The 72,089-nt window shown below is 29.7% G+C and overlaps 1 protein-coding gene and 7 non-coding genes across 8 annotated transcripts; 1 reads left to right on the forward strand and 7 right to left on the reverse strand.

The window, feature by feature from the left end:
* Positions 1 to 21,595: 21,595 nt before the first annotated feature.
* On the reverse strand, positions 21,596 to 23,437 carry LOC132750013 (uncharacterized). Its single transcript, XM_060739963.1, has 3 exons — positions 23,329 to 23,437; positions 22,410 to 22,516; positions 21,596 to 21,856 (listed from the first exon to the last, which is right to left on the reverse strand). Exons 1-3 carry the CDS (start codon positions 23,387 to 23,389, stop codon positions 21,668 to 21,670), a joined length of 357 nt encoding a protein of 118 aa, XP_060595946.1. The 5' UTR covers positions 23,390 to 23,437; the 3' UTR covers positions 21,596 to 21,667.
* Positions 23,438 to 26,729: 3,292 nt separating this feature from the next.
* On the reverse strand, positions 26,730 to 26,820 carry Trnam-cau (transfer RNA methionine (anticodon CAU)). Its single transcript is given in 2 exon segments — positions 26,730 to 26,765; positions 26,784 to 26,820. It is a non-coding gene; the product is annotated as a tRNA-Met (tRNA).
* Positions 26,821 to 28,536: 1,716 nt separating this feature from the next.
* On the reverse strand, positions 28,537 to 28,627 carry Trnam-cau (transfer RNA methionine (anticodon CAU)). The gene is given in 2 exon segments: positions 28,537 to 28,572; positions 28,591 to 28,627. It is a non-coding gene; the product is annotated as a tRNA-Met (tRNA).
* A 3,455-nt stretch (positions 28,628 to 32,082) lies between these two features.
* Positions 32,083 to 32,173, forward strand: Trnam-cau (transfer RNA methionine (anticodon CAU)). The gene is given in 2 exon segments: positions 32,083 to 32,119; positions 32,138 to 32,173. It is a non-coding gene; the product is annotated as a tRNA-Met (tRNA).
* Positions 32,174 to 37,689: 5,516 nt separating this feature from the next.
* On the reverse strand, positions 37,690 to 37,780 carry Trnam-cau (transfer RNA methionine (anticodon CAU)). Its single transcript is given in 2 exon segments — positions 37,690 to 37,725; positions 37,744 to 37,780. It is a non-coding gene; the product is annotated as a tRNA-Met (tRNA).
* Positions 37,781 to 54,977: 17,197 nt separating this feature from the next.
* Positions 54,978 to 55,068, reverse strand: Trnam-cau (transfer RNA methionine (anticodon CAU)). The gene is given in 2 exon segments: positions 54,978 to 55,013; positions 55,032 to 55,068. It is a non-coding gene; the product is annotated as a tRNA-Met (tRNA).
* Positions 55,069 to 60,656: 5,588 nt separating this feature from the next.
* Positions 60,657 to 60,747, reverse strand: Trnam-cau (transfer RNA methionine (anticodon CAU)). The gene is given in 2 exon segments: positions 60,657 to 60,692; positions 60,711 to 60,747. It is a non-coding gene; the product is annotated as a tRNA-Met (tRNA).
* Positions 60,748 to 65,439: 4,692 nt separating this feature from the next.
* On the reverse strand, positions 65,440 to 65,530 carry Trnam-cau (transfer RNA methionine (anticodon CAU)). The gene is given in 2 exon segments: positions 65,440 to 65,475; positions 65,494 to 65,530. It is a non-coding gene; the product is annotated as a tRNA-Met (tRNA).
* Positions 65,531 to 72,089: the final 6,559 nt, after the last annotated feature.

The raw sequence follows: 72,089 nt of genomic DNA on the forward strand, positions 1-72,089 counted from the left end.
AAAATTTATTTCATAATGCAATTGTTTTGCTCGTTAAAATAAAGACACTTTTACTCATATCTATTTATTTTATATTTTTTACCTGAGTACTCATTAACTTCAGATGTTTTTATTTATAGCATATACAATCCTTGTAAAATTTAATGACAAATAATTATGTCTTAACTTATTTTGTTAATAAAAAGTCTGGAAAAGGAAACACCAAAAACACCGTGAAATAGCGAAGTTAAATAGTATTTATTTCTTATACATATATTAATAGGAACACAACTTAAGTTACATATATTTAGTAGTCACAAATAGCTAATGCTGATATTTAATTGTTTAAATAGTATTTACACCAAAAAGAAATATAACCGGATAGTTTTAGATTGCTGTCATCACTTACACCGGTTACACCATGTGATTTAATATTAACTTGTTGTTGGGATCACACTACTTCCGGGTTTTAACCATACAAATCATTTTCCACAACATAACTTAAACTTATTCGACCTATCAGATAATAATATTCATTTGTCTGTATTTGTCATGCATATTAAATAACGTAACATTTATATTTCTTCACTAGGTCGAGAAACAAGTATTATGTATCTTACGACCATATCGAGTTTTAAAGAATATATAAATATTTATGTCTTGTATTGTATACCGACCTTTAGAAACGAAATCATGTATAACGTTGCATTGTATTGGTAACAATAAGCAATCGAAATGAGATCATAAGATTTGTCGCCCTTGATTATAACTTTTTTCATTTAAATTTTTCAAGATGGGTGCTCATACTGTATATGAACCCAAAATAACTGCTTACGTTGTCAATTAACGGATACAGCTCACCGCGAGGTTTTCACTAGTTTTCTTTATTTTATTTAAAATCGTTATACAAAATATATTAAAACCATAGACTTGCTTCTGCAAAATATTTCCTTTCACGTTTTCATTTTTAGAGTCCAAAATATCTTAATCAAAATGTTATTATACTCCATCTAGCCTCATTTTTTTCATTTTTGAGAGTCGAAAAGATCATATTAAATCGTACAAATTTGAAATACCGCTATATCACAGTCGACTTGCGTCTTGTCCAATGTAGTTTTGCCATCTGTGTACTCCTATAATGGAAATCAAAGTGCTGCAGCACTGAATGCGACGGACATGCAACAGGAGAGACATTAAGGCTTTTTTAGAAAAAAACAAAACAAAAACAAAACACAAAATATATAACAAAGAAAATTTGTTCCATACAAGTTCGAGATTTGTAGAGCAATATATTTTGTGTCCCAAACTGATATAATTCAGATTTTCTACTTTCAAGCACTTAAATACAGAATGAAATGTATGCCTTAAAACTCTGGTCAAACTTGTAAATCAGTGTCCTTATCGATTTATTCCAAGAAATGATATGTAAATAGAAAAAAATACTGTCAACGAGATATTTCTAAGATAAAACCATGCAAATAAACTTCAAGCATAATACATTATACATTTGAGAATGCTATTTAGAATTGCTTCGTGTTATATCATAGTGGGCATATAGACAATAAAATATAAGTTATTTGTATTTTTATTTCTCTTGGATATGTCTCATTAAAAAAATATTTAGTTAAAATCATCAGCAATTAATAGTGTATTGTTTTTATTTTTTATTTACAAGGTAAAGATGTAGAGGCCAGAGCACATCGTTTTTATTTTAATTTAAATGTCACTTAAGCACTACAGTGTTTAGTTGTCCTTTTCAATTTCACACTGAATTCCATTTTCAACTTGTTTGCTTCTTACAATTGTATAGAATTTCTAAAAGTATTGCATGTAATCCGCTGGTTTATTATATGAATAATGTGTACTCCATAATCGCCTGTCCAAACATCAGCACAGGTGAAACAGAATCTATTTTTAGAATATCGTGACCTAGAAAAATATGTAAACAAACCACAAGAATCGGAAGTAGAACTTATATTATTACTTCCTTACCATGAAAGACTAGATGGTGGTAAAGTGTTGAAAAACTCGCTTCTTATATGCATTTTCAAAAATAGATATTTATACTTACCATTGTACTGTATCTAATTTATCAATAACTGCTGAATATTCAGCTAAACCCGCGGTATGAGTCACGAAAATAGTTCTTCTTTTTTTAATGCGCGAGTTATCCGAGAGTCACGAAAAACTTTTGATTTGTTAATAATAATGTTTTGTATAATGTAGAAATATTTATTTCCTACTAATAATGTCTTGGAACTCAGAGCTTACAACTTTGTTGTAGTATAATTTGCTGTCCTACTTTTTCGACAGCGGTAAATCGTTTCGGCAGTAATTTGCATATTGCGCAATAATACTACGGGACTACAACGTTTTTATCAATAATATACGTTCATCTTTTAACTTGGATAACTTAATTTGAAATTGAAAAGGCTAAATAAGGAAGATTTTAAGATATCCCGACAAAGTATGGGAGTTTTGAAGGATAAAATTCATGTACCATTTCTTGGGCTGTTAATCGGTTTAGGACACTTTGCGCGATTGTAGCCGACGAAATCCCATGTGTAGATGACTTAGCTCTGAACGCGCCTGAGGGTGCGTCCGTCGCAAAAAGTAATGTACGCAACAATATTGAATAACATTATCAGCAAAAAAAACATTTTAGCCAAAATCGATTTACAATTCACACATCTGCTTGACTAACTGAAAATGTGCATAATTACAAAATTAAGTCTTATCGTCCAATTCGTATTGTACATATTAATATAAATGCTTGATAATAAAATCCATTAGGCTAGACGGTCTAGAATTACACTTTCCATACCTTTTTTAAAGTCTTCATAAATTTCAATCGGATAAAATGCAATTTAAAGTATCATTTGATAGTTATTAAAACAAAAATGGAATGTTTCGGGGAAATAATCAGTATCTTTTACGGAAAGTGAAACCGCTTATTTGATTAATCAGCTATTCACGCGGTTAAACTGGTGTGTATATATAATAACTTGTTTTTAATGTAACGAGAAATCAGTGATCCCTGTGACCGGAGAAACAATATGTGGCATAATGTATAAGGTATGGAGCATAATGTACAAAGTATGGGGCATAATGTATTTCTTTAGTTTAAACAATTTGGCCGTCGATACTCTCTACGCATTTTCTCTCTCCCTTTCTCAATATATCTGAAATTAATTTCCAAACATTTTTGACGCTTGATTTATTACTGCTTTCAAATAAGTCCAAAATCATTCGTGATAATAATAAGTAAATGTTGTTGCTTTTACACTTGCTTTCTCTGTGGTGTGTCTAAAAACAATTTGTGGAAAACCTTAAGGGGGGAAGCGCATCATTTATCATTTTAAGATACACGTAATTGCAGTGCTATTTGACAAAAGAGATCAGAAATTTATCTAAAGTATTAATTGTAAACGAAAGCTTTTAATTCTTTGACACTTACATAAATGATCATTTTGAATTTAATTTCACAATTGTCATGTATATATAAGATTGCGTTAGCCGTTGCTAGCCGGCCATGAACAGTCAAAGTCACACCGGTCCTTCAACATTTGCAAATTATGCCGCTTGGGTAATTTTTTTCTATAGTGCTATTTTTCATTCCTTTGCATTATTCAGACTCATTTGATTTTTAACATTTAAAATAGCAAATAATAATAATAATAATAAATAATAATAATAATATTAATAATAATAATAATAATAATAATAATTATAATTATAATAATAATATGCGCAGGAGAGTGGTAGTTTATACATTATGTAGGAAAGTAACATATTATACTTAATGGTCCTTTTATCATGTTTTGTTAGGTACATGGCAATTTTGTAATTTACTGTTAGTTCACAAGAAACCCCGCTTAGGTTGATCAACACCTGGGATTATACCACAAAAAGTTTGAAAATCGGAGTGAAAAACATCAAACAAACGAACAAAAACACTTTTAATGAAATAAGTAAGAAACCTAATACATGTACATACCGACTTTCAATCACGAAATTTGCACAGAAAACACAACAACATATTGTAACAACTTACTTTACTAAAACACAATAGTTTCAAATGAATGTTCACGTTAATTTCCATTATATACACCGTTCATTTATAATACCTACACTTTATTCAATATGTATAATTATTGTACTTGTAGCAAATATTATTTCTGAATAAGTCAACACAGTTTTACGGCTGTATACATATACATATATATATAATTATATAAACATAGTTTTAACTACCTTGCTTTCATTATAAAATTAATGAATTATTATTGTGAATGCAGCTGTTGAAATTATATTCCTTAACAGTGTTTTAACTTATAGCCTAGATGTGTTCCAACTATTACAAAGATAGAGAAAATAAGGATCCCTAAAGAAAGTGAAAATGTTGCAGGCGGTTTGATTGAGCCTGTTCATGGACGGTACTGTTAAGTACAATTACCATCCACGCCCCTAACAACCTTATGACTTGATGATGGACAAAGCATTACTATAAAGAGTGTACATGGTTAAAAAAATGTTAGTGTGGTCACCCTCATTTAAAATTCCGTTAAATGTCACCAAAAGAAAAATCCCTTAAACCCCATGTTTTTGTAATGCTCAGGTCGATTTGGATTCTAACAAAGTGATAGTTTTGCATCATCTTTACTTATTCGAAAAGGTGTATGTGTTAATATATGTGTATAAACGTATAAACCGTAATGATAGAAAAATTCGGTCATGCACAATATCTGCGATATTGTCTTCATATGTTATAGTGTTTTATATTGATACTTTTTATATTTCACAAATATTGCAAATAACCTAAAGACATGTTATGAATTGTTTAAAACCGATATTCACTTTCAGGTTGATGTGCTGGAAGGTAAAAGCTTATAGACACACTATCAAAGACATTCCTTGACTAAAGAAGTATAATGCAATGTGATGAATGTAAAGTATCTAATGCAAGGGAGCAACGGCTTGCCAAACATATGCGGCCAGAAATCATCAAATTACTTGTCCGGCGTTTAGATTTGACAACAATTTTTAACTACAACAATAAACAAAAAATAAAAATAAAAAATTACTTTAAAGTATAATTATGTATCATTCAAGGGAATATATATGATACTTAAAGCAATTATTAAATCTTTAAAATTTAATGGTTTTACTCTCATTTTTTTCCCCCGATAGAGTTTAATGCTTAAAGATTAGCGCATGAATTCTCAAAGTAAAAAAAGAACATTGTATGAGTTTTCTATATTGCCTGAACCTCTCGATTATACCGTTAATTGAACTATTCGAAATGATCTGCACTTTTCAGCTGTCGAATTTTAGAGTAATATTGATATGAGCCGCGTCCCGACAAAACCAACATAGTGGGTTTGCGACCAGCATGGAACGCAGACCAGCCTGCGCATCCGCGCAGTCTGATCAGGATCCATGCTGTTCGCTTACCAACTCTATTACAAGTGGAGAAACTGACAGCGAACAGCATGGATCCTGATCAGACTGCGCGGATGTACTTTTATTCGGTATTTTTCAACTGAATATAACATTAAATATTTATTAAGAAATATTTTAAAACAAGATAAATACGTTGGCCATAATAACATACTTTTTATAAAAAAGCATATCGTTTGTGTGTATTACAACGACAAGATGATGAGTTTCGTATAATATTTTTTAAGAAATAAACTATAAAACATCGGCAATTATACCATACTATTCCATAAAGCATATCATTATAGTGTGTTTTACGACTAAATTGTGACGATTTTTGTTAGCTGTGAGGACTATCGATCACAATTCAACTTTTACAACATTGTTCTATACAGTTTTTAAAGAACAGGAGTTAAGAATTCATAGATATTGAATAATACACTGTAAGCCCCTTTAACTCAATCTTTAAAAATCTTCACCTACTTTCAATAAATAACATAAGAAAATAATCAAGTGGTAAAACTGATAGAAGTATAAGGATGTCAAGTTGTAACGTTTCAAGAAACGGTATGTTCAACATTAAGCGAATTCCTATTTGCTACGCTTATACATGCATAATTTTATGTTAAGCATACATTATATTTTGTTATATTGTTAAGGGGAATATAAAACAATCACTTACTTATCAATACGTCAAACTATTTCCTATGTCAAACAATATCGTTAATTTTGTTGTATCTTCTATGTTTATGATATCATATATCCGACAATGACATTGTTCGCCAGCAGAATATAAATGCTTCCAATGCAATCTAGAAAGTATATGTTTATATCCTGTTTAACAAAGAGTTAGTTGATTGCAATTCAATGATAACTCCATCTGTCACAATTTTTAGCGCACGTGCCAAATACTTGTGTTTAAAGCGGCCTTCAGCTTTTATTTTATGTTGGAAAAAACAGTCTGTGTTGTTTCAACATACTAAATATTTCAGTGATTTTATTTTTGAAACTTGTATTAAATCACTGTTAAGCCTTCTTCAAAAAAGCGTCTCGAGAGCTATTTATAACCGTCAGCGACGTTCGTTTCTAAAAATAAAAGATCGAGAAACGGATCGTCCGCTTAGTAATTTCAATATAGAGAGCGGAACGTTAATTTGAGGTATCATGGTTTCCGTATTGTTTATATATTTCATTGTTGGCAAATATCCTTTACAACCTTAATTCGTTTGGTTTGACTATAACATGAAATTATATATCTAAAAATAACATAATATTATTTAATCTTCAGAAAAGCTGAAGGCCGCTTTAAATTAATAGTGGAGAAATGATAAGTCTTTTCATTAATGCTGTAAATCATGCGAGTAAACAAGATCATAACGAAAATGTTTAAAGCAGAAAAAAATACATTGTCCACCTCTTTCTGTTGTGTTAGAAAACATTTGGTAAGAATTTTGAACAGTTTTGTATCGGATTAAATCATTTTCAACCTTCAGGTTCGTACGAAGGAAAGGATATTTTAATAGGCTAATATATTTCGGTTGGTCATTTACTAGCCGTTTATGCATCAAGGTTTTTGGATTGGAAATGGGTTTGTATCCATGTGAAATCATTTAAAGATTTCGAGACATATATGTCACTCTTGAAAGAGCAACAGCGTTTATTATCCAAAGCAAATGTTAAGTTACAAAATGAAACATAAGTTTATTTTTTATAAATATCATTTATTTTTCTTGTGTCAAGAATTATTATGCCCAATTGAAAAACATAACATTTTATATATGTAAACAAAGATCAAGAAGGAAGAGTGGCATAAAATGAATGCACCTGAACAAAAATAAAACAGCAATACAGGGTCATCGACCATTTGGCAAGGAGCCTACTAAGGTACGAAACATAACTTAATTTTTTTACTAAGTAAACTAAACTTTAAATATTTGTACAATCATACATTGTTCATGACTATAGTGCTCTTTTACTTGGTTTTTATTGTTACCTCTAAAAGTGTTCAAACATACCATTTGGTTAAACCTTCATTCAATGTGTAGCAAATCAAATAATACAATATTGTCATGTTACATTTTTGCATGCTATACTCATGTAGGTTCTAGGAGTTTTAACCGAGTTTGTTTCTGCACGTTATCTGCACGTTTTAATCAAGATCTTGTGTTTATGAAACAGCTGTATATTTGATTCTATTTTGGTTTGTAATTAAAATTATATCGATCAGATTGTATTCACATATGTTCTGCAGGATTTGTTGGACGTTTGTTTCGTTTTTACGGCGCACCAACACAATTTAGATAATATGGGTCCAAAAAAGTGATATTAATTCCTTATTGTACACTAATTGACATAATGGCGTCTAAATGTCAAAAATGGTAGTGTGAAATATTGAGGTAAATGTACTTTGTTGAGAGAACAATACTGATTAAATTGGGCTCGGTAACTACTGCAAAAACATATTCTTTATCGGTTAGCGTCACATCCGGTAAAGGTTTGACAACGTGTTTTTATTAAATAGAACTCGGTATTGTACTCAACAATGTATTAAAACCTAATATTTTCTGACACATTATAGAATATAACTATGCACTTTTTGCATTTGCACAACGTGATGTTCCAACAGAAATCATTTTCTGATCCAATATTGTAAAATTAAGCAGGTTTTCATTTGTATATCAAATCTATATCACACACCCTATAGTTTCGCTTTAATTTCATTTCAAGAGTCGAAAAGGTTCATTAAATATGGTTGAAAAGAAGCACTGATTCTATTGGACTCGTATTCAGCTGCAAAACATATATCAAACTCGGCTAGCGTATCGTCCAATATACTTTTGACGGTTATGTACTCGTCAAATAGAATTAGTTATTGCACTCGACAATGTATAATAACCTCATTTTACAATATCATTTTATTGAATTTCATTACGACATTCATTTTATATTTCATATTTGTACAACAGTAAAATCAAACATCGATTAATAGTTAATATGAAACACAGACAACGATTTCTTCCATTTCAATTTGCAATGTATAAAGATGAAAAGATAATGCACATTCCTACAGTAATTTCAAATTGAAATGGCAAGTACAAAGAGAAATGATGCAGCGAGTTGTTTATAGCAATTCAAACTAACGTTTATCATTACTTTAAAATTTATTTTCTTTATTGACTTTTTATCAATTATTTTCCAATCAATTTTAAATTAGGATTTTCTCGTGGGAAAAATGTAAAGCAAACTTTGGCATATTGGTATGATAATATTTTATTCTCTTTAAATTTGACCTTTTAAAAAGTCGTTCGTATATAATCAATACATGTATACTACTTTTTAACTATAACTGCTTTTAAGTTCAAATTGAATATTTGAGCTACAACTGTTACAGTTACTTATGTTTTGAAAATATATGTTTTATTTCAACGCTAGACTACATTTGCCAAAGAAGACGAATATCAATCAGTCATTAACAAGTTAATTGAATTTTTAATGTTTAATTGGAAATGTAATTATAGGCAGTATGATTTGTAATTTGTTATCTAATAAATTAAAAAAACAATTTCACATATATCATCAATCAACTCAACTTAAAAACATGTAAACTTTCAATGAGTTGATAATTCGAAGCATTAATTACAAGAAAACCTATGTTTATCAAAACATATCTTGAATGTTTCTGTGCAAACTGATAAAAAGTTTAAAAAAAACTATTTATAGAATACTTTTGGTAATGTTTTTTAAAGTAAAACATTGTAAAATGAAAAAAGAAGGTAATTAAAACATTGCAAGCGACACTTACAACCAAGGTAAATTTGCATAAAGAGGTCAAAATTTGCCAAAATAGTCCTACCTGCGTTGATAAAAGTATGGTGATTGCCTTTCATTTATGAAAACCTCTTTGCGATAAAATACTTCAGAAGTCATTGTCGCTCGTTTATGACACTTATAAGGTTCAATTTAAGTAGAATTATTTATATCATTATTTATAATCATTTTCATTACTTAATAAAATGCAATCATAATACATTTTGAGAATTAGATCGACCAAATCTACCTTTAATAAATTAAAAGTTACAAACACGTTTTAAATAGTGGGTTATCTAACATGTTTAATGGAAGCAGATATTTTAATTAATTTTCCTTTATTAATTTCTTTTACATTCTATACCTTAACACAAAATAATATACGATCACATAATAAGTTGATACTTAATGCGCCGCCAGTGAATTATTAATTGCTGCCTCAAGGACCATCGGTTCTACTCAGGTGCCCCGTCCGAGCCTGAAATTAGCCACGGAAGGGCACCTGACGTCTTCCGTCACAGGTAAAGTTTGAAAGTCGTCATATGACATATACATGTACATGTACTGTGTTGTTGCGAGGTCAAACGCAACCAACAAAGTGTGTTGCCTATATTTAAGGGTGATTGTAAGCATTTTGCACGATCTATTATTTCAATCTATTTTTAATGTAAACATTTCAAACGCTTAAAATGCAACTCCCCATAGACTATATTTTGTTTATTTAATTCAAAATGCTTTTACACGGGCGTTGAAAAGACTATCATATTTCAAAATGCTTTTAGCGAACGTATATTTATCAAATCGTGTATCAAATATTAAACAAATATGACCATTAAATGTGTTATATTAAAATTATAATAATTTCTTAATATATCTTTTAAAAAATGTCATATTCAACTAAAGAGAGACTAAACAAATATACTCCGTACCCTACAACTTCGATTGTTCTTCAATGTTCTTTATTATTATTATTATCATATATATCAAAGTATTTCTAAGCTTATTGATCTAACTGAATGGTTTGTCTTCTTAAAATTGTAGACATAAAGTTTAATTTCTTTCTGTATATCAGTAAAATACGGACTTCGTATATCAAGTCATCAAATCATATACAGACTGACATAATATACGGTCCCGTACATCTCCGTTTTTCAAGTTTCACGTATTCCTACCCGTATATTAATGATATACAGAATTCCTTACATTTCCGTATACCCATATCTGTTTCGCAGTGTAAGTTGTCGGTAACTTGCTGAAAATTTTGTATTTTTAGTTAGTTAACAAGGAAACCCATTAAGGTGGATCGACGCCCGAGATTTTACCACAAGATGTTGTTAAATCGGCGTAAAATACAAACAATCAAAAACACTTATTTTGAAATATGGTAAAAAACTTAATACATACCGACTTTCAAACACAAAATTTGTCTAAAACATTAGTTATTAAAAATCCTTTACTCTACACATAGTTGCAAATAATTTTAAATTTTAAAAAATCCCCAATCCCACCAAAATTTTTTTTCCCGTGCAAAAAATTTTCCTAAAAAATTTTCAACACAATATATACACGTATTTAATTATAAGCAATTTTAACTCCCTTGTTTTCCTCATAAAATAAATGAATTATTATTTTGATGCACTGTTGAAATTGTATTTTAACAGGGTTTTTAAATTATGCGTAGATATTGTCTAATAAAAAACCCTTTTTTTTCGTGATAAGAAACCACCTAAAAAAGGGGGCATGGTTAAAGGGTTTGTTTGTCAACCCCCAAAAAATTTTCTAACTTTTAAATGTCACCATGAAAAAATCCCCTTATAATCCTTTTTATAAGCCAAGGTCGATTTGAAAAATTTCCCAAAAAAAAGGATTAAAAATTTTTTGGGACCTTTCGGCGAAAGGTGTCTGTGTTGATATATGTGTATAAACCGTTATAATAGAAAAATTCGGTCATTCACAATATTTGCGATATTGCCTTCATATGTTATAGTGTTTATATTGATACTTTTTATATTCACAAATATTGCAAATAACCTTACGACATGTTATGAATTGTTTGCTTTTACATTAATGTACGTTAAAACAACGATAATATGCATAATTCACTTTCAGTTTGATGTGTTGGAAGGTAAAAGCTTATAGACACACTATCAAATCCGTTCCTTGACTAAAGAAGTCCAACGCAATGTGATTGTTGTAAAATATCTAATGCAAGGGAACAACGGCTTGTCAAACACATGCGGCAAGAAATCATTCAATTACTTGTCCGGCATTTAGATTTGACAACAATTATTAACCTCAAACAATAAACAAAAAATAAACACAAAAAAATACTTAAAAAGTATAAGTATGCATCATTCAAGGGAATATATATGGTACTTAAAGCAATTATTGAATCTTTCAAATTTAATGTTTTTACTCTCATTTGTATCCCCCGAAAGGTTTTTAATGCTTAAAGATTAACGCATCAATTCTCAAAGTAAAAAAAATCATTGTATAATTTTTTACAGAAATACCTCTATATTGCATGAACCTCTCGATTACACCGTTAATTGAACTATTCGAAATGTTCTGTACTTTTCAGCAGTCGAATTTTAGAGTAATATTGATATGAGCCGCGTCCCGACAAAACCAACATAGTGGGTTTGCGACCAGCATGGATCCAGACCAGCCTGCGCAGTCTGATCAGGATCCATGCTGTTCGCTTACCAACTCTATTACAAGTATAGAAACAGCGAACAGCATAGATCCTGATCAGACTGCGCGGATGTACTTTTATTCGATATTTTTCAACTGAAAATTACATTAAATATTTATCAAAGAAATATTTAAAAAAACATAATACGTTGGCCATTATACCATACTTTTTATAAAAAGCATATCTATAGTGTACTACGACTAGAATGATGAGTTTCGTTCAATATTTTTTAAAGAAATAAACTATAATACGTCAATAATTATGCCATACTATTCCATAAAGCATATCATTATAGTGTTTTACGACTTAATTGATGACGATTTATGTTAGCTGTGAGGACTATTGATCACAATTCAACTTTTACAACATTGTTCTATACCATTTTTAAAGAACAGGGGTTAATAATTAATAGACACCGAATATAACAATGTTAGCCCCATTTAACTCAATCTTTAACAATGTTCATCTTGACAGAAGTATTAGGATGTCAAGTTGTAACGTTTCATGAAACGGTATGTTCAACTTTAAGCGAATTCATAGTAACTAAGCATATACATGCATAATTATATGTCAATCATACCTTATATTATATATCTGTAATATTGTTAAGGGAAATTTAAAACAATCACTTACGTATCAATATGTCAAACTATTTCCTATATCATGCAATATCGTTAATTTTGTTGTATCTTCTATGTTTATGATATCATTTATCCGACAATGACATTGTTCGCCAGCAGAATATAAATGCTTCCAATGCAATCTAGAAAGTATATGTTTATATCCTGTTTAACAAAGAGTTAGTTGATTACAAATAAATGATAACTCCATCTGTCACAACTTTAAGCGCACGTGCAAAGTACTTGTGTTTAAAGCGGCAATCAGCTTTTATTTTATGTTGGAAAATATTGAGTCTGTTCTTTCAAACTAAATATTTCAGTTATTTTATTTGTTATATATGTATCATATCACTGTTAATCCTTCTTCAAAATAGCGTCTCGAGAGCTATTTATAAACGTCAGCGACGTTCGTTTCTAAAAATAAAAAATCGGGAAACAGATCGTCTGCTTAGTAATTTAAATATAGAGAGCGGAACGTTAATTTGAGGTATCATGGTTTCCGTATTGTTTATATATTTCATTGTTGGCAAATTTCCTTCACAACCTTAATTCGTTTGATTTGATTATATATCTAAAAATAACATAATATTATCTAACCTTATGGAAAAGCTGAAGGCCGCTTTAAATTAATAGTGGAGGAATGATAAGTCTTTTCATTAATGCTGTAAATCATGCGAGTAAACAAGATCATAACGAAAATGTTTAAAGCAGAAAAAAATACATTGTCCAACTCTTTATGCATCAACGTTTTTGGATTGGAAAAGGGTTTGTATCCATGTAAAATCATTTAGAGATTTAGATAAATAGATGTCACTCTTGAAAGAGCTACAGCGTTTATTATCCAAAGCAACTTACAACATGAAACATAAGTATATTTTTTATAGTTATCATTTGTTTTTCTTGTTTTAAGAATTATTACGTTCAACTGAATAACATTTTATATATAAAAACAAAGATCAAGAAGGAAGAGTGGCATAAAATTAACTCACCTGAAAAAAAAATAAAACAGCATTACATCGAACAGTGGCAAGGACCCTAGTAAGGTACCAAACATAACTTTACATTTTATTTTCTATGTTAAATATTTGTATAATTATACATTTTTCATGATAATGGTTTTCTTAATTTTGACTTTTACTGATAACTCAAATGTGTAAAACATATCATTTCGTATCAAAATTCTTATAAACATAATTTAGTGTGCAGAAAATCTTATAAAATTAATACAATTTTGTCATGCTACATTTCTCGTACATGTACGTTCTTTTGAGTTTTGCAAATGTAATAATGTGTGTTTCTGGTCGTTATCTGCACGTTTTAGTCAGGATCTTGTGTTTATAAAACAGCTGTGCTTGATTCTATTTAGTTTTGTAATTAAAATTATATCGATCATAGTCTATGTTCTGCAGGATTTGTTTGACGTTTGTTTGGTTTTTACGGCCACCAACACAGTTTAGGTTATTTGGATCCAAAAAAAAATGAATATTAATAATAATTCCTTATTGTACATTAATTAACAAAATGCCTTCAAAATGTCAAAAATGGAAGTGTGAAATATTGAGGTAAATGTACTTTTTGAGAACAATACTGATTACATTGGGCTCGGTTACAACTGCAATAACCTATTCTTTGTCGGTTAGCGTCACATCCGGTAAAGGTTTGACAACGTGTTTTCATTAAATAGAACTCAGTATTGTACTCAACAATGTATTAAAACCTAATATTTTCTGACACCTTATAGAACATAACCTATGCACTTTCTGCATTTGCACAACGTGATGTTCCAACAGAAATAATTTTTGGATCCACTCTTTGGATCCAATCATGGTTGTGTAAAAAAACACTGATTCTATTGGACTCGTATACAGCTGCAAAACCTATATCAAACTCGGCTAGCGTCTCGTGCAATATACTTTTGACGGTTATTAAGTTTCATTACGACAGTCATTTTTATATACAGTATTTGTACAATGGTACAATCAAATATCGATTCTAGTTAATATGGAAAGCAGACAACAATGTCTTCCATTTCAATTTGCAATGTATAAAGATGAAAAGATAATGCATATTCCTACAATAATTTCAAATTAAAATGACAAGTACAAAGAGAAACGATGGAGCCGACATAAGTGCCGAGTTGTTTATAGTAGTTCAAACTAACATTTATCATGTGCCAACTTGGTTTTATTTTCTTTATTGATTTCTTATCAATTATTTTCCAATCAATTTTTAATTAGGATTTTCTCGTGGGAGAAATGTAAAGTAAACTTAAGCAAATGGGTATGATAATAATTTATTCTCTTTAAATTTGGTACTGTTAAAGTTGTATATAGCCAACAGTCCACCTTTTATCTATTGCTTTGTGTTTTCGTTCCCATTGATATGTGAACGATTATTGATACAATTTTTTTTTCAATACTAGATCACATTTGTCATATAAGACAAATATCATTCAGTCATAAACAAGTTAATTGAAATATGAATGTTTAATTTGATATGTAATTATTGGCAGTATGATTTGCAATTTTGTAATTTGTTTCTAAATAAATAAAAAATTTAATATAATTTCACATATATCATCAATCAAGCCATGTTATTCTTTTTTAAAAAGTGAACTGAGAAATACGTTAATTGTGAATGTGCTGTTACAAGAAAACGTCATAGTAAGTGTATCATCGATAAATGATTGAATGTTTCTTTGCAAACTGATAAAAAAGTTTTAAAGCAGCATGCTCCATACCATGCTAATTTTATTATACTTTTGGTAATGCATTTAAAAGTAAAGCATAGTGAAGTGAACAAAGAAAGTAATTTAAACATTGCAAACGACACTAACAATCGAGGTAAATTCGCATACAGATTTCAAAATATGCCAAAATAGTCCTTACTGCGTTAGTAGAAATATGGGCCTTTCACTCATGAAAACCTCTATGCAAAAAAATACTTCAGAAAACATTATTGTTCCTTTCTAATGTTGAATAATGATACACTTATAAAATTCAATTCAAAATTATAATTCCATTACTTAATAAAAAGCAATTATGATAAACTTGAGAAACAGTTGGACTTTAATCAAGTAAAAGTTACAAACACATATTAGATATAACTGTATAACTATAAAAGGTGCATTATTTAATGAAATTAGATATTTTAATTTGTTATCCTTAATTAGTTTTCTTTACATCTCATACCTTCGCAAAATAATATACGATCATACTATAAGTATCGTGTATGTACTAATGCGCCGCCAGGTGTCCCGTTCGAGCCTGAAATAATCCACGGAAGGGCACCTGAGGTCTTCCTTCACTTTTAAAGTTGGAAAGACGCACCATATGACCTATATTGTGTTAGTGCAAAACGTAACCACAAGATCTTGTTGCCTATATTTAAAAGTTACTGTAAGCATTTTGCTCGATCCATTATTTCAATCTATTTTTAATGTAAACATTTGAAACGCTTGAAATGCAACTCCCCATAGACTAGACATTTTGTTTATTTAATTCAAAATGCTTTTACACGGGCTTTGAAAAGACTATCATATTTCAAAATGCTTTTAGGGAACGTATATTTATCAAATCGTTCATCAAATATTGAAAAATGTGATCATTAAATGTGTGTTATTGAAATCATACAAATGTTGTAATATATCTTTCAAAAATGTCATATTCAACTATATAAAAAGGGGATAAACAAATATTTTCCGTACTCTGCAACTTCGATTTTATACAATGTTGTATATTATCATATATATCATAGTATTTCAAAGCTTGCTGATTTAACTGATGGTTTGTCTTGAAGAATTTATAGACATATATTAAAATTAATTTGTTTTGAAATAATTTATAAACGAATTAATCAAGACAGATAAAATAATTCAGCTATTCCGACATTTATCATTATTATACATTAATCCCATGTCGGTGATTTATATAATATAAAGAAATAATGATGCACTAATTAAAATGTAACAAATTCCATACAAATTATGAAAATGATTGATTTTAAATTTCTTTTGAAATGCTTACTGATTATATAAAAAAAATACATTTTTTTTTCAACAATTTTTGCTTTATTTGTTAACTACATTTGTATTAAATTGTTTATCATCTTACAAATAACCATTATTTTCTTAAAAGAGAAACCTTATCATTTCTGATGTAAAAATGCGGCAATCTTTCAATTCCTTAAATTAAGGTACTTTTAAGGGCATTAATATAATTAGCAAGTAAGAAATATGGGATACTTTAACAGGCATTGTCTATCTTTTAATCCATTCACTATTAAGGGGATTTTCAAAATTAGAACTGACTGAATAGCGAACAGTGCAGACTTTGTCCTTTGTGTAAACCAGCCTTTTTGTTTGGTACATCCGGTTTCCGCTGGCAGACGAAGGGTTAATGTGAAATGGAAATTTTTACTTTAAGTAATACAGTTCACTTTTTTTGGCTTATATCCGATAGAAATTGCATTGAGTTAACATTGTTTTTATCATAGCTTCAAATTTCAAAATGCGCTTACAAAATTAATGTTGATACAGACGGACACATAAAGACAAGTCAATTTTAGAAAATTTGATTTATCACTATTTGAAGAGAAAACAAAACAAAATACGTGTATTTCTAGTGTTGTTATTTTAAACAATTGTAATGGAATTACTCACCAATGAATGTAAACGACGAGCTTCTGCAGAGAATGTGTGTATATTATATGTGTATTCCAAATATATGCACTAGAAATTAAACACGATTGATTAAACAAATTCAACAGTCCATACAATATCGGCCACAAAAAAGGCAACATTCAAAACTGTAAAATAAGTGTTATATCTTTTTTACGGTGTGTTAATGAAAAATCGATCGTTCACTCCATCTGTTGCAACTTAACGCTACTATACCATGTGACATGTTTATCAAAATGCTATTTACATTTGTAATTTTTAATAATTATTTACTTTTTTATTGTAGAGATCATATAGGCGTACATGTTAACATAGTCATATAGGAATTGAGAGAATAGAACAACATGGTCTTAATTTTTGTTTAGAAAAGATTGTCAACAGGCTTACAATTAAGGTTACGAGTTTATTTCTTTTACACCCTTTACAAGATCCGTGAGAGTTTTTTTTAAATTTACTTGTTTTTATAATAGCAAATAAAACCTTTCCCAACCAGGAGGTGAAATTGATGTTTTTGATATGTTTTTTTTCCGTCAAATATACTCTTACTTTTTCCTTCGTTGATATAAGCTTAAATGATTTAGAAATTTTCGCATTGCTTTGCCGATCAAGGTGCCCTAAACGATCGCAAATCAACTTCCATTTTGAATCAAACTAGCTGTATGCTTGAATGAGAGAAAATGTATGGTTATACTTTCTTCCAGTGACAACAGTATGATAAATTCAATAAAAACCCTTCTATCAAAATGGTATCTTATCCAACACGACTAGTAAGATTAAAACAGCTCATATTGTTAAAAACGTCATGCTGCACAAACATTTTGGCAACATACTTGATTGTGTAGTTAATACGTAAGAGGTACCTTGTTCTCATTTTCTACATTTTATCTTTATTTAGAATTTTGCGGGATATACAGTGGTCACACGTTTTTTGTTTGTTTTGTTTTGCTTTGTTGTTGTTGTTTCAGGTCTTTTGTAAGTGATATATTTTCAGAGCAAATGAAATATGAATACATTTTAGTCATATGAAATAATATATAAGTGTACATATTGGCAACAAGTTATGGATGTCCAGTTAATTGGCTGGAAAAAACGTTTTCCTCTTTCTAATGTTAAATATCAGTTGCAAAACTCTTTTTATAATAAAAAGCCCTTAGTAAAACTTATGGCATACTGTATGCACAAATCATAAACAGTTTTCCGTAATATTAGAATAGAATTAACAGACAAGTTGCATAAATGCTTAGCATGTCATGTAGACAAACAGACTTTCCTGTGTAGTCTGACGAAATATTTTCTAATTGAAAAATAACGTTCAAAAACCCAAAGGAATCCTTTAAAATATATTCAAATCATATAAACATACATATGACTGCATGATAATTAAAACGATACCCATGGGTTTCTTTTCCAGTCTGTAACAAATTAATTTCAAATCTAAAAGCAATCATGTTTTCATTCTTGATGATACGATTTCTTCTGTTAGAAGTATATTAGCTTGACATTGTTATGTGAGCTTGAATTTGCTAACGTGCATTGAGATTCTTTTTGCGCAGTTGATTGATGAAAATACATCCACAGTTTCTGTGACTTTGTTTGCTTATTTTGCTTATAAAATGCAATCATGCAAATTGCAGACTGTGTTTGTATTTGATTTAAAGTTTATGAGAAAATGATTTTTTTTTAATCTGTATCTGTACTTCTGTATATACCTGAAAAAGTACGAGATCAATCGTTTCATAATACTTATATAACATGTAACTTAACAACAATTATGTGTTAGAGTTCAATTACTCTTACGCACAAAGGAAAGGCTTTTCATAAATTAATATTATAATAAACAAAGATAGGGCAGACATAAATCATTGATATATTCATAGTTTCCGCGTGAGGAAGCCATCCAGCTTACGAAACGTTTGTGGTTCTTCTCTACTTAGATGCCCGGTCGCACGCCTGTAAAAGTGCTCGGAGGGGCACCTTTGGTCTCCCTCACACAATAAAGCTTGAAAGTTGCCATAAGACATATGCTGTGTTTGTGCGATGTAACGACGCCCCCATCCCTCTCCCTTGAGAAAGAAAACAAAAATTGCAAATTAAAGAATATTTTTTTTTAAAAAAATGCAACCCGAAACTTATCGAGATGTTTTGGTTTTAATTCAAACTAGATTTATCTATAATTATCACGAGAATTAGAAAAATATCATAAGGCATAATGTGCCTTTAATATCATATTCATACCATTATTTGGCATCGATTATGCTCTTGAGAAACGAAATTATTGGGATTAGCTTCCTCCTTGTATGACATTTTACTTTGATTGGTTTAATTCAACAGTTTTATGTTTCTAATGATATTGATATTTATCAGTATTTGATACGAGTTAAAGCACAATCCAAGTAGTATGTTGTTACGGCGCGTTATTGGCAATTGACCGCTTTCTCCGTCTATAATTACGTTAATGATGCATGTAACAAACAACCACTGCTAGCAGCTGCGCTATGTTTATACAATCATCAAACGGTCATATTACATTGTTTTAATGATTTTTTCACGATCAATCAAGCTTACCGACATAAAGAAATTTATGTTACAGAAAAATATAGACCATAATCATCTTGTTCAATGCGTTGGAAATTATTATGGTTGTATGTGTATGTTAAACGCATTTAGGACGGTTTTTATGGTTGTGTGCGTGCGTTCGTGAGTAGTAGTTTTTTTGCTGTTTTTTTTCCCCTTTTTATTCCTTTTTTTCTTTCCGCCCAAGATATCAAAATTAGGAATATTTAGGGAGATAAATGTATTTGATATCGATACAATACCTACGTTTGTAGAAACGATGGATCATAGACTTTTTGTGTCGTTAGGTGTATCCTTCACTTTACATGTTTCAGAAAAAAAATTAAAGGAGTTAATTCCTATATATCACTCGCAATTATTTAAAACTCAATTTAGTGTTTGTATGAAAAAATATATGTTCCTCATCCAGTTTTAGAATTTATAATTTATTAAATCTAAACAACTACATGTACATATTTAAACTGGAAACATGTATATCAGACTAACTTTAAATGTCAACCGCTTAAGCCAGTGCTAAGGGGACCCGAGGGATGTTGCACGTTTTAATAATCCCTTATGTACAGACTCAAACAAACGAGTCTGTAGTTTTCATGTAATTTTGTTTTGGGTAATGCTTCCGTGGGATAACCTTTTTCAGAAAGTTAGTAATACAAATTGTCAAGAAAATATAAACAGGCAAACTTATATATTGTTAAGAATGGACGGCAATTATTTCCGCAATCATCAAAGCATTAGTCTTCAATTCTTGATATTTACCATACACAAATGAATTATATGTACGTGTCTTGATTAATCGTCTTCTTTTGTTTAATAGTCATGATATCTTTATCGTTATGATTTATTTTGAGGTTGATATTAACTGCCAGTCACTGTTATTAACTAGAAGAAAAGAAATATGGCATCGATAATTCCGTAAAGCCTATTTGCTTAAATATATAGATAAATTACAGTTAAGAAATTGCTATGTTTGTTTTTGTTTAGTCTGTAACAAAAAGGCAATAAGCAACATTAACTTGGTCTCGTGGCGCATTATCCTTAGCAAAACTGATCTAATATTAAAAAGTTGTGTTCATTGCTTCCCGAAGATTTCCTGTTTTTCAGTTGTTCCTATCCCCGTCCTTTCAAGAGAGAAAAATGACAACAGAACCTAATGTGTTTTAGTCACCATAACATCATACATCTATCTTCAATGGAATTGTATATTCTGTATCATTGGTTTTAGACTTTTACTGTTATAAGGTTAGGCCTTATTAAATATGAATGCTGAAATATAAACTTAAGAACGCAAATTGTAAGAAATGTAACATATCCTATAAATCTTATTAAATTGATTTGCTGCATAAAATGAGGTAAGCACATGTTAGGATGTCTAGATAAAATCTTTAATCTTGAATGCCGCTTAACATTATATTAGTCTGTAAATGTACGGCTGCTGCTACAGTTATTAAATATGCATGTTTTTTCTATTATCAGATTATTTTAATTCTCTTTTAATATTATTGCTTGCCATGTTAATGTTGTAACACATGTAATGCACCAATGACCGTTTTTTAAAAGGATAAAAGGACGAACAAGTTCTATAATATTTCACCATATGGACAGTGAGACAATTGGTTGTAAGTCACGTTTTAATGACATATCATCAAAATGTTGCTGTGCTTCATTCTATAACACATTAAACCAATTCAAATACAATTATCAATTATGGGCAAAACACTTAGATAAAATAACAAAGAAATGCTGAATATAAATCATTATTTATTACAACATACAATTATAGTAAGTGTTATATATTTGTTAATGTTACAGTTCATTCTGTGAAAAACATAATTGCTGGTTAAGTAGCTTTTCAGTTGTCCTCTACCACTGTAACTTTCACTGATCCAAATTGAGGCGGGCTGGAATTGACTCTACAAGTGTATACTCCTTGGTCGGAAGATTTAGCCCTGTCGACACTAAAAGGTTCCAGTCTCTGTTGTATGGTCTCTGAATTGTCACTCTGGAATCTTTTATAAGAATGTTGACACCTGATGTTATCTTCTTGCTACCTTTTTCCCATGTAACCTGGAGGTAAATATAAAATATAAAATGCTTTTATAAGGGTTGGTGACACCTGATGTTATCTGTTTGCTACCTTTTTCCCATGTGACCTGATGTAAGTAAAGGATATACACGTAAATTACTATTTAAGGCGTTTTTTTATAAAGTATCTGTTTGCGAAAGAACGAATATTAATATAAGAGACTGTATTGAATATGACTGTGTAAAATTATGTAGATATTTAATTTTGAACATGTAACATTCATAATAGTCTAAATATAACCCATATATTGTACCACATAATTGGTATATATCTGCCATTATGAATATTTCTACACATGTTATAAAGCTGCCCTTCTTGATTATTTGGTTATCTCTTTTGAACATTTTTTGTTTTGTTATTTCATGGAATATATTTTATTAATATTGTTGATATATAAAGCTAATTAAGAAATATAACGCAACGCCAAGGGGGTCTTAAAAATGAAAATGACTGATCAGCCAGTCTCTATAGTCATTTAACGGACCGAAACAATACGGTATTATAGTAAGATATAATATTATAAAATGTCCTTACGGTATTTGATCCCAGATCATCCACAGCACATTGTAGATATATTTCTTCGCCTTTGTATACTTCCAACTGCTTTAAAGGAACATCTATAGCTGCGGTCTCGGATACATCTGTTAATGTAATAGTTTGATTAAATTAATTTGTATTCATTGTAAAGTACATCATTATACAGAGTTACATGACAATGTCAAAGATACTGCAAAATGTTACGTGTGCCAGGCTTATATATCGTAACATTTTTAATGAGATGTTTTGAGAAATATGCGCAATATCCAACTTGTTTATTAATACGTTTTGCGTCATTACGATCATAACTAGCCCGATATGGGTAATTATAAAAGGACACTATTCCGATATGAACCCTTGCACATTGCAATGTTCTATTTGACAACGAATAAACTTGAAAGTATTCAATTTGAACACGTAGCAATTAATTGCAAACACGTCAGGTATTGTTTATAAGTTTTTGTTTGTAGAAAATAATAACAATGAAATAATGTTTTTCTTTGAAACACCAATGAACAGCAAAAATGTAAGTTCATGACAACAATAAAGCAATGTTTTCCTTGAAACACAATCAATTAATAGCAAAAATGTCGTTTTATGGTGTCTTATTTTTAGAAAAGATAACAACTTGATACTGTTTCAATAAAAAAGCAAAAATGCAAGTTCATATTTTGACGTGTTTTTTGTAAACATATCAAATTAATCGCAGATAGAATACAAAAAAGTCATGTAGAAAAAAGTTTTGGTTTTGTTTTTATGTTTTAGTTTAATTTGTTTATTTTATTCATAATATTTCCTTTTGAACATTTAATAAGAGTTTAACGTTTGAAAGAGAAAAATATCTGAAAATTACGTTTAATAAACATCGTTCTTCTTTTACAAAAAAATAAAATAAATAAAGCATGTCTAAACTTACGTGCAACTAAAATGATCGCTGCGCATAGTGTTGAAAGACGAAAAAGAGATTTTCCAATCATTTTCAGAACGTTTGTGGTAGATACTGAATAATCTAAAAAAGTTTTAACTCTTTGTCTGTCTCTCAGAATCCAATGTTTACCAACTGCAAATGGGTCCCTTTATATACATATGCCATGAACTTTCCAACGGTCATTTAATGAACCAAATTGGCAATAATCACTTTAACATTCAATTTTATTATCAAATTTTGTAATTAACATCGCCCTTGGCCAGTAAGCATTATAAAAGAGTGGAGGTGTGTTGAAGAGGCGAGTAATTATCTCCATTGTAGGCTTCTGACAAATGATTTATGTATAATGTAATGATAACTATAATTATGTTATCTTTGGGGCTGTTTTGTACCCTTTAAAATAAAAGGCGTTTAAAGGCACATTATGTCCAAGGAATGTTTTTACTTTTATTTCTAAAATGTCTGTTATTTTCGAACAACTTTTATAGTTTTTTAAAAGATACTCATTGATCAACTATCTGAGCAATTTTTTTCATATGTTGCTTTTTGGGCAATTAGTACAATTATAGTGATTAAGTATTTTATATGGATGTCAAAGTACTACTTTGTTTACTTTTTGTTACTTTTGTGACAAATAATTTCACATTTAGTGCTACTTGTTTAGGTAACAAGCATCTAACATGCTGTTATACCATTATTTAAATGTTATAAAACTAATGTTTGCCCTTTCAAAGGAAGTAAAAATTAATTCATTTCTTGGACATAGTGTGCCTTTAAAGTTAAATGGGTTTTTTTTTGTTTTTTTTTTGTTTTTGATTTAAATATTTTAAAACAATATATTTTGTTTGGCAAAAAAGCATAAACATCACCTTTTTAAATTATCATTTCAGTAAGTAAAACATTTTAAAACCTTTAACTTCCCTTTGTGGCTGAAGGGCTGCATTTAATGGTTGAAGTATCAGAATTGCAGCCACAGTTTATCCCTGCATGATCGTAAGTGGCGATAAAGTGGTTTTAATGACTGTAGTCTTTGCATCTTTTAGTTCAAGCAGGTGGATGCGTTTGACCACTTGTGTTGCTTTGGAGATTGTAACACCCGAGGTTAGACAAAGTTATCTTTCCTGTTCAGCGCCATATTACCTAAATTGTGTTCATGCGCCGTAAAAATACAAATAATTTTACAAAGATATATCATTTTACATCACAATATTACTGCATGGTTTGGAAAATAAATAATTTTTATTTAAGTAAACGGTAATTCTTTCACGACAACATTATTCATAAACCAGTGCAAGATTTATATTTTATTATTTTCTTCACAAAAATTCGTTTATTATCATTTTCTTTTTAAATTTAATTCAACGTGCCTTAACTCTTCAAAAAGGAAGAAAATGAGATGAAAAAAAGACAAATGAAAAGAAAACTGGCAATAAATGCTTCTATTTATCACATTCGCTATTCGGATAGTTGCTCGCTTGTGAATTGTTGCCGATTGCCACTTAAAATATGATCTGTTTATACTACGTAAATAACGAAAGGACTCCACTGACCTTTTAATTTTTTAATGAAGGAACGGAATTCTTTCAGGAACCACTAACATGTGTGTATAATTTTTTTACAAAAAAATAACAACAATATTTAAATAAAAGTTATAGTAGTGTCTTAATTGAAAGACTGTTTGCAATTTTCAAATACATTGGATAGCGCATGCGCAAAATATCACTAAAACTCTTTAATATTTAGTTTGAAGGGCTGAATACTTTTTTATGTAAATATAATTGTTGTTTTCTTTTTTTAAATATACAGAAAAGTCATTTCTTTTGATCGTTTTCAGATTTGACCAGTTACATTATCGTAAAGCTTTGGAAATGCTTACAGTACATTGTGCCAATTAAAGAAATCATGTGCACAAATTACAAAAAAAATAATGGCATTATTTATCATGATAAAGGATGTCTATATAATAATTATTTAAAACGTAATAACAAATAATAGTGGACGGATGGACAATTCCGAAATTGATCATGAATTACTTTTATGTAATTAATTTTAATTCATTTAATTGAGCGAGCCAGTGGCCGCAATATCCATTGACCACGTACATCAGAACGCTTCCGGAAATGACACAATGACACAATGACACAATGAAAGGTTAACCTAAAGTTTACGACATGATAAGTGACTGACACGTGAAAATTATATTTCGAGCGTTATGTATACTCATTCGGCAACGTGCGCAGGATATTTTCCCATACATTCGTCATCAACTCTGGTACATAGTTAATTTAACTTTTACGGCAAGGAAGCGTTTAGTACTCGAGTCATATTCATTTGTAGCGGCACGGTAAAGTGTTTCAAAAAACACGATCTGGAGTTGATGTACGGGATGTACGGGGGAGGAACTGTACACGAAGGATGTAGTTTTTATGATAACTTGTCAGGAGTTGTTATGATAACTGTCACGGAGTTCCTGGAAAACGTTACGGATTTCGTCGGAAAACTTATTTGTATTCTGGAGAAACACACGTTATAAAAATTGTAGCTTATAAAACAACTGAAACATGCCGTAACTTAGCACAAGAAACACACTAGCAGTAACAAATTGAAAGTTATCATAATAACTCTAGAACATCATCAGTGTTATCACAAGAACTCTGTGACATTTTAAAAACAGAGCATAAATGTGTCAGCCGTGGCTTTGTGTTTACAACTTTCCATTATAAAAAGGTAATTAAGTATGGCAACGAAGAACACCAATTGAGAGGCCAATGTGTACGAATGAGCTAATAATTTGAAATTTACTTAAAACTACCATATTTTAAGCAAGAGGTGTTGAAAAATGGACTAAAAAGCTTTTTCTGACACAACTTACAATATGTAAGTCAATGTTTAAAAATCAAAGTTCAATTTAGCATTACAAACTCCCTTTTTTAATTATGAAAAATACCATTTTTCACAAGTGTCTCTTCGGTATATAAACAAGTTTTCTTTTCCGAAAAAATCCGTAACAGATATCATAAGAACTCCTGACAATTTTTCATAAGATTATTTTCATAAGAACTTCATCCTTCCTGTAACAGTTCTATCTAAATTGGTTTAATACTTAATACCTTATGATTTTATATCTAATGATTTTTTAAAAATTATGACGTGCATTTTGAAAGAGATTGCATTATTTCGTTCTGATCTGAAATCATTTCAATGTCTAAAAAATCAAGTAATTAAAAACAAAATATGTAAAATGACAAATACATGATAATTAATTAATTTATTAAAACGTTATCATTACCGTTAATTTGATCTAAAAGCCTGATTAATATTCATCCAAACATACGTCAACTTGCATGCATGCATTGTAACTATGTGAGTAAAACTGTCATTAAAATGTATGCCCCGGGTGAGGATCGAACTCAGGACCTTCAGATGGCTCGTGATATACTGATTATGAGACTGACCCGCTACCTACTGCGCTACCGAGGCAGATATATACGACATGATATGCACGTTTTAACGGTTTGTTACACATGTTTCTTACAACTAAATACAAATGTTGCTTGATGTACAAATTGCATGCTTCAACAGTAAGCATGTTGTTAATTCACTGTTTATCAACCTCGTTACAACACAGATACAGAAACAACTTTTCTTAAAAATGTAATTCAAAAAGAAATATGCTCAATCAATAAATGCCACCATGATAATCGGTTTTGAAACATTTGGAATTAAACAAACAAATAAATACATATACATATTCATAAACGCAGTAAACGTTCTGCCGAGTAATACTTTGTGGAACAATATCTTCTTTAAACAACAAAAACATTTTTATCAGACTTAAAATTAACAATGAATTCTACCTCAATTTAGCAACACATATCATCAACGACAAAATTGATTGCCCCACAAATGGTGTTGCTCTATAGGGTTAATTTTATGTATTCAGCTTAATTACAATGACATATATGTAGATTCTTATTATTTAATCATTAAAATTGTTATAAATGTTTGATAAATATTCGCACCTTATTAACAAGAACGGACATCTATTATTCTTTATTAAAGCTATCATAACAAAATACATAATGCAATCGGAATTTCTCGGCTATGATCAATAATAACCTCAGACTTAATGCGGACAATTATATATCTTAAATCACTTTCAGAGTCATAATTTCATAAATACCACATAACCATTTTTTATAAAATTTTAACAAAAACTAAATGTAAAGAACAACAAAATGTTAAGATCATCGTTTAAAGTGTCATGGAAACAAAAATATTAGTAGAGCAAAACATGAAACAGCTGTTTAACTTATATCAATCTGGATTTTGCTGATACAATATTTAGGATATGTTGTAAGATATATGATAAAAAATTCCTCTAGTTGTAAGATATATGATAGAATTTCCTCTAATAATAAACAATACAGCCTATATCTGAGATACCTTATTTTTAACACCTCTGTGTATTTTATACGATATCCCTGCCTGAGAACATGTTAGTCCACAAGGTTTATATGAACACATATGCAGATATTTTTTAATTTTATTTCTTTTTACAAAACACTATGTTCATGTTTACATTGTGAGTTCTGTAAAATTAGTGTTTTGAATAACCTTATGTTATGTAACTTTACTGCTATTTGAGCCTCTTTGTATCTTTATCAATGCACTCTTAAAGTTTATATAATTCTTTTTTAAGTCCGATTGTGTTGAAAACTTATTGAAAAACACTCTCAAATCTAATATAATGTATTGAATGTTCAAGGATTAATTCAATGATTTCAATGAGGAAATAACTAATCGCTTTAATACAATGTACATGTACTACAATTAAATAACAAAACATTTTACAGTTGTTAGCGGTTACATGGGATATATTTAGTCAGAAATAATAAAATTACAAGGACAATAGATCTGAATAATATAATGCATTGAATAAATATCTCGTTTATTACAAAATGTGAATATTTGCAATAGCATAACCTCAAAAGTATTCAAACATTTGTTATTCTTCGTGTCCCTCAGAAGCATATTTTCCAGCACATTGTATGTTGAGAATTAAATACAGCTTAAGGCGTTGCTATGGGGCGTAAGGGGTGTCAGACTTTTACAAAAGACACAGTTAAACCAAGTATGCAATTTAAATGTAGTTTCGTTACACAAATACAAAATGCATTGAAATATAAAAATGTATGCCCCGGGTGAGGATCGAACTCACGACCTTCAGATGGCTCGTGATATACTGATTATGAGACTGACGCGCTACCTACTGCGCTACCGAGGCAGATATTTGACATGTTTAAGGTCGTTTTCTTAACAGCTCATCTCACATTTCTTTGCAGTCAAACATGCAGTACATGGATAATTGTTTTTTATTGCTTGACATACAAAATGTAACAATGTATTTCGTCAACTGAGTTAAGAAAATGACATGGCGTTGTTTTGCTAATTGGATCAAATATATCTCATTAAACAAAAGACGAAGGCACATACTTAAATACTACTGAAATCAAAAATTTAATAGATATCGCATAATATAACTGTTAATTATGGTTTTGCTAGGTATCAATTGTCAAGCTTTACTTTACGCATTCCTTATGACTCGGAAAGTAAACTACACCCACTCTCAAACTATAAAATAGAGAAAGAAACAGAATCCCTTAAGAACGTCCAAACCGGCAAAACTGAAAATGTTGTAGACTTTTTTTGGTTCAGCCTATTCGTGGACTCTGTTCATATTAAGCTAGTCTGTTTTGGAGATGAATATATATTGAAACCAACATAAAACGTTTTGTTTACTAAAATATGTTTGACAATTCTTATATTTGGTTGCTGATTATCATATTGACAAGGGAATGCAGACAATAATTCATCAATGTCAAATAAAAACATTGCAGTTTCTTATCGGCATCTGGTAAAAGGATGATCCAATTTGAAGCATTAATCACAACAAAAATAAATGAAAATTGCAAACTTGGTCTGTACATGAGATATAATGAAAATCAAGTAAAATAATAATGATAATAATATGGAACTAATTCATCTGAGGAAACATTTGTAAACAAAAGCTTTTAAACTGTTGACATGAATCTTATTGTTAGATATTGCTTAATAATTTATTGGTAAAGTTAGTCTTTTTTGCTCTTTGGCATGTTTCAAACCACAGGGCGTCATTACGTAATGGAAATGTCAATTTATAATTAAACTTACCAAAATACTGGAAATGAGAACAAAATCATTTCGAAAGCAGCAGTAAATAGTAATTGTCAAAGACATTTGGATATAATTTGAATGTAAATGCATTTAAGCCTTTACCACTTTATATATCTTTATATATGGACATGTCAGTCCTTTGAGCTGAACTTAACCATTAACCTTTTTTGGGATGATTTTAAAATAATTACTGACTTAATAGCAAACAATGCAGACCATGATCAGGCGACACGGTCTGCACTGGTCGCATATGTGGAAAATATTACAATCAGGCTTAGAGTTTAATTTACCTTTTATTTTACATTTTGTAAAAATCACGAATGTTTAAGTATACATACTCTTGCATTTGTATCAATTGTTTAAAGCAACTTTAATTGTGACACGTGTTCATTTTTTTTTTCATGTAAAGTATTTGCATACTACATGTAAAAGATACTAAAAGAGGCAATTTATCAAAAGAGATACATATAAGTTATCCTTCAAACCAACAGCTTCTATATTTATTCGATAGCAATATATCTTGAACGATTTTGACTTTTTTTTCTATTATAAAAACATACTCTTTTGTCTTCACTCAGATATTTGATAAAGGAATATCATTCATACAAACCTTCTCGTATTTTATCTATGAGTGGCAGATGCATCCTCTATATTATCTTGTTCAGTACAGATAATTTGGTTTTGTTGAAAGCATATTTCCATTATGTGTTGACAGGCATATTCGTGCATCATTATGAAAAAAATGAATCGCAAAATGATCGTTTTCATTTCAAAGAAAAACAGTTCATTTACCACTAAATTCACACAAAAACAATTCCAGTGCTTGTGTTTAATAAGTTAACTGATATCTGTTATCCGTTATTTCTTACTATGACCTTAGAATTTCTCATCAATTGTAGTTTAAACATTGTTTTATTTTTTCATTATTCCTTCGTTTGTTGTGATCTTTTAACACGAATCTCTGTTAAGTTGTTGCAGTCATAATTTTAATCCGCTTTATCTGTGATAAGTGCACTCGATGAACTAACTTAAAAGGCCATGCCTCTAAGTTCATGATAAATTTCAAGAACATTTTGGAAACGTTTCTAAAAAGTGATATTATGTAGTGAAGAAAGAATGTAAAGACATTGTTTACACATTACCGGAAAGAGCTCAAAATATTTTTATGCAAATAAATAGCCCTTACTACGTTAGTCAAGCAGTAGATATGTGATGATAAATACTGTACAATCACTCATTTATCGCAAATAACATGAAATAAATACTTTGAATATTGAAACTTTATACAGTTCTTAAGATATTTTACATTTTCCGTTAGTTTGGATACTTGAACTCTTTTGGGTCACAGCTTTATTTTTTTAATTAAGCTTTCGATGAAAGTGAACTAAAATTGTTTTTGAGTCAATCACTGTTTCCCTTTCATATTTCAAAAATTGTATTTTTGAAATCACAATTATTGTAATTAATTTTGTATCAACACTTTGAATTCGTCTAAAAATAACTGAAGTGCAATATCTAAAATATTTTCTTATGATTAATGAATATGATACTTTCTATACTGATATATCTGATAAAATCTGATAAATATTAGGGCAATAAATCAATCTGCATTTCAATTTCATTTGTTAAAACATGCATCCATCAAAATATTCTCCTTTCTGATAAATTTCAATGAAACCCTCCAATACCTAGTTAGCTATAATAAATAATTCTGAATTTGTACTTTCATTGATGCTTTTGATGAAAATAAGGTATAGGCGACAACAATTCTTTATTCCGCGTAGGCTGCAATATGTCTCGTATGTAATTTAAAGGAATATAATAAAGAATTACCTGAAACACACGTTTGACGCGAGGTGTTTAGGCAACCATATTGTCAGTACGCGTTACCATAAAAGTCACGTGATTCCCTACCGTGTAAAATGCATTTTATTGAATACATTGTAATTTTAAAGATAACATTTCTGTATATTTTGCTGTATACAGGAATAACTGAGTTAAGCATTATTTATATTCACAATTGAATGTCCTGTTTTTTATCAATAAAAATTGAAAATAAGTTCCAATGGAAAAAAATGAAAATAAAACATTGTTTGTGATTTTATTAAATTCCATTGTATAAATTTAACTCCTTTACACAACCTTTATCTATTTCTTTAAATAGATAAATAAATAAATAATTGATATACAGAAATACTTTTTTATTTATTTATTTGATATCTGTTTATCTTACTTGATGGGAAGTTGTTGGTGAAATGAGATTTTTCTACACATAACATGTACTATATGGTAGTTTACTATTGCTAGACTGTATTTGATAAAACTTTTTATGGCACATTTATGTTAGTTAAATTTCATTGCCTATTATTTAAGCAAATTAAAGATGTGACGAAAACATAATGCAAACAATGTGTTACAATAGATACCGTGTATGTCAAGCAATAAAAGTTGTGTTTCTCAATGTTTGGCATGTCAAGGTGCAACCACAATGATTGACAAACTACATCTAAAACACGTTACATATCTGCCTCGGTAGCGCAGTAGGTAGCGCGTCAGTCTCATAATCAGTATATCACGAGCCATCTGAAGGTCGTGAGTTCGATCCTCACCCGGGGCATGATTTTGTGTCATGTCATGCTATTTATTGTATTCTATTGTGTAAATGACTTAGATTTATGCAATGAAATTTAATAAAATCACAAACGATGTTTTATTTTCAATTTTTCATTGGAAAAACGGTCCTGGTGCACGACGACACTCATGCACATGATACATGCCAAGACAGTCTAAAGCATATACATACAACAATGATTATATTATGTATAAGCTGTGAAGGTATAAAATAAGGTGTATGTTGTTATTGACAAAAAGCAGGGCATTTGATTGTGAATAGAAATAATGCTAAATAAAATTATTACTGCATAGCAAAAAGTACCTAAATGTATTCTTTATGTATAACAGGCATATTCTTTCTACAGTTACATAGACATACAGGAAGATAGAAAACAGTATGATAGAATTTGTTTAAACATTGAATGAGCTTAGATAAAAAGAAATTGTGTAAATATGACCGAATTAAACAACACATGCCAGGCTGCACATCCGTGTAAACTGAACCGGCTCTGAAGTTATATCTGACTAACTGAAAAGATTTATATATTGATATTATTAATCCCAGATTGATAGACGGTTCTCAAATAATGGAAGCTTGAAAAGTTCAGCAAGTTAAGACTTAGATTGAAAATATATAAGTCTTACCTGGCTGCTCGAGTTTAATCTATTTTTCCTGCAGCCCATCACATTACATTTTTCATTTCAAGTAGTAGTTTGGTTAAAATGCCCCAAGGTTAATATTTGAAAACGAAGTGTGAAATATGTATTCGATATTTAATGCAAGATTTAGATTCAAGATTTTATTCCAAATATATGTGGGTATTATACCCACGAGAACACAGCATACATACAAACATACAGAAACATAATATCAAGGTCATTAAACATATATAACATATATTTAACTTTTACTGTATATTTGAGACATATTAAAGTTTGGTTTAATATGAACAGAATAATCATATGACAGCAAGGTTTAAATGTAGCACACGTTTTGCATAATGATATCAATTAAGTAACATTATATTAACCTTCCTAGCTACTATAATTTACGAATATTAAACATTTGTTCTTAGTTCAAACATTTTAAAGATAAACATTGATAATTTTCTAATAATATTTTCATTTTGAGATGTTAACAATTCAATAAATTTTTCTTTATTTGTTTTTTTCTAAAATAATATTTATCTATGAGCTGTTTTCTCAAAACATTGTACCGTGGACATTCTAATAATACATGAAATTCATCTCTAGTTTTAAGCAAATATTACATTTTCTTTCATTATAAGGAATTGCTTCAGGTTTATGCCATCTACCAGTTTCTACTTTTAATCTATGCGAAGAAGTCCTGAAACGTGATAAAGATTTCCTTAAATTTTCAATATTAACCATTTACAAATATGATTTAAAACCAAAATTACAAAATAATACATAACTTCTTGTTCTTGTTGAATCTTTGAAAGTTGCATACAAATTTTGTTTAAATGTATCTGTTAATCTTTGTTTTACTACAGTAACAGCTAAAAATAAATTTATATCTCCAACGCCCTGATTAATCCATACTTCATTGAAACCTAAGGATTGTTAAAAAAATCATAACAGACTTAGCCAAGGACATTGAATTTGGTTTAAGTTCTAAATCTCTACACATTTGATCATATACAACTTTGACATATTTTGTACTACTTAACAACTTTTAACCAGTATTTTATAACATTAATAGCTCTCATTGTTTTCAAAGATGTCCTTCCAAGTTCACCATTGTGTTTGTCTTTTAACTCCTCACAACTTCTTACAATACTTTAAATGTATATTTTCTAATACATGACTATCAAGTAAACCCCATATTTGTGATCCATAGTTAAAAATTGGTAAAATAAGTTTATCAAATAAATCTAGTTTATGTTTAACTGACATACAGGAAATCTTATCAGTTCTTTCAGATATTTAATGCATATAGAAACGTTTTTTGAAATGTCATGTTTTCCAAAATTTAAATAATTCTGTTTAATACAAAGAATGAACAGTTGAAAGAAACTTTGAACTCAAAATGTTCCAAAAAATTAAATATTATATTTTAAAATTTCAAAGCGGACTTAAAAGGGCGTTCCCTGATACCCCGATTTGTTTACATTACTGTTGTCGTATATAAACCGATTCAAAACATATCTTTGAAAAATTGCCACCTTATTGTAACAATAAGAAAATGGCATATTTTAGTCTGCCCTTTAATAAAAGGGCGGACAACTCTTTGTTCCTTAAGAGAAGGGAAATGCTGTGATGCGTGTATGTGGTCGCATGGTCACCTTCCTTTCAAAATGTTCTCGATGCATGTATGTGGTCGCATGGTCGAAAATCTCTAATTATAACCATGCTCTTTCTATTTACTAAAGTTGAATTTGCGATATAAGCTTAAGGTATCCGTGTCGATAGTAGAGTGTATTTTATCAGACTATATGTATGACTAAAATTGCATCGATAAGAGTAAGGAAAGCCCCGCCTTTGTTAAATGTCTTTGCGATACTATAAGTATGCTTAACTGGATAATACATGTATGCCAATCACTTTTATACTGAATCGGGTGGACAAAAACTCTTGCATCACTGTACGTGTATTGTCACAAAAATGAAGCAAAACTTGTATTGTTACAATTGAAGAAACTCTTACCCTTGCTACTATACATTATGCAACAACCTTACGAAACATATCTCAATTATTTCCGTTTTCAGGATCAATGTTTCGATTTAGGTCGATTTTATATTCAGATTTTAGCCGATTTATTTGTCTCATTGAAGGTAACAAACCCACAGCCATAAGAATATAAAATCGGATAATTCAAAGATCTACATTAAATCATTTAATGCTTCACAGGGTTCACAGTTAATTGTTGAACTTCTGATTAAGCGTGTACATTGGTTGGGGGTTCAAAATTTTGAAAAAAGAAGAATAACGGACTGATCTTTAGACACAATCAGTAGAGCAGCATAGCACAGTAGAGTCTAGAAGAAAATTGATTAATTACAAGAGCTATGATAGAATTTCGTTATCATTATTAAAGAAAGCTGTTGATTCAATCTTCGGAGGCACTTATTCAAATCAAATGATATTGATACAATGTATATATGTCTGCTATCAATCACCAATTTGTGTTTCTTATTATTAATAACTGTAGAAGTGAACATCTTACAGTTCCATAAATGATTTAAAAAACGGACACGTTAAACACCCTGACTCGAATGTTCATTAAAGTTTAATTAGTTTTTTAACTTTTTGGGAAATGGTTCATAATGGAAGGCTTGTTATACCATAAATAATCATCTTGAAAGTATTCTCAATCATGTTGAAAGTATTCAGAATCAAACAGGAAACCCGCAAAATAATTATAATTATATGTTGGCGTTATAGGAGATGCATGATACGATATTACATATTTACGTATCTAGTTTTACGAGTAGTAGATAATAAATTGTATCAAACATTATGATTCGCGACATAAGTGTACATACAAGTTACATAGATGATTGAATTGACTGATAAATTATGTATTTAAAACACACTTTTGAATGGGGAAATTCATGCGGAATGCAATAAATCATCAGACTTTTTTCAGAGATATTGTATTACAATCAAATTATACATGTTTTAAGAGTAATTAAGACCAGGACCACTTTGAACATATTTAACAGATATATTTAATTTCAAGACATCAAAGCTAACGAGATCTTAGTATAAACTCATTGAATAATGAGTTAGTTTCATACAAAAATATTAATATTGCAAGAGATTTTAGCTAAAATTTATTTTGAAAACGCTACGGGATATGAAAGACTTAAATAGTTCAATTTCTATCATCATAATGTAATCATATTAATCCGCTCGTGATTTGATATATCACTCTTTGTTGCAAGTAAACAGGACCATTTTTACCATTGTAACTTAAGATGAATGTACAATTGTGTGCATCTAATGCATCAATCTGAGTTTATACATTTAAGATTTAAATACCTCATTTAAAAGCATCGTGACAATTGAGAATAAGAATTTTATTTGAATATACATAATGCAACAACAAAGCAATACTTCTGTCTTATCTGGTATAAAAGAATTCAACAAAACCGTAAACATTTATAATGTATAAATCATTTTAAAATGGCAATTGTTAACGAATTCACTTACACTAAATTTATATTTGAGATATTTCGTTTCAATCGCTATTATTAACATGTGAACTCTGGAAGTAAAAAAGAAGCAACAAAACAGCTGCTTAAATGCTATGGATCCGGAATTTGCTGATGTTGTAATTTAAACACACCGTAAGATATTTAATCAAATACACTGACATTAAATGTTCACGTCAGAAAATAATCCCACATTTGATCATTTATAACTTTAAAGTACAATCAACAATTTTGCCTTATCTTGATTATTTTTATTTCTATATATTTTTATTTTCGTATGAACATATGAATAAATCGATTTGGTGCGATAAACAATAAATCAAACATTGAATATCATCTTGGATGATTGTAGGGTTGATATTTATAGTCATTTTTCTATATAAAGATCGATCAATTTTATGATGTTGAAAGTTTTACTTTTGCGTCATTCTGAATATCTACATGATTTTATCACTTGCTTGAAACTGCTATAATGTCATTTTGTACATAGTATTTTATTATTAATGTAAATTAAGCTGATATAGCCAGTTGATAGAAAAAAAATATTTTGCATAAATTTAGGTACTTACCTGTATATTACCGAAGAACAACATATTTATGAGTAATTGTATCTAATAATTATTTATTGCATCTATCCCCTTTTGGCTGAGGTGTTGCCTACTAGGAATGAGGCATAAGGATAACAACCACTGTTTATCCCTGTGTGATCGCAAGAGGCAACTAAATAATTTCGAATAAGAAGACTCTATGCATTCCTAAGCTCCAGAGGCAAGGAGATTTTTTACCTCTGATGTTGCTTTGAAATTTGTAACACCAGAAGTTGGCCAAAATAATTTTTCCTGTTTTGGCGCCATATGACATAAAGTGTGTTTGTATGCCTTAAATCAAACAAATAAACAGACAATTTCAAATAATTAAATCTATATGAAGTAACCAAAATGCTTTTAGAAGATAATCAATAGCTATTTATAATTTTCATTTCCGTCATTTCAGAAAACAAACATTGTTATGTGACAAAATTAATGAAATAAAAGATTAATATACTTAGAATAATACTTAAATTTCGTCATTTTCAATAAAGAACATGTCATATATATATGTATGCTGAATAGATTAACCCAATATTTTGATTACAGGAATTGGTACTGCATTTTTGGACATTATCTTCAAGATTTGATATCCCATTATTGACTTTGTCCATTAATTCAAAATATTGCTATTGCCTTTTAGATTTGTGCAATACTTGATTTATTCTAATAATTTGATATAATTGTGAAAATTTATTCCAGTTCTTTCGCCAAGTTTTCATGATTTATTTAAATAAATAAAACAGAAAAATGTATGCCCCGGGTGAGGATCGAACTCACGACCTTCAGATGGCTCGTGATATACTGATTATGAGACTGACGCGCTACCTACTGCGCTACCGAGGCAGATATGTAACACTGTTTTAGATTTATTTTTTGACAGTTTGTCCTTTTAAGTTTCCACTAACACATTTTTTTTTGCCTAAAGTACAATGTTGTTTTGCTAGCTGCATGTGAATTCAATGTGTGTATAACTTTTTTTTCAAGTCAAATTGATCTTAGTTGGTTTAGCAGAATTATACATTCAATTGATATCTTAATTACACTCAAAATAAATTCTTAGATTCATCTTGGCTATGCTATACATGAATAATGCATATAATGTATCCTTGTGAGTTTTTCATACATTTCAGAAAATTGTAAGGTTATGAAGATAAATATGCAACAATATGCTACAAAACATGTGATTATTACATTGTACTCAATTTTGTAAAATTGATGATATTAATTTTAATGATTACGCTATTTCCATTAAAGATATAGTATTGTCATCCTTTGATGAGGGATAACTGTAATGTTTTATTTGCTGTACATATATAATCATGATTCCTCCATTCTTGGTGTATCCAGAGTCAAGACATGGTGGATATTCAGTTTAAACTAGGTGGGATAGTTGGCTGTGATATACATTTTCGAGAAATACTTCAACAAATATGCTTGTAAAGACCGACCGGTTGTCCTTTGGATTGACAGTGTGACTAGACATATCAGTATGAATGTATTTGAAATAACAAAGACAAATGAATTACTATTTTGCCTTTAAAAGTCATTTTACATCTGGACTTAGACTACCTGATAATGCATCTATATTTACTGCTGACGCGGAAGCCATTGATAAAGCATTGTCATACATTTTACAGCAAAATGATTGAAAAAATTAGATTTACCTACAGTGTAATAATCAAACAAAAATTATATGTCCAATAATATTATGATTACGAAATACCTTTTGCGATCACATGATATTTAGAAAACAAAGTCAAGTTGTTTTGGATCCCAAAGGAATAATGACAAAATGAGTTAATCATTTCTCTAGAACAAAAACGTTTGATTATGACCGTTGTAATGACTTCGTACCATTGAGAGCAAATGAACTAAATTGGCCTCTTGTCTACGATGAAATTGAATAGGCACTTCTGCATCTGTAATATTTGATTATTTCATTTGTCAGCAAGACTCCTTCCCTATTGGCGCAAAAGTAAAGGCATCAGATAAAATAATAATTCCATTTTCTGTTAGCCATAATTACGGACACGCGTAACTTACAGTAACTTACACGCAATTCAAGCCACATATGGTAGAAAAAGATATAATTCACTTCAAAGCTTAATAATGTGAGAAAAAGGATCAATTTAGGGAAGTAAATCCTGAAGGTATTAATGGATCAGAATGGCTACTGAACATATTACAATTCAAACGAGAGATGGCATGTTATATGTACTACAGAAGGTATAACATGTGAAAAATGGAGCCAATATTGTAACATTGTGTTAAGGCTAACAGTTTTACACCATGATTAAAGGGAAAGACAAGGTTAGAATAGAAACTTGATTTCAGAAAAAGAATACTATAAATAATAAATCTGCAAATTTTCTGCCGCCAAATAATAATATTAAACGAATGATATCAAAATTTAAATCGCTAAATCACCGATTTCTACAAATCAGTAAGCGCGGCCATGTTTGTGTATTGGCCGTATAAAAACAGGTGCGCGTGATGTCATTTCCCCACATCTTTAGATTCATGATAAATCTAGTTGAATCGTAAGGAAATATTAATATAATAAAGTATTGACCAGACAATTTAATTTTCACAGGAGGTGTAGAGGAGATTTTTTTATGGTTCAAAATACGCAACAATATCAAAAAAAAATTAAATAATAATAAATAAAGAAACGTACGGCTAGCCAAAAGTTCTAGCCGTACGTGAGTCACGAACGACTAGCCAGGACGCACTGTATTGTCTAGCCCATCTAGTCTAGCCGTACGGCACTTTTCAAAATTATATGGAAGTCGAACGTTATAAAATTGTTGATTTTCATGCTTATCATTTGTTGTTTTATTTGTATGAATTATTAAATCATTTTTGTTAATTTTAAGCACATGGATCGAATAAAAAATGATCGGAGTGGAATAAATAAATAAAAAGAACGTTGAATGAAAAAAAAAACGGTGAAATGCAAAAATAATTATATAATTTTCAAAACAGTAGATAAATATCGAACATAAAAGCACAGTCAATCAATTAATTAGCCTTAATTAAAACCTATCCAGGGACTGACAATAGAATTTTAGAATGCCTTTCACGGAACATGCAAACTTTCCTTGATGGACAAACTTCTATACAGTACCGTCGGTAGTTGTCGCAATTATCAAGAGCCTAACAACAATCATTTTCACCTACCTACCTACCTACCTATCAGCCTGGTCCAAAAGACAACGTCAGCGTCTATGTAACATGATGGTATTCCATTCGAATTAGTGTCAGTGTAGATTCCTTTCAGTATATTTTTACGTCCTATCCAGAATGCTTTACAACATTTCTCTATCTGTTTTTACTAAAACATGTTAAAACCCTGCATTTCACTCGGTCAAAATCTTTTACCTGAATCATATTAATGTATATTTAAGTTCTGATTCACCTTTCTAAACTGTATTATCTCTTTTTGTTTCTTCTTTATTTCGAAGCACACGTGTAAACAAAGTTGTAATCGAGTACACAATTTTCATTCATAGCGTGTGATAGCGTAGTAAAAGCCATGTAACTCCATTCATAACGCATGTGTTTATTTGAAATTTCACAGGTGACTAATCTTCGGCCAAAACAATGTATATATAGACTGTGCATCCATAACTGTCATAATACTAAATTCCAATTATATAGCCTGCGTGTCCTCAAGTGTCACAGATTGGTAAATACAAAATTAAAATCTCATGTATGTACCAATATAGTTATAATAATTTTTGATCCATATACAATTAATATTGTCGTGAACATCTTGTATAATAGGACAATGTGTTTATGTTTTCCTATTATTGGTATTGTATATATATTACTTTCATTATTCTATGTCCCTTATCCTCTTTTCTTTCTCTATTTTTGTCACTTTTATCTACGGAGTACCTCACCCTACAAAATCTATAGTCCTGGAGTGACATAATTATCATTGATAGTCAAATAACACACAGGGTGAGGATAGGATCTTTCTGGTTCCATAATATTTCTTTTGGTGTTATTGTATTCCTGTCTTTTAAACTTTGGGCATATATTCTTCTGCAAAGATCAGGTGATATCCATACAAATCCCGGACCCGACTCAAATAGCTCTGAGTTTTCTTATTCTTCATCTTCTACATCAAGTGTAAATGATATCTTAGATAGCTTCAAAAATTCATTATCTTTGGTTCATTATAACGTACAGAGTTTTTTCCACAAAAGAGACATTTTACAAGGGGAATTACAGCACTTCGACGTCATCTTCTTTACAGAAACATGGCTTAGCAACAATATAGAATCTGATTCGATCTCTTTTGAAAATTTTTCCTCACCTTTCAGAAAAGACAGGATTGTTGATAATCACGGTGGAATTCTGGTGTATGTCAAAAGTAATATTCCAGCCATAAGAAGGCAAGACCTTGAGATAAGTGGTGTTGAATGTGTTTGGGTAGAACTAAGAATTCATCATACAAAATTCCTCATTGGTACTTTTTATCGACCTCCAAATTCACCTTCACACGTGTTATCAAATATTGAACGTTCAATTGACCTTGCCTTTGATACTGACATTAAAAACATAGTTGTTACAGGAGATCTTAATCTAGATTTATTAAAACCAGCAACATCTAAAAAATTGTTAGATTTAGCCACTCAGTATAATATGTCACAAATTATAAACGAACCAACACATTTTACCGAATCATCTTCTTCTCTTATTGACGTTTACCTTGTTTCTTCTGAGTGTAGTGTCAATACATCAGGTGTTGGTGACCCTTTTCTTGATCAACAACAAAGATATCACTGTCCAGTTTATTGCTTACTTCACTGCAACAAACCACATGCTAAATCATTTAAACGTCTTGTCTGGAAATATGACCAATGTAATTTTGACAATATGAGGCGTGATGCAGCTGCATATAACTGGGATTCTCTAGAAAATAATGATATTGATACCTATGCAAACAATATAACACAGACAATTATATCATTATCAAAGAAACACATCCCAAACAAAACAGTAACAATTAGACAATCAGATCCTCCATGGATGCATAACGAAATAAGAAAATGTATAAGAAAAAGGAAAAGAGCGTATGATAAAGCTAAAAAATCAAATAATGAAGAACACTGGAATAAATATAAAACATTAAGAAACAAAACAACTCACTTACTTAGAAATGCTAAATCTGAACATACCAAAAAACTGTCGGAAAAATTAAGAAATCAAAATCTAAACACATCAGATCACTGGAAAATCCTCAAACAATTTATTAGGCCAGCAGTAAATAGTAATGTTAAAATATTAAATGACAATGGCAACTTGTTGACATCTGACACTGAAAAGGCAAACTTACTAAATAATTTTTTCCAATTGCAATCCTCACTTGATGATAAGAATAAACCTGTCCCTAACTCTGATATTAATCATAATAATAATAACAATAATTATCTTGATATAATACATATTACATATGAAGAGGTTCAGGACACTCTAAAAACACTAAGTGTAGGCAAAGCATCAGGGCCTGATAATATTAATAACAGAATTCTCAAGGAACTGTCAGGAGAACTTGCTGTACCTCTATGTCGTTTATTTAATAAATCAATTAGAACTTCAAAAGTCCCGTCACAATGGAAGCTTGCCAATGTCTGTGCAGTATATAAGAAAGGAGACCCAACAATTGTTTCTAACTATAGACCAATATCACTCCTTAGCACAGTTAGTAAAACTTTAGAAAAAATTATACACAAACACATTTTCAACTTCTTTGCCTCAAATAACACAATAACTTCGTTGCAATCTGGTTTGGCAACCAATCAACTTGTGTCTTTATATAACACATTTTGTTAAGCCGTTGATGATGGCAAAGAAGTAAGAGTTTTGTTGTGATATTTCCAAAGTTTTTGATCGTGATTAGCACAAAGGTCTCATTTTTTCAGCTTGGGTCAACTGGAATCAATGGTCTGTTATTAAATTGGTTTCGTGATAAACTTTCTTAAAGAAAACGAAAAGTAGTTCCTCCTGACGGCTCATCACAAATGGCTTCTATCACAGCTGGAGTGCCACAAGGGTCTATATTAGGTCCGCTTCTTTTCCTCATATATATCAACGATATTGTCCTTGACATAAATTCATATATCAGACTCTTTGCAGATGATACAAGTTTGTATATTATCGTTGACAATCCTGCTACCGCTGCTGCAACACTTAACTTAGATCTCGAGAAAATTACTGTATGGGCAAACACATGGCTTGTCACTTTCAATCCAAATAAAACTGAATCTGTCATTTTTTCCCGTAAGGTTAATAAACCTGTTCATCCTCCCCTTAGTATGAACGGAATACAAATAAATGAGGTGACCACTCACAAACATCTTGGAGTAACTTTTTCATCTGAAGGAACTTGGCATACCCATATAATGAATATATCACAAAAGGCATGGCAACGACTTAATATTATGAGGTCTTTAAAATTCATCACTGATCGTAGATCACTCGAAACTATATATCTTTCTTTCATCCGGCCTCTTCTTGAATACTCAGATATAGTCTGGGATAATATTACTCAATAAGATGAATTCGAGCTAGAAAAAATCCATTGAAGCCTGCAGAATTATAACTGGTACAACGAAACTTGTTTCTCTCTCAAATCTGTATGAAGACACTTGTTTTCAACCCTTAAAATTAAGACGCTATAGACATTAACTAATTCTGCTATATAAAATATTCAATCACCTATCTCCACAATATTTATCTTCCATAGTTCCAAACACAGTAGGAGAAACTTCAGTATACAACTTACGAAATGCAAATAACACTAGAAATATTTTCTGTCAAACTCAACTTTATTCAAATTCATTTTTACCATCTTTGATAAAAGACTGGAACGATCTCCCTGTCGAACTAAGAAATGCATCATTGCTTGCAATTTTCAAAAAAGACTGAATGAAGATGTCCAAAAAGTTCCAGCTCACTACTATGTAGTTGAAAGAAGATATCAAATAATACATACACGATTAAGAACACATCGCAGCTCTCTGAAAGAACATCTGTTTTCAAAAAAACATAATAGAAAGCCCTTTTTGTATATATGTGGTGAAATAGAAAATACAGAACACTATTTCCTCCGCTGCCCCATGTATCAAGATGACCGCACTATCCTTATAAACAATTTAAGTCAAATCACAACTGTTACATTGAATAATTTACTATACGGCGATAATTCACTTACCGGTGCTCAAAACGAAACAATTATATCACATATACATAAATACATACAAAAAACAAAAAGATTTGATACATAATAATATTCGTTTGAAAAGAAAAGGTCCTCCAACTCCATAGTAGTAAAGTGACTTTCTTTCTCTTGTTCCTTATCTCTTCTTCTCTTCTATTATTACTTCTCCTCCAATGTACATGTTTTAATAATTAAATTTCTCAACATATTAGTTTAATTAACCAATCACTAAACTAAGCAATATATCCCTTTAAAAATGAATTCATACTCGTGCTTATACCTCTAATCTAACAGCAATGTATCTTAAAATTAGTTCATGAATACTTGACATAAACATAGTATGTATAGTAAGAAAGCAAGAACAAGTCGATATGATATGTATAGTTTAGTTTAGATATTTATATTTTGTTACCATTTTTTGAAATTTGTTAAATACTGATTACGGAGAGAGTTTTCAAAAAAGCTTTTCAAGCTTCCTACTCAATCCGTAAATTTTATTTTATGTAATTTATTATGTAAATGTGTGGTTTATAAATAAATATTGTTTAAACTAATCATTTTCAGTGTTTGTTGTTGTTTTTTTTTTCGTATTAAAGGTGTCGAAAATTAAAATTAATGAAACAAAAAAGGATTATTATCAAAATTTTGTTAACTATTTCAATTGGTGTAAATGCAAGCAAAGGCTATTTTTTCTCGACATCTTGCGATGACAAAGATCGATATATATATATATATATATATATATATAGCGATCAAGGCGATTAATGTCTAAAAAGTTAACATCTGAAGACAATTTATGCTGTTTCTTGGTTAAAATCCTTGCTTAAAGTCATAATATAACAAATGCATTTTCGACTTCCATAAAATTTTGAAAAGTGCCGTACGGCTAGCCAATATACAGTGTGTCCTTGCTAGTCGTACGTGACTCACGTACGGCTAAAACTTTTGGCTAGCCGTATGGGCCCGTACGCTAGCCACTTCCATTATAAAAACCCTACTAAAACGTGTTTTTAATAGTACATATAATTAAATTTTTGCAGTTTGATTCTGCCTTTCAAATTTAAAGGTGTTAACATATGTTATAAGTGATGTACGCATTTCAAAAATATAAGCAACTCTTTTGAAAAGTAAATTGTTAACATGTCTGTCAACGTATGATGCTGGGCATCGTTATCGTAGCCTAATATTAACTGCAGGCAAATCATTTTTATTGGCTGCTCAAAAATCTAATTTGCATAATTTATTCACACAATTGCTGTTCTTACTACTTATGTCTAATGCTGCGCATTGCCCATTTTAATTGTTCCTAATTTGCACCAAATGTTCCTGTCACACTGTGTACTGACGATTTTTATTGCTCCTTGTATGCCTCTGTGCCGACAGACCTTTTGATCATGCACAATGTTGCCCTGATTGGTTTAATCACCCTTGTCAAATATTCTAATGACGAAATAGACATCTATTTTTTTTTTACGCTTCATCAGTGAACTGAATGACCTTAGGGGAATTAGGTTCCACACCTGTCAGTAAATTACAGCAACGTCAAAAAAATAGCAACACATTTTTTTCAGTTACCAATAATCATTTTTAAATATTAAGTAGATTTATGATTTTTTGTTTTTATTGGATTAAATTTACGGTAGTAGAAATGCGTATTCTGTCGGGGAAAGGAATTTGGTAAGTAGATAACGTGGAAAAAAGCTTTAGGGAACTGGATAAACCCGAGAATATGCGTAATTATAGGGGAATGGGCAACCTGTTGCTGTTGGTACCAGTTTTTGACTGGGTGCCTAAATAACCTAACGGACAGTTTTGTTTTCATACGATATTAGTCTGGCTGCCGATTTTCCTGAGCCATTCTCATTTTTAGCGTCAATGGCGGAAAATCGCGTCCTCAGCATATTGGATTTAGTTGATATTTTTACCTGAAAAAAAGATACATGACCGGCGATGTACCCTATTTGGACAGCTTGTCTAGCGAAAATTAAGTACAAAATAAAAGGATATATCGTCAATTTGAAGAAGTTTTTCATAGTACCCAAAATTAAAGTTATTGTTTATCTTTGAAAATTAAGCAGTCATTGCTTAAATCATGTGGTGGGATCATCAGCAAGCTTGAATATCGGACAAATGATAATTAATGTCGCGGCGGTCTTCAATTAATTATTAAAGCAAATCAGTTCCATATGATGTTGTTCATAAATAATATATTATGTTCTCAATAAAATTAATAAGTTCTCCATCAAGATATATTTCAGTTGTACCAGCATGTACACCTATACGCGAAGTGGGTATAACACGTCACAATCTCGGTCTCGTCTGTCTCGCGAGAATGACAGAACGCCAAAATGGCGGCGCCCATGAACTTATTTCTCAAGTAAAAAATAGTGTCTTAAAACACGAATTTCTTCTCTTATAGGGTTGATGTCAATAGGAAAACTGTCATGGTTCCTCTTTTTAAATGATGAATATTTATGTTAGACAGACATCAATCCATCCATTCCTATTCCTTTAAAATCTTTTTAGTAGCTTTTAGAATTTTAACGTTTAAAGGGGAGATATACAATTTAAAAAAAATTTGTTGCCTTTACATTTTTTCGGGTTTTGTTTTTGCTTTTTTTTTAGGGTTTGGGTTGTTTGGTAACGATCTATAAATTGAAAAAAAAAATGGGTGATTTTTAAAATTTTTAAAATTGGTTTTTTCTCACTTTTCAGCTGACAAAATGGAAAAAAAAATGTTTTGCCCCCGGGTGGGGAAATCAAAAACCTCACAAAACCTTCCCGTTTTGGCTCGTAAATTTACTGATTTTTTGAGACTAAACGCGCTCCTACTGCGCTTTACCGGGGGCAGATTTTTTGACATTTTTAAGACGTTTATTTTAACATTTTTTGTTGCAACAGGGACATGACAAACTTTAAAAATTTTACATTTTTTTTTAAAATTGGCTTGAAAATTTTTTTATACATCCAATGTGACTGTATGACGTTTTATTATTTTTACAGCATATTATGCGTCAGCAATGAATATTTGTTTTTCTTCATGACGAAAGGGCACACCTTTTGTTTTAAATTGTTGTTATTATGTTTTAAGAATAGCTTGAGAATATAAAAACAAAAAAACAAGATCTACAATGAAGAGAGGCATTGATGAATAAATCCCACAATACTGGATCACCGGCAAGGAGCCCAACGGGACACCAATTATTTGTGCTGCACTTACCACCTGAAGGCAAAAGCGTTGAATGTTAGGTAATTGTGAAAAAAATTACGAGTAAAATGTAAAAATGAGTATTTTATCTTTGAAACCAAATGCCATATAACTAATAAACTAATTTGCAAATTGCAAAACAAAACAAAAGACGGCTCACCTATATGACCATTTTGTATCCTTATTAGAACTGTAACAGTGCACACACAAAATATAAAACTTAAAGCATTTTTATAAGTCCGAATGGGCTTTTTAGATACCTTACATAATTATAAAAACGAAAACTTGAGGTTCACATCAAGTCTTGGTCCTGGATCAAAAGATGGATTCAACCTAAACAATAATCGATACGGCCACGGTGTGCTGATTTGAAAATAGCTATATTAGAAAATTGAGCACATATCCAAACGATCTCTTTATTCATGGTGGTAACTACAAAGAACTTCCTAACTGTGTCCTAATGTATGTTTCCTGGTCCATTGAAGAATTTGATTATTAAAATTTTGATGACGGAGTTGGTGTTGGTCTATGATACATGACAGATGTTTCTCCTTCTGGTTTTTCTCAGTCGCCTTTCTCTACCTAAACTTGAGATTCTTAGACAAAATGAAAGGATTGTCTGGAATGTCGATATGCTTATCTAAGTATATTACAAAATCTACGAACAAACAATTAATTATTCGAAAGGACTGTTTTTGGTATTATTATTTATAAAAGAATCAAATAATATTATCGTAATTTAATCAAATTTCTCTAAGAAATGCTCTAGAATTACAGCATATCTTCTGGCATGAAGTGCTTTATTTTGTATACAAATTCTAATGAATTGTCTGTCGATTAACATATGGTGCTTCTTTAAACATTTCTGTTTTAGATTGATGCAAATCATCAAAGAAGTAATTTGATACATTTGATGCTTCTCTTTAGTAAATAAAGTGCATATTCTGTTCTAGAATAAGACATATTTAGATTTTGAATATAGGTGAAATGATAATCAGCCATAAGCGTTTTCAAAAAACTAAGTTATATATTAATAATTTCATACATAAGTGTGTATAACTATGATGAATGTTAAAAAATGAACTGTGTATGTCTCATCAACACATTTTATTTTTTTAAATTGGGTTTTACGTCACAACGACACAGTATAGGTCATATCGCGACGTTCCAGCTTTACTGGTGGAGGAAGACCTCAGGTGCACCTCCGTGCATTATTTCAGGCGGCACGAATGGGCACCTGAGTAGAACCACCGACGTTCCGTAAGCTAGATGAATAGCTTCCTCACATGAAAGAATCCAAAGTCCCTGTCGGGATTCGAGCCCACAGCGGTGAAGGGCAAAACACATTTCTAGTTCTATATAAAACTGTATGCACCAAATTCGATTTGTGTGATTATACTAGTTTGATACATTTATTTTATACTAACAATGTTATTTTAAATACAGTCAAATTACATTAAATTTTGCTTATTTAAACAATTGTTTCCAAATTCTTAATATAACACGAGACAGATAGGCCGTAGCAATTAAAAATAATTTTATATTTTGAACCTAGAATAAGCTTCCTTTGCAATTTTAAAATGAAAATGGGTCAATATGATAATCACTCATCAGCAGTAATCATGATAACCAATGTTAAACAGGTGTAATTTAATCAATTACAAGGGAAAAGTTAGAGTAATCCAAATAATTAATCAAAGCAATAACAAGCTATTCAAGTTGAATCATTTTAATAAATACTAGATAGGAACGTGCAACCGTTGTATTTATGTGGTAACGATGCACTATTGTGTGGCGGGTATATTACATTTATAGGAAACAAGATCAACAAGGAACGGCGGCGTTCAATGAACGCAACCCCCTTACGACCCAGCAACAAACCATCTTAAATTCTACAATTAGCCACAATGAAAACGCGTTTTTTTCCTTTATTCCACTTTCAAAATTCGTATGATGTTTGTACAATATTATTTTAGTTACGTTAGGTAATAAATATATTTAGCCTACTATTGTTAATCATAGAAATACTAAGTGTCTTCTTTATCTATATATAATGAGAAATAATCATATAAAATGTTTTCAGTAAAATATTACAATTTAAACTCACAGACTACTTGTCTTGATAATAAAAATGTTATGTCTCTCAGATATACACTGTGAACAATGTGCTAATAACTCTGATAAAACCTTAATAAGTGTGAATGAGCGATTATTTTTTTTTTACAATTTTATTTGCCTCATAATAGCCTCACGGCAACATGAACTTAATTACTATATTCAAAGACAAATGACAACTTTCGAGAAAAGGGTAATAATAAAATTCGTAAAAGCTTCGAGATTTGGTGTTTTATTTGCGTTTGATCTTCTCACAGGTCGATATTTTTGTTTCTTTAATTTAATCGACTTTTTTGAAGAAGAAAGTTGGAAAAGTTTTTTTCCAAAAACACCCAAGATGGCTTACATGTAACAAGTCTCAGGCATCAAATCTTGAATAACATTTCTTACATTGTACATATGATCTTTGACCGGGTCACACATAGAGGGCATTCGGCCCTAACTACAACATAAAACACTTCAGTATGTTCAAAAGTCTTGCTCCCCAGAAGAAATCTCTAGAACAATAAGGCTTCACAATCTCAGTTGATAATGCATTGTTACCATTTAGGGTCAAGTTCACCGAATTGCACTATTGCCTACGATACAATTAAACAAGCAAATATATTGTAATTACTTTGTATTCTTATGTCAGCAACCTAAAAATCCTATCACCATTGCTGCGAAAGTAAATACGTTAGAAGATATTAATATCATTTTGTTATAACTATATTTACGTATACTCCCAACTCATTCGTGACAAGGCCACATAGGGTAGGAAAATATAAAATTTACTTTTTAAGACTAATATGAGAATGTGGTATCAATTTATGGAAATGAATTCTGAAGATATTAACGGGACAATATGGCTACTTAAAATGTTCCGATCGAAAAGGAGAGATGTCATACCATTAATATAATATGTACTGCAGAAGAAAAATAATGTGAAGAATGGGGCCAATATTATAACATTAAGACGAGTAGTTTCACATCATGCTTAATATCTTTTATGCTAGCTTTTTTATGTATGTAGACGATCTATCAAAGAAAAATGATTAAAGAATAGTATTTTTTTTTTATTTCTGAGTTTTTATCATTTAGCTTTCTGTCGTGTTATCATATGATTGTTGCTGGTAATGTAATAATGCATACAATGGGATAAATTTATTGAAACAAAATGTTTCAACGCTTGAAATCATTTGGAATCAGTAAAAATAATGTTTTGTAAAAACTAGCAATAAAATGTGAAAAACTCGATAACGCTATGAACTGACATAAAACAATTGCATATTGAGTTAAAAGCAAAATCTACTCACAAAAATAAAGATAAAAAATACATATAAATTTGTAATCCGCTTTAAAAAAGAAAATCAAAATTTGTTTATTAATAAGAAATACTTTGCTTTCTGGGTTTTTTATGGTAAGCTTCTTCATAAAATTTATATTTTAGAAATAACAGATATAACTTTTTATACAGAAATTTCATTGGTTTGAATTAAAAAACATTCTAATCTTGTCAATTCAAATGCAAAAATATATTCAATATTTAATCATTTTGTCATACAGGCACATTATTGCATTCTCTTTTGTCAAATCTGTCTTAGGTTTATACGTGCCATTTAATCTAGAACATGCATTTGAGGGAAAAGCATCGAATGTTAAATGTAGAAAATATATAAACAAAGTGAGTTGTTTTACTTCCAATGAAACTACTATATAACTTTATTTTCTAACTGCCAACTTAAAAAGAGCTAAATCGCAACTTCATACTTTTAAAAGACAAATAATACGGTTACTGAACGTGTTCCTTCTAAAATGAAAGGTGTGCTACTAAAAATATATTATGTACTGCAGAATGTGATGTGGAGAGTGCAATCAATATTGCAACTTTCTGTGAATGAGTCCAATTTTATGTCCTAAAATATCTTTCAAAATAATCTTATATTGTGTATTTAGAAGAAGGTCTAACATATGATGAATGGGTTTGTGTCTGCAAGCTTTATTCATCATAGAACTAAGTACATGATATAGTTTCTGTCGCATCTGTAAGTCGATGTGAAAGTGCTTAAAATGGGCTCAATTGCTTCGTACAAAATGACATCTCAAACGCTTCAAAGTAGTTGGAGACATTAATTAAAGAAATAGAGAAAATAATCAATTATAATTTTGCTGATACAATTGATTAAGATATGTATTAAAATGCATGGTTGTGGTAAGGCTTCCTTCATTTATAATCACATATCAAAATCAAAATCTCTGAAGATATCGTATGATATATAACTTTCGAAGTATGTAAGTCTATTTATTTAAATACTGGTCAGGTAATGATACTTATTTAAACGAACTAAAATTAGTTTAAAATTACTTATTTTGCTTTGGGACCTAAATTTAAATGACAATGTGATAATGAGTTTTCATTACATATCCATATCTTTTCATTTTCTCTTTTAAACGTGTTACATATACTCCAATCTTACTGTGTTTTCTTGCAATTGAGATATCAGAATAGTAGCCATCGTTTATCCCTGTGTCATCTTTGGAGGCGACTAAATTTGTTCGAACAACTGGAGTCTTTCCAGCAGGTGAGGTGGTTTGGATACTCTGTGTTGTTTAAAGTTTGTAACAACCGAGATTAGTCAAACTCATATTTCCTTTTTCGGCGCCATGTGAATTAAATTGTATCGATGCGCCGTAAGAAATGCTGTGTTTTCTACGTGTTGTGTCATTTATTGCAGACAAACATGCATTTGTGCGATATATTAAAGCAGCAGGAAATGAGTGACGCCATCTGAAGCATTGTTTATTTTGCATCTAATCTTAATTCTAATTTATGCACTTCAATTTCGTTATTTAAATAATAATAATACGTATCACATGCAATAAATGTATACATTAGCAACTTAAAACAATATTATTACAATGATGTCATTGTTTTATAATAAGTACCAATTTATTTTTACAGTTTTCAAAGTACGATGGTGATTATCCCGGTCTATGTCTTGTATTTATTTAAATGAATAAATGAATATTTAGTCCATCGTCATTTAACAATTTCTATAAAGTTTTTGTTCTAACTAAAATATGTATATTTCTTTCATTTTTCATTAAGTAATTTATCAGACCTTTACTTACTGTATATGAATATTCAACTTATTACAACTTTGGTAAATCAAATGTTACCTGAAGTCATCATGGAAATGAATTATTACAGAATAAAACAGAAACAGCTGTTTTACTTTCATATATTTCATATATCAATATTTCGATAATATTTTCAAAACATATGGCAAGATATGTTTACACATTTATATTTTGATAAGAATACTATAGAAGACCCACCTTCGTTACAAACGATCAATGCTTAACTTACGTTTCCTGTCATATATTAACTGGCTCTTTTTATACAGAATATAGCTGAGTTAAATTGTGTTTGCATCTGTTAGCTAATAGATACAATCTTAAATCTGTATCTTGAACCAAACAGTCTTGGGCAATTAGTGTAAAGTTTCTTGCTCAATGAAACAACGGCTTGCCCCTAATGTGGTTTAAACCCAAGCGGATGAAACTTCTAACATTACTAGTCGGACTCTTTTACCACTCGGCCATGTCGCCCATTCTGGGCTCTAGCACGATCAGCTGGACCGATACAACAGAATAGCACATTCATGAAATACTCCACATAATTTATAACCATAATTTTAAACAACAACATTAAAATACAATATTTTTCTTTAATCATGAACATTATAAGGGATAGAACGACAAGGGTACGGCTTTAAAATGACTACTTACATCAAGAAATAGTTGATATATTGACAAAGAGCATACCTGGGGAGTTAAGACAAATAATTTATCATTGTCAACAAAGTTTTAGTTTTCCTGAAGTATTAAACAAAATTATATGAGAAAACCATTCTTTATATAAAGTTTAAACGAAAGCTTTAAAACTTGTAACATCAGTACATTAAGACCTGGCTGTACATTTCATTAAACAAAATATATAAGCTGACTAAATTGGAGAAAAAGACACAAGCAACAATAGCAGTGGTTGATAAATGAATGTCAATGTCAATGATTATTTATCAATATGTTGTTTGTTTGTTTGTTGTTGTTGTTGTTTTTTTTTTTTTTTTGGGGGGGGGGGGGGGTTTCGTAAGCTACTTCAATATTCATTACTTAATCATTCCTGTTACATTTTCTCTTCTGTACAGTCACATTGTCGCCTCTGCTGTTGTCAAATCTGTCTTTGTTTGTTCGTGCTATTTGATTTTGATACAGAAAATGCATTTGCGCAAAAACAGTAGATAATGAGAACTGCTATCGGATACATTAATTGTTTTGGATCATATTTAACCGTTGAAGATCATCAATCACTCGATTTAAAAATTGATACAAATGCCAATTAAAGTTATAAAACGTCATCATACAACTAAACTATACTTTTTTCCGTTATTTTAGAAAAAATGTTCTATTTAAAATGTGTAGGGAAATAAATGGTATTCAATATTCAATCATTTTATTATTACATTTGTGTATTGAATACTATAATTTTGCAACTTAAAACGTTAAAACATGTCACACAAGCAATGAATTAACTGATTTGAAATTGATATTTGAATTATAACATGCTGTGGCATTTTTGAAAATAAGTTTCAGGGATCGAGTTTCATTACAATATTACTCTACTCTACTGGCTAAATAGTAAACACTTCATCATTTATTATGTTCTAATATAAAGGATTTTGTCCATTTGCTATCATACTGTACAATCAAATGAATGAGTAGACAACCGTTCAACGCGTCGACAGCCGTACTAGTATATACATGTCGGTATAAAAACATAATTGACAGACGGTAAGTATTTTGCTATTTTTAACATATCCGATTTGTGTTCGAGTAAATCAATGTTATGGAATCATAGTCAACATCTAAAGGAGTCTGCTTTTAACTTTTTAGCGCTGTGCAAGCTTTACTCTACGTAAATTTTTAATAGAAATAACCAAACTTTCCGATGAGATGCGTCATTTTTTTAAAGTCACAAAAACTTACGTATTTTATAATACTAAATCATTTTAAGATACGATTCGTAAACGTCAACACTTTGCTTTTAAATATTCCAAACCATACCTTGAAAATTTTTTTTATAAACATATATGATATTTAATTTTGAATAAGTTCACAATGTCAGTAAGGTCCTTAACTGTCCGTCTCTATTTAATGATATCATCGAGGTCCACTCATCAGCAAGTATGAATAACACTGAAACCGTTCAACGAAAACAATTTTAGATCTTTAGTGCTATAGTTACTAGGAAAGAGTAAAAAGAGTGTCTATTTAAGCATACATTAATTCGTGGTATTTTCTTATGTGCCTCATGATTACGAAATTCATCTACACTTGAATAAGTTATCGGCCATATAAAATAATCTATTTCAGCGCGTTGAACGGTTGTCTACCCATTTGATTGTACGGAGTCAAACTTTCCATAAATAAATATTAAAAGTGTTTGCCCCGGGTGAGGATCGAACTCACGACCTTCAGAAGGCTCGTTATATACTGATTATGAGACTGACGCGCTACCTACTGCGCTACCGAGGCAGATATTTGACATATTTTAGATGTTAGTTTTTGATGCTCCCAAGGGATCACTTTGTTTCCAGATTTTTGTTGCAACAGAACATGACAAACATAAGGAAACATACACTGTTTAATTGCTTGATATTTTGTAAGCTTCAGCTGAATAAAACTACATGCATAACGTTCATTAGCAATGACTTTTTTTCATTATGTAGAAAGGTAACACTCTTCTATCGTTGTTTTTATGAGTTATAATGTAGTTGTAATTATAAATTTAGACCAACTGGTGTACATGTTACCTAAGATTTTAAAAAAGTGAGCAAAATGTCAAAAGTGGCGTTTTGACTTTGAAATCAAATGCTTAATTACGAACCAAGTGTCAAATTGCAAAACCAAACCAAAATCCCAAAAGACGGCTCACCTATATGGCCAGTTTGCATCTTCTTAGAAGTGTAACAGATTACAAAAAAAAATATAAAAAGTATTTTTCGTAAACCAACACCATTAATAATGCCTTACACAGTCATAAAAACTTGAAATTCATATCCTTACAAGGAGATAAGATCTTGCTCTTGAATTCAACCTTAATAAGACAATAATTGATACGGCCACGGTGTGCAGGTTTGAAAAAAGCTATATTAGAAAATTTGTTTTTGTATATATTTAATCAATCTCTTTATTCATGACGGTGACCGCATGGAACTTCCTAACTTAATCTCAGTGTATTTTGTCCTGGTCCATTGCATAATTTGATTCTTAAAATTTTAATCACGGATCATGGATATTGCTGGTGTTGGTCTATTGGTGCATGCCAGATGTTCTTCTTTCTAGTTTATGTCAGTCACATTTCTCGACTACTTAAACTTGATATTATTAGACAAAATGATAAAAATGTCTGGAGTGTCGACATGCTTAACTAGGTAAATTACAAAATCCAAACACGCAGAAGTACGAAAGGATTGTTTCGTTTAAGAATCAAATAATGTATTTTAATTTAATCAAATTTCTATAAAAAAAATGCTCTAGTATTACAGCTTATATTCTGGCAAGAAGTGTTTTATTTTGTAACTAAACAAATTCTTAAGAATTGTCTGTCGATTAACATATGGTGCTTTCATAAACATTTCTTTTTGAGATCGATGCAAATCATTTTAGAAGTAATACAATACATTTGATGCTGTTCAGATATATATAAAGTGTCTATTCTGTTCTAGAATTAGACAGATATTTATAGATTTTGAATATAGGTGAATGATAATTAGTGATAACCTGTTTCACTTATCTTAGTAAATTGATGATTTTCAAATGTAATGGAAATCAAAAAAAATCAATACTTTAGTGTGTAAAATTATAATACATGTATATGTGAAAATAATTTTATTGTTTTTAACTCATCGATAGATTTATATTTCTTAATGAAATTGTATACTTCAAGAATCTGCTTGAATATACATTAAATTTTAATTTTGCATAAGTTTTGTTTTTAGTTAAAGGATGAAATTTGAAAATCACAAATTTCGAGATCAATGTTTAATGGCGTGTGCACGACACACAGCATGATATTATTCTGCGTGCACGAAATCATTTTACTGAAGAAAACATGTGAAAACATTTTCTATTTTGTGACAATTTCGTTACGTAAAAGAATTGTATTCCAATTTAGCAACACTCTTTCTGTGAGTTCCCCCAACCTTTTATCGTAATAAGATCCGTAAAATTAAATAAATTATCGCAAAAAAATAGGAAAATTATATTATGGTGAATTAACTTTCTATACAAAATATCATCATGTGACAATTTAATATATGGTTTAGAAGATAATTTATACATATTGAAAATCATAGTAATTAGAACATTTGTAAAATATATATGTAAGTTTTATTAAAATAAACAGCTTCTTTTCTGGAAGAAATTTTATTTGAAGTTAAGATGAATAAAAATGTAAATAACGCAATATTAAATGCTTTAAACTTAGAAATAAAATAGGCATACCTATTCGACAATTGCACATTATGCTTAACATTGGCAATGCACATATATGCAAAGGAATACACATAATCATTAGGCTTATTTACTGAAAAGTAAGATTATATTTGGAATGGCATGCAAATTTTGAAGAATAAAATTGATGTTAATTCCGTGCAAAAAAGTAAAAACCTTTGATGACAAATCTCTCTACAACAATGGCGTTTGACAATCACCGTTGATAAATGCCTTCATACCATTTAGAGTCAAGTGCATTGAATTGCCTTTTTGCCTACGAGGAAATTTAGCACTCGGGCATCTGCTATATTGTAGTTCCTATGTTATTTATTGTCAGTAACCTGACAATTCTTCACCATTGCCCACGAAAGAAGTGGCCTGAGAAGATATTAGTTATCTTGTGTATTAACCATATTTTTGTATACGCGTACCTTATTCGTAATTTAGGTCACATATGGTAAGAAAAGAATAAAATAACATTTTAAGACTAATATGAAAATGTAGAATCAATTTAGGGAAATCATTTCTAAAGATATTAATGGGACAATATGACTACTAAATATGTTTTTGATCCAAAAACAGAGATGTCATACCATAATATAATGTGTACTGTAGAAGGAAAATACACTGTAAAGAATGGAGCCAATATAAATTTTTATTAAGACGAGACGTTTCACATCATAAATGAGATCGTAGAAGTTATCATTTTAATGTATTTGGACGATCTATCAAAGAGATATGATTTTTAAAATAATATTACTTTTATAGTCTTTATCATTAAAAATCATGTTTCAGTTTTTGCTGGGTTCTCATACGGCTGTTACTGGTAATTGATACGATTAACAATTGGTGATATTTATTGGAACAAAATATTAATATTGTAACGATTCAAAGCATTTGGAAACAATAATATAGAAAAAAGGGTTAATCTCGATTTGTTTGATGCTATAGTAGATAAGAAAGATAATCAGACTTCCCTGTGTTCCGATAAAACATATCTCTGAGATTAACTACTCAGGTACCTTATGATGTATCGCTAATGATGTGAAAATATCAGTGTATGTAAGAACACAATTTAAACATTTTAACAATTTAAATCAGGAATAAAACACACGATTGATCATGTATTTCTTCAAAATATTACAATACTTGTACATGCATATAATTATTATAATTTTTCACATTTAACAAATTTACACGATATATATTTTTTTAAGAAACTTGCAAGGAATGTAAAAAAACACTGATTAATAATGCTATAACATAACATAACACAACCTACATATTGAGTTGAAAGCAAATCATACTCGAGAAATAAAATGTTAAAAAACTACATGAATTTGTATTAGCTATAAAACACTCTAAATTTGATAAAGATATATATTTTGTTACCGCTTCTTTTTGTAAAATCTGTCTTATGTTTATATTTGCAATTTGATACAGAACATGCATTTGCGCAAAATCAGAGGCATTTAAGTCAAGTCAAGTCAAATAGTTTATTGACATAAACATTTTACACGTTCATCGTCAAGTTTTATGAATGGCGGCTTATAATTTAACATAAAACATTGCATACAATTACAAATTTTGTAAGAAATATATGTACAAAACATACATAATATTTAAGTACAGAAAAGTATGGTGATGGATTTAACATAGCTACATAATATTTACAGGCAAATAACAGTGAAAAACAAAAAAAAAAAACATTGATTTTCAGATAAATATTGTTTGAAAATAAAGAAAAAAATTATTAACAGAAAACTAGACAGTATTTCTTTTTCAAATGATATGTGATTATATTTAGCTAATTTTATCATTACGTTTTTAGAAGAAGAAGTTATTATACTTTTAAATTTGTTTATATTTGGCCAAGTATAATAGTATATTGCTAAATAAAGTGCCCTTAAATCAGAATAAAATGGACATACCAATAACAGATGATACTAATTTTCCACCACTTTTCATATTTAATTTACATTTCACACATAATCTATTGTTTCTATCTATATTTCTGCAGCGACCTTCCTCTTAGCTAATCTATGAGCCGAACATCTAAATATTGAAAGGTATTTTCTATGTTTATCATTTGTTATTATACTAAAATTATTTTTCATAACCAAAATCAGTTTTAATTTTTTTATAAACTTCTAATTTTCTAGATTACACGCAGTTCAGCATACCAATTTTGCATATTTTTGATTTTTAAAAACGTTTATAATACTATTTACTTGTGAATTATTTAATACTAAGTTTGGATCCCACACAAATACTGTAAACCAAAGCGAATTTAACAAATGTTTTACATTTAATGTCCAGACATTGACTAAATTATCATTGCAAGTAAGTGTACCTGGGATTTTCCTAATTCTAGACTCAATTTTTATTATTTTGATATTACGAATGACTGATAATGGAAATCTACCCAATTCTCCATAAACGGCAATATTTGCTGTTTGTTGACGAACTCCTAAAATCTGTTTTAGGAACTTAATATAAACGCGCTCTATGTCTGGACTATCACGAAAACCCCAGATTTCACATCCATATGTCAATATTGGTAAAACCATTGATTCAAAAAGTTTTATTTTTTCAGTAACATCAAGATTAACTACATCAAATAGAGAATTCAGTGAATACAATGCCTTAAGTTTGTCACTTGATTGGACAATACCTTTTGAGTTTGATAGTAGCTTCCATTTGCTGATAATGTGACACCTAAATAAGTTAATTTTTGTACAACCTTATTTTTTTCATTATAATAAAAGAACTCAACATTATCAATCATGTTGCCGGTTTTGAAAACCATTGTGACAGTCTTATCAACATTAACAGTAAGTCCCCATTCAGTACAATATTGGTTTAATTTGTTAAGAAGTAATTGCAAACCTTCCTGTGTATAAGAAAATAAGACGGTATCATTGGCAAATAATAATAAAAATATATGTTAATAAAAAATGTCATTAGATAATGAGAACTGCTATTTGATATATTAATTAATTTGGATTTTGTTGAACCATTTGAACAGAAATTTACCGATTATCAATAACTTGATTTTATTCTAGAAACAAAGATCAGTAACAGTTATCATACAACTAAACTACATTTCCCTTATTTTAGAAATCCGTTCTATTTAAAATGTGATGCTAAATAAACATTTTAAAACATTGTATTATAATTGAATACTATAATTTTGTAATTTAAAACGATAAAACATGCCACACAAGCAATGGATTAACTGATCTGAAATTAGTTAATATTTTGATTACATGGTTGTAATGATAACATTCTGTGGCTTTTGTTTCTTTTCTTTTGCATTTAAATTTAAATTTCAGGATTTCAGGTCTTCCTGGCTATCGTATCTGATAGATTCTGCTGACTAAATATAATCATTTGGATTTTTACAAAAATGATTATAATGCATAGGTCCCTGACCTGTCTAATTTTAAATATCAGATTAATGGATACATTGAGAACTTAACGACAACCTATTTTTTAACACAAAAAGCACAAGTCAATGTTTGTTATTAAAAGGTATTGTTATTCAAATAAAAAGTAGGAAGTGGGATCTATCAATTTGATAAGTTATTTTCTCAAACTGTCCATGCTTAAATAAGTAAAATGTATGCCCCGGGTGAGGATCGAACTCACGACCTTCAGATGGCTCGTGATATACTGATTATGAGACTGACGCGCTACCTACTGCGCTACCGAGGCAGATGTATGACAGCGTGAAGATGTGTGTTTAAACATTTTCCCAGTCATTTTTGTTAAGACAAACATTACATTTTTATAGCTTTAAGTACCATGTAATTTTGTAAGCTGAACGTGTATACATATGTATGTATAGTATTACGTTATTACTATTATTTTTTATTTCAAGACACATTTTGCCTCAGGATTATGTCTCAGCAATGAATATTTGTATAGAGAAAAGGAGAGCATGTGTTTAATAATGTTGTTATATGTTAATAATGTTGTAACAATGGATTTAGAACAATTGAGAGGTGCTTATCACCTAATAGAAAAAACATTGAATATTTGTAAAAAGTTATCAAAATGTAAAAATGTCGTATTTTGACTTCCAAACAAAATACTAAATTAATAATTGTCTCTTTAATAATTGAACGTTTGTGCAAAGTAAACTTTGCCTTTTTAAAAAAATATAATAAGAAAATACATATAGTACTTTGCAAATGTATGAATTTGTGTGTATCATTTCAGAACATTGTTATTACATCAAATTTCATGGTATTGTATTATTGTATTATTTCATGAATTTTATTGTTTGCATTGTACAATAAAGAGAATTAAAAAAAAATGTCAAATCGAAAAGATGGCTCAGCTATATTGCCAGTTTGTATCTTCTTAGAACTGGGTAAGAGCATAAAAATGATTTGAAAAATAAAGAGCATTTTTTCTAGTCAAAATTGGCGTTTCAGGTACTTTAAATTCTTATAAAAAATTTCATATTCTAACAAACAAATCAGATCTTGCTTTTGTCTTTCTTTACTAATAGTCTTCTTGATAGAATTATTGATACAACATAACTAGCACAATTAAGCAGGCAACAGTGTGCTGATTTCAAACATTACCAGGACACTAATAAATACGCCGCCCAAGGTGTGCTAGTTTGAAAATAGCTTTATTAGAAAATTTATTATTGTAGATATTTATTCGATCTCTTTATTCATTATAGTGACTACATGTAAGTTCCTAACTTCGTCTTAATGTATTTTTCCTGATCCATTTAAGAATAAGTTGTTTTTGTTTAATTTTAATGATGGAGCATAAATATTGCTGGTGTTGGTAAATGATGCATGATGGATGTTTCTGTTTCTGGGTTTTCTCAATCACCTTTCTCTACACAAACTTGAGATTCTTAGTCAAAATGATCAAATTGTCTGGAATGTCGACATGCTTATCTAAGTAAATTACAAAATCAACGCACGCACACTTATACGAGATGATTGTTACGTTTGTTATTATTTATTAAGGAATCAAATAATGTTATCAAAATTTCTGTAAGTAATGCCCTAAGAATTCAAGCCAAATTGTTGTGACATGAGTGTTTATTTTTGTCTACAAATAACTTAAAGAATATTCTTGTCGATTAAAACATATGGGTGCTTTTATAACATTTTATTTTTGGGAGATCAATGCCAAATCATTAATAGAAGTAATTTTTTAACATTTGATTGCTTTTTTCAGAAATATTTTTTAAAGAGCCTATTCTGTTTCAAGCTAGAATTAGATGTAAAAAAAAAAAAAAAAAAAAAAAAAAAAAAATAAAGATTTTTAAATAATAGGTTTGAAATTGTGATTAATCAGTGGATAACATATTTCACTTAAATCGTAAATTGATGATTTTCAAATGTAATGGAAATCCAATCAAAACTTTATTGTGTAAAATTATAATATATGTGAAAATAATTCAATTTGAAATGTTTGTAACTAAGTAATAAATCTATAGTTCTTCATGAAACTGTATGCATATTAAAATTATTTAAGTTGCTTTGTATAATTACACTTGTTAGGTACATTCACTTTTTACAAAGAATTAGCTTGAATATGCAGTAAATTTTAATTCATTTTTTCATTTATTTATTTTTTTTATCAAATGAATATTAAGATTATATTTGGAATGGCAGAGGAATTTTGAAGAAAAGAATAAATGCACCCTACGTGCAAAAAGGTAAAACCTTGGATTTCCCATTTCTCTACAACTATGACGTTTGATAAATGCCTTTATACATGTTATACCATTGAGAGTCATGATAATTGTCATCTTGCCTACGGGTATATTGAACACTCAGGCATCTGCCATATTGTAGTTCCTAGGTAATTCATATGTTAGTAACCTGAAAATTCTATCACCATTGGCCACGAAAGTAGTGGGCTGAGAAAATATTAATCCCATTGTTTATTAACCATAATAATTATACATATACGCGTAACTTAAACATTAATCAGGTCACATCTGGAAGGAAAGGAATATAATTTACTTGTTAAGACTAATATGAGAATGTAGAATCAATTTAGGGAAATCATTTCTGAACATATTAACGGGACAATATGGCTAGTAAATATGTTCCTGTTCAAAAGAATGATGCCATACCATAAAATAATATGTACTGCAGAAGAAATTAAATGTGAAAAATGGAGCCAATATTATAACTTGTTATTAGGACGAGTAGTTTCACAACATAAATGATATCTTTATGTATTTTGACAAGCTATCAAAGAAATATGACTTTTTTTAAACATTCAATGTAACTTTTATTTCTAAGTCTTTCTTATTAAGCTATCTACCATTTTCTCATATGGTTGTTGCTGGTAATGTTATAATGCACAAAATTGGGGAAATTTATTGAAACAAAATATGTGAACGCCTTGAAACACTTGGAACTAGTTAAATAGAAAAGAAAAAAAAGCGAAACAGCTACTTAAGTTATTATAAATAAATCACGATTTTGCTGATGTTGTAGTTAAGATATGTAGTAAGATGATCAGGTTAATGCATTTATATACAACATATCTCTGAGATTAACAATGTTGATATCTTATTATATAGGCGTATGCAAGAACACAGCGTAAACTTTTTTTTAAATTCCTGTCAGGAATAAAACATACGATTATTCGTGTATTTCTTCAAAATGTAATAATAGCTACTTGTATATAATGATGAACAATGTTCACATTACACAAGTCAATATGATACGAAAATTTATAATATTTTTTTTTAATTGACAAATATTGCAATGGTTAGAGAAGCTAGAAAAAAATGCTAAAAAGAATAAATCAATTTACGCTTTATTAACTTATATATATAAAACAAACACGTGTATATCGGGTTAATAGTAAATCCTACTTAACAAATAGAGATAGAAAAACTACATGAATTTGTATCCGCTATAAAAGAAAATTTTAATTGGATAAAGAAAGACATCGTTTTAGGTAAGCTTCTTAAGAAAACTGATATAATTTAAAAAATACTGATTAAATTATAATACAGGTAATTTCACCGGTTTGAAATAATAATATTACTTTTTGTTTCAAGTAAATTCAACTGCCAACATGCATTCATTACTTTATGATTTTATTACTACTTCCCTTCTGTACAGTCATGTTATCGCCTTCTCTATTGTCAAATCTGAGTTATGCAATTTCACACAGAACATGCATTTGTGCAAAATCAGAGACATTTAAAACAGTAAATATCGGATACATTAATTATTTTGGATCATATGAATCGTTGACGATCATCAATCACTTGATTTGATATTAATACAAAGATCAGTTCAAGTTATAAAACGTGATAATGCAACAAAACTATATTTCATACCGTTATTTTAGAAAAATGTTCTATTTAAAATGTGTAGCAAAAAAAATGATTTTCAATATTCAAACATTGTATTATTATTGAATACTACAATTTTGTAACTTAAAACTATAAAACATGTCACACAAGCACTGAATTTACTGATCGGAAATTACTGTTTGAATTATAACATGCTATGGCATTTTTGAAAATAAGTTTCAGGATTCAAGTGTCATTACAATATTACTCTACTAGTTAAATAGTAAACACTTCATCATTTAATTTTTTTCTTCTATAAAGGATTTTGTCCATATGATATCACACTGTACAATCAAATGAGTAGACAAAAGTTCAACGCGTTGACAGTCGTATAGTATATTTGTGTGGGTATTAAAACATAAGGTATTTACACAGACGGCAAGTATTTATCTAGTTTTAACATATTTGATTGTGTTCGAGTAAATCAATGTTAAGGATTCAAAGTCAACATTTAAAGGAGCCTGCTAACACATTTTTGGCCCTAAGCAAGCTGTACTTTACGTAAATTCTTAATAGAAACAAGCAAACTTTCCGATGAGATGCGGCATTTTTTTAAGTCACAAAAACTTACACGTCTTCTCATTATATTAAATAATTTTAAGATAAGATTCGTAAACGTCAACATTTTGTCATTAAATATTCGAAAGCATTTCTTCAAAAATGCTTTTTTTTAAAAAGATATGGGGTATTTAAGTTTGAATGTCTTCAAAATATCAGTAACGTCATCAACTGTCCGCCTCCATTTAATAATATCATCGAGGTCCACTCATCAGCAAGATTGAATAACGCTGAAAACCCGTTCAACGAAACAATTTAAAGTCCTTTGTGCTAATGTCACTAGGAAAGAGTAAAAATGTCTATTTAAGGTATACATGGTACTTTTTACTGGACCTCATTCTTACGAAATCCATCTTCAATTCAATAAAGTTTAAGATTAAATGATTTTTTTTCAACGCGTTGAACGGTTGTCTACCCATTTGATTGTACTGTGAGGAAATGTTTGTCAAGATATTACCTCAACCTTTCCATAAATTAATATTAAAATTGTTTGCCCCGGGTGAGGATCGAACTCACGACCTTCAGATGGCTCGTGATATGCTGATTATGAGACTGACGCGTTACCTACTGCGCTACCGAGGCAGATATTTGACATGTTTAAGATGTTACTTTAGCAGTTGTTGTTTGTTGTTTTTTTGTGGTTTTTTTTGTTTGTCTTTTTTGGCAACAGGACATGACAAATATAAGTTAACGTACACTTTTTTAATTGCTTGCAGTTTTGTAGAAAGGGAACACCTTTGTTTTACATTCTTGTTATTATTTTTTTTAAATTTATGAAGTATAGATTGAGAATATGAAAAAAAGAGCAACAAGGAAGAGAGGCATTGATGAATGCATTCCTAAATACATGACCACCGGCACGGAGCCTAGCAGGACACCAAACAATTGTGGTGCACTTACCACCTAAAGGAAACGCGTTGAATAATAGGTAATACTGAAAAGGTGAGCAAAATAAAACTAGTGGTATTTTGAGTTTGAAACCAAATACTAAATTACTAATCAACTATTTGTCAAAGACGACTCACCTGTATGGCCAGCTTGTATTTTCTTAGAATTGTATCACAAAAATGAAAACAAAAGTTTTTTTTTACTTTGTCTGAATGGGCGTTTCAGGTACCGTACATTGTTATAAAAACGATGACTTGAAGTTCATATCATTTAAAACAGATCAGGTCTTGGTCCAGAATCATATTATGGATTCAACCTCAACAGTAAAATTAATACGGCCACGGTGTGCTGATTTGAAAAAAGCTCTATTAGAATTGTTTTTGTCGCATATTTAATCGATCTCTTTATTCATGGTGGTGACTACATGGAAATTCCTAACTTCACCTTAATGTATAATTTTGATGCTGGAGCATGGATATTGCTGGGGTTGGTCAATGATGCATGCCAGCTGATTCTCTTTTTTTTTTTCTCAGTCACCTGGAAACAATGATAATAGAAAATGAAAACGAAAGAGCGAATCAGGACTTTTCTGATGCTAGAGTAAAGATAAGAAATATGATCAGGCGTCCTGCGTTACAATTAAATATATCCCTGAGATCAACTACTTAGGTACTTAATTATGTACTTATTATGATGAACCAGTATAACTGTTTGTAAGAACTCAATTTAAACCTTTTTTTAAATTCATTTTTGGAATCAAACATACGATTGATCATTTATTTCTTCAAAATATTATAATACATATACATGCATATAATTATTATAATTTTTTACATTTGGCAAATAAAAACGAGATGAAAATTTTTATTTTTTTAGAAATGTAGAAATGAAAAATGTTGTAATGCTTTAAGAAACTAGCAATGAAATGTGAAAAAACACTGATCAATGATGCTATACACTAATATAAAACAATGTTGATTTGTCAAATTTGGAGCAGATTTGACTGTTTAATACATCTTTAGAGAGGGCTTTAGACAGACAGTGTGATATCATTTTGGACCAAATTGAAGCTAGAATTTGGATACCAGCAAAGAAATCGTCAGCCGGTAAAGTTCAGTTCAAAAGTGAAGGTTTGCAAATTCAGTTTGATTTTAACATTAATAGATTAGACACTTTGCAAAATTTGACAGTTTCTGCAATCTACGTAGCTTTGAATCAATTTGAATTTTCAAAGTTTGAAACAGCTGATCAATATTTATATTATACAACAATGTAAGTCAATAGGCACTTCTTAAATATCACTGCAAGATAGAATATATAAGTTATTAATTCTATAAATGTAGTTGTAATGGTTACATTTTATTATTAAAGAAAAATTGTTGGCCTATATAACTATAACAATAATTCGTATTGGTATATGGTTTATAACAGATAGCAAAACTTTATGGTCTTAAAATGTTGACATAATCAACCAATCAACTTGATTTAACTTAACACTTATTGAATCGATTGTCACATTTGAATCCTTGGCTACAAACACAATCGTCATGAGAGAACATGTTTAACAGATAAAACGAAACATCCAAAGCAAGGTTAAAATATAAAACTGACACTACTAACATATAAACCTTGAATATTTGGCTTGATTCCATTGTCTTTCACTTTAGTTTGTTTACTATGCTCAAATTTCATATTTGAAAATATTTATAATTGCTACACACTCTTTTTGTAAATATAATATAAATATGTTTTAACTTCACACAAAGTAGATATGTTGTGTTTAAAATTCTAAACACTATAGGTGGTTACAATATGAATATATAGTGTCATTAAAAAACTGGCAGTGTTTTTAAGAAAAGACCAATTTTACTTGACCTGTATTAGGGCACACAACTTCTTATACATAATTTATTCATTCTATTATTCAAATTGGACATATTATGTAAGAATAACATAGATTTCAATTAATTTCTACGATAGAAATATTTCAGGCAAGGATGAGCATAATATATCTTTAAAATGTAGTTGTTTTCCAAAATAAGGACATTAAGATAGAGTAAAACAGCAACAAGGATTTTTTTTTAATTTTAAATAACAGAATTTCAAATACATATTAATATTTTGCAAATATTATTATTAGACAAAGGTGGTTTTCTGTCACTTCAGGCACTTTATTTTTATTATTAATTGATGTTAAAGAGAAGGTAAAAATAAATAACCTTGACATTTTGTCATAACAGTGCTCAATTACAGTTTAAAATATGAAAATAATAATCAGTAGTAATCCAATGTCTACACATATCTTATTATTGCAAGTACGGCATATAAATGTCTAGCTAATTCAGATATGAATTGAGAGGCTTACTGTTTTCGGATTATTCAATTCTAAGGAGAATCAAACATATCATTTTGACAAAAGCAATGAATACATAGATTCCCTTTCCAATTTTTCAAATACATACTGAGAGAGAATTTATTTTCTTGTTGTTTTTTTGTCTCATATAATTCTGATTATGTGCAGAATACATGACTTGTATGAAATTTTATTGTTGAAGTATATATTGCATACGTATTTATTGCAAAGCGTTTCTTTGCCCTTAAATTCATCCGTCGGTAATTTTTAATCGAATATCCTATGACTGAATAAAATGTTTCATTTTAAGCTTTGAATTAAGAAGTTTAAAGATCCTGTATGTTTTGTGATTGATATTGTTACTGTGTGTGTACAACACTTGCAAAAAAAATTATATATGTATATAATTATGCAAATAAAACAATTTTTTAAAAATTGAAGAATATGTAAAATGTGTACTGCAAATATTTGTGCACATTATATTTAATCAATAAATTATATGCATTTGTTTCTTATTGGAAAATTTGACTTACAATTTATAGAAAATAATTTTCTAATTACCTCCCTTTATTTACATGAAATGTTTAATTCTGTAATATCTTTATAAATAATGCTTACTGGAACTTACAATATTGACAAATCTTAATTTGAGCATTATATTTATGGAATAAAACCATGAAAAAAATGTGTTAGAGGATTTTTAAACTTACCATAAAGAAAAATGACCTTATCTTTAAAATTTAAAATATATTTTTTTGGGAAGGGAATATTAAATTTGTTTTAAAAATTTTCTTTTCCCCCTTTCGAAAATTAAAAACTTTTGTTTCCCAAACCTTTAAAAATTTTTTCTTTTCGGGGTCTCAATGGAATTTTTTCCCTTGGGATAATTTAACGTTAATTATTGCAAATAAAGACCCCTGCATAAACCCAAAAATTTGTTAACAGTAAACTCCTTTCCCGGGTATAACTGTAAAATATTTGGGGTGTGGTTTTAGTATGGGTTAGAAAAAATTGTTTTGTTCTCCAAGTTAGAAAGATATCCCCGGGAAATTTTTTACAAATAAATTTTGCTGGAAAAACAAATCCCATTTAGAAAGAAAATTTTAAATTTATTGATGTTTTAGGTTTGGGAAAAAAATTTAATAAATAATGTTTAAAACTTTATTGGGGTTTTGTAAAAGGAAAGGGGAAAAGTTTCATAGTAATATTGTAATTTTTAGATATGTTTAACCATTTATTTTAGTAAAACATAATTAGAAAATGAATTATATTCAAGGTAGTAAGTGTATTATAACAATTAAGTCAAAATAAGAACGCTTTCATGTTAGTATAATGAAAGTCAATGGTTTCTCATTTTTCTTAACAAACTGTATGAAAATATCTTTACATTGTGGACAGCGGAATTTTCGTATGATTATAAAGCAATGAAAAATAATCGTTGATATAGGTATAAATAATAGTAACTTTTTTAACATTTGTCTCTACCTTGTAATCTTTGAAAACAAGCTTTATTATCATAGGATACATATAGAATTGATAAAAATCAACTCAATTTTATAACATACTATTGGCTTCATAGCAGGTGATCATTACCGTAAATGATGCAGGTTAAAATATGCCGTTACATACAGAAAAATAATAAAAAACAAATAACACTAGAAATCAAATTTTAATAATTTGTGATAAATTTTTCTTTTTAACTTTGTTTTAAATGAAATAAAATTTTTGTTTATTTAAAACTATATTATTATATTTAAAATATTTAGGGTTTTGTGAGGACAAATTAACTTTAAACTTTTTAAAAATTTTTTGACGGGTTCTGAAAAATATGCATAATATATTACTCGATATAATAATTATAATAACAATATAGTTAGAGGGGTAGTTATTTAAATGTGAAAGAAATTTTTTATACAACGAATAAAAGCATAAAACATCAAGACTATTTAATACTTTGTTCAGAGTGACGGCACGTGGTCATGACCTTACTATAAGTATCAATAATGTTTTCCAGGTGTTTGGTTTGATAGATGTGATGATTGAGCATTATACGAGTTGTGGGCAATATCTCATGATTTATATGTGCAACATATTGAATAAAATAGAATTACAAACATGTCTATTTTCTCGAAAATCGTCCTTTCATTTACTAATGCATTACAAAAACTTTGAATACAGAATGATAAACAGACTTTGATAAACATCTACATAAATAATATTTAGAAATACACACAATAAAGAAATACAACTCAATGATCTAAAAGACTGCAAGCATACATTTGCTGTGTGCTAAATATCTAATTATGACAGAGCCAATCATTCTAAGTGTAAAAAGTAATTATTAGGTTGAACAGAGCCGAAAATATCTATATTAGATTAACTTACATACGCAACGAATAATGAGTATACAAAAGTGGTATACATTTGTTAGCTAAAGGTACATGCCTCCAAATAAACCAAAATAGTTTAAGAAGCTTCTGAAAAAAGTTACTGAGATTTTAAGAAAAGTAAAAAGGTTCCATTTTATGTGCGATTTTTGACTGATTTTGCAGTATTTAATTCTAAAGCTTTACCTCATGCCATCAGGTGATCTTTGTATTTAGAATATATGATGCTTGTTATAAAATGAAAAACATTGCTGAATATTGCAAAGGCTTCTAAATTTACTATGCGTTGAATGACAAGTCAAATATCATAAGGATTCTGTGGACAGTCTCAAAGGCACATTATGCCTTATGAATTCATATCTTTTTAATGTATCAGAAATGTCAAACAAGTCTTTAATAATGTTTCAATAATGGATTCAGAGAATGTTAGATGATTAACAATTGAAGAAAGAAGCACTGAAAGTAAAGAAGTGTGTCTTAAATGTATCAAAATGTAAACAAAGTAGTATCTTGACTTCCATAAAAATTCTACCTAATTTTGATTATAGCAAATTATATTGGAGCAAACAAAGGAATTATATCTAGTTCATCTACGAGATATATATATTTAATAAGTATTTTTTCTGGAGACTGTTACAAGAGACCAAAATTAAAAACATTTTAATAAAACAAGTGATAGCATTTCTGAGGCAAAATGTGTCTTTAAATTCTACTTCCATTCCTCTTATATTCTCTAATATTCTCTTATACCTATCTCATGTCAATTGTTTTTTAACTTTGATTATGCGTGCATGTAATAAAAATCGTTAATCCTCAATTATAATGACTTGTTTCTATAGTTTTTCTAAAAATCGTTGGTCTTTGTCTTGTTCTATTGAAACTTCTTTGTCTAAAGGACGTGTGAAAAATAATTTCATTTTTGTTATTTTACATTCACTATAATAACAATGTAACAAGCAAATTTTATTTCCCAGGAGTTTGGTTTTTAATACTTTCAGTTCCAAATAACTTTATAGGAGTCAAATGGAAAATTATCGTGAAGGATTATTTATTGCTTAAGAAATAATATGAAAGGCTTTTAACTTATTTTGCTTTCGTGTCAAACATTGTCATTAAAAGGAATATTAAACGGTACAATTCAATACATCTAATATGCAGATAAATTATGTTTATATCATATTCTAGTTATGTATATTGTAATTTACTAATATCAACATTGCTTTCTTTATAACGGGTCATATTGAAAAGTATGGTAGGTAAATATGTCAGATGATGCAAGTAAAAATTGTTTTTAATCCCTTAACTTTTTTTTATTACAATGATAGAGTATTGAATGAATATGTTTGCGAATAACAATCTGTTTTTATTACCCTGAAAATATAAAAAAAATCCCTTACAATTTATCATGATAATGAAATGGATTAAGTTTTATAAAAGCAAAGCAAACCGAAAGGATAATTGTGTAATTTCTTTACATTTTACAGACATGTTTCTACTAAAGATTATAGATAAA

Source organism: Ruditapes philippinarum, unplaced genomic scaffold (genome assembly GCF_026571515.1).
Source record: "Ruditapes philippinarum isolate M1 unplaced genomic scaffold, ASM2657151v2 ctg5283_1_1_1_1, whole genome shotgun sequence".
NCBI lineage: Eukaryota > Metazoa > Mollusca > Bivalvia > Venerida > Veneridae > Ruditapes > Ruditapes philippinarum.

Coding starts and splice junctions, on each gene's coding strand:
- LOC132750013 (XM_060739963.1), bottom strand. CDS start 23,389: ATGATTGGAAAATCTCTTTTTCGTCTTTCAACACTATGCGCAGCGATC. Junction 22,517..23,328: donor AGCGATCATTTTAGTTGCAC/GTAAGTTTAGAC, acceptor TTACATTAACAG/ATGTATCCGAGACCGCAGCT. Junction 21,857..22,409: donor ATGATCTGGGATCAAATACC/GTAAGGACATTT, acceptor ATTTACCTCCAG/GTTACATGGGAAAAAGGTAG.